The following is a 72,089-nucleotide window of genomic DNA, read 5'->3' as shown; positions in this document are numbered from 1 at the left end:
TGGTTTTTTTGTTAATTTTTGTTTTTTTCCTTTACAAAAACAAAAAGATTACATGTTTCTTATAGCAGTGTAAAATAAAATGTTCTCATATATTCCTGCACAGATGACGGCTCATCAAAACGAATTATTTTTGCGTGATTTCATTGAAAAATATCGCACATTAACCTGTCTTTGGAAAATTAAATCGCCTGAATATAGTAACAAACGCATCAAACAAGCAGCTTATGCGGATCTGATTAGTATCTATAAAAAACAATTTCCTAATGAGCCTGTGGATGTAAATCTTATCAAGAAAAAAATACAAGGAATACGCACTGTATATAAAAAGGAACTCAATAAAGTCGAGGAGTCACGACGATCAGGGGCTGCCACTGCCGATCTTTATGTCCCACGGCTGTGGTATTTTGATTTACTTGACTTCACAAGAGATCAAGAGATTCCAAGGTCAACAACAAGTATGCTTTCCATTCAGGAGTCACAAAATGGGGCGATTGGCAGCGAACAAACAAATGTAAGAAAAATTAGGACTAATGCACTAAAAAACACTGTGCATGACGCCAAGGCTGAATGTTGACACATCATGACTACAGATCCGTATTTTATAACAGTAATAACCAATCAAAACGCATCTGCTACAACCAATCCGATTAGATTAGGCGTGATTATTTAAAACCACAAATACGCCCTGAAGGTTTAATGACGTCACAAACAACTACGAGGATGGCCGATTACACGGTGTCACACTTTGCAATGTGTCGTTCATGAAGACTAAAATGAACGATTTTATGGAATTAAACGATGAGTACACGATGGCCGAATTTCAAACGATTAGGCATCGGTTGGACTCGCAAGGAGCTGTCACATGAGAAGATGTCGATACGAATGACGGAAGTGCGTCACAAAATCCGTGACCCCAACGATGCATCGCACAATAGATCAACTCGTGTAAAGCAGCCTTAAGCCACTAAGGCTACATGCGCACGCTGCTTTTTTTTCCTGCTTTTTTGCTGCTTTTTTGGCTGCAGTTTATTTGTCAGAACTTTCTGACATTTGACTTCCCAGCAAAGTCTATGAGAAGTCAGATTTGTCATGCGCACATTGCAGTTTATTTGTCAGCGTTTTATTTGTCAAAGGTTTGTGACAAATAAAATGCAGCATGTTCATTCTTCCTGCGTTTTTGTCAACATTTGTCACAAAAATGCAGCAAAAACGCACCAAAAACGCACCTAAAATTACATGCGTTTTTTGTGACATTTCCAGGCTCTCTCTGACAAGGTGCAGTTTTGGCTGCAGTTTGTGAACACGAAAAAGAAGCCGCGTGCGCATGTAGCCTTACAGATGGAGGCAACAGGGGCAAAACACGGATGGAGCAACCACCCACACACCACCAGTCCATGGAGGAGGTGACTGCTTAGTATTAAAATTCCACACAAATGGCTTGTATAGGGCACCGTTCACACATGTAGGTGCACAGTGTCTGGCTTACAGCCTATTGATGACGCCCATACTATTAGATTAGGTGGGCTGCCCAGCACTATATAAGTGCACCACACAGGAATGGAGACCCTAGTTTACAAGGCCTACATTAATGGGCCTGGCTGCATCCTGTGTAAAGATATGATAAGTGCAAAAAATATATTATCTATCTATATATGAGGTATTAGTTGATATTGTGGCCAGAATACAGAAGCCCACAACCCAACGTCAGGGGTCCTCATGTATTGTGGGTCCCTAACTAAATGTAAAAGCTAAACCACAGAGAGGAATTTGTGCATTTGTTCCTATGGCCTGGGCAGGTGAACAGCCCAGATACTGAGGCCTCTCTGCACACCGGCTCCCCAGCAATGGCGTGCCTATAGTGGAGTATGGTGGCTCATAGGCAATGCATCTTGTCATATTTGCGAGGCTTGTTAGAGAAGCAGATATTTACTTTTACAGTAGCTGCACACGCAGTGTTAGGGCTCCGTCACATGAGTGTAGCGTATAACAAGGTTGCGTGCTAGCTGATGGTTTATTGGACAGGCCTCTGTCCACTCTTATACTATGCCGCCGGCTGATCAGACATTTTATTTTTCTTGTGCCTATTTGTAATGAGAAAATAGGCACAAGAAAGCGCAGTTTGATCAGAGTGTAATTTCCATAATCAATCCGATTGTCTCTCATGAGAGCATCTACGCTTGTGGACAACGGCCATAGGACTTCTCACACAAGTGTGAAACATCGGACTGCACACCGATGTCATCCAAGTGCAGGCCAATTTACGTGGCCTCAGATAATGGAGAAATTATACTCTCCATCTTGTCCTCACTTGTGCTCTGATCCTGATACACAAAAGAATCGGATCACAGTAAATGCCACTCACATTACACTCTGATCAGAATCTGAGCCCAGTGTCATTAATATAATCGGGCCGATTCTCTCGTGAGAATACATATGCTTGTGCAACCACAGCTGGAGGCCACGTGCACTAGTGTGATGACTATTTTAAAAATTTTGCAAAACGAAAATGAAACCCCTTACATTCGAGGAACAATTGCATTCAAATGACATTAGTATCATCAAATTTGTAAAATATTCAAAAAAGTTCCTCTTTTTCACTTCAAAATTTTCAAAAAAAACAATTTTTCGTGTTTTAATTTTTTGAAGATTCTGGAATGATTTAGAATATTCAGGAATAATTTAGAACATCTAGAATAAGAATAATCTAGTGAAAAAATTACATTTTTAATTGTTACCCATTAAAAATTTATATTTAACGTTTTCTTTAAAAGTTAGATCTAGTCTTACAAACGTGCTATAAGAAGAGCTGAAAGAATTCAAAATTGAAAAATAAAGTGCTTGCAACCATTGCTGAACAAGGTCATGATGTACCGGTTCCAAGTCAGTCGGTGTCTGGAGACGAATAATCTCAGGACAGAAAATGAAAACCAAAATTTTTGAAAAACTTCAAAGCAAAGATCCCTATTGTCTCCACTTCGATGGTAAAAGAATCCAAGGGGAAGAGTATCAAGTAGTTCTGCTGAAAATTACCACAACCGAAATCAAACTCGGTATTCTGAAATGTGAGAATGGTTCTGCCACGGCTATTCACAAGGAACTACATCAGCTAATTGATGAATACGACGCTTGGGAAAATATTCGCATGATAATCTGCGACACGGCAGCAGTAAATACTGGTCGTTTGAACGGGATTGTAACGCTGATACAGGATGATGCCTTGAGAAAGGGCTTTCAGAAGTCACAATACATTGGCTGTCAACACCATGTACTCGACCTCCTACTGAAGCACGTCATGAATTTCCTTATTCCAGAGTCAACGAAGAAACCAGAACTCAATTATTTCTTCATTGACAAATTAACAGAAAACTATGCCTCACTTCAGATTAATTACCACCAAGTTGCAACAGATGATGTCAACACAGGCGAGAATCCTGGATGGCGAGATGTGTGGCGCCCTGGACAAGCCAGGACGTCACAAGCACTACACCAACACACCCCACACTCCCGGTCAGGCACACCAAAGTCAGACAAAAACCCTTGTTGCCTTCCTCCAGGGGCTGATGTTCACACCAGGGGGTGGGCCAGGCGGTTGGTCCCGCCCACCGAGGAGTTCACAGCCCTGGAGGCGGGAAAAAGCAGGCAGAGGAGTTGAGGAGTGGAGAGATGAGTTTTGAAGTGAAAGTGAGAGGAGTGAAGTGGTAGAGGAGCAGACAGTGGTCCGGGTGTGTGGCCCGGACGGAACAGCAAGGTTGGCAGACGGTGGTGACCGTCTGCAGGAGAGGCCTATTGGAGCTAGCCGTAAGGACCGTGAATGGGCGGTGGCCCGGCGGTACCGGACCGGTACGCAAAGAGAAGCCAGCACCATCCGGCAGGGGCTTACGGACCCCGACAAGGCTAGGAGTCGCCGTAAATTTGTCAAATCCATTAGCGAAGGGAACCTCCTGGGTTTCCCAGCAGCCAAGTCCCAACAGAAGGAAACAGTCCAACCGAGAGAGGGAAACACAGTCACCGCCAAGGCTAAATTTCTCAGGGCCAGAGCCCGCGGGCAAAAGGGGCTCCTTTGGCACATATCCAAGCTGGGGAGCGGGTTACCGGTGGGAACCCATTGGAACCGTACACACTACACAGGTGCAGGGAAAGGCAGTCACCATCAACCTGCCGGGAGGAGAAACACCGCAGCCGTCTGTGGGACCCGTCCATCCAGCCGTTTGTTTTACCGGAGACTCTGTGTACATCATTGGCTGAGTGAGTACCACCGTGCCGTGCGGCACAGCACTGCCCCCGCGACCCTGCACCGCGCCAGGCCCCGTAACCCGCCTGCAATCCACCCCTACCCCCTCACCGGGCCCCGGGACAACCAACCCCCTACCCACGGAGGGGAGAACTAACATCCAGGCTGCTCCCTGTCATCGCTCCCGGGATCCCCGTCCAGAGCAGCGGTGGTGTCACCAATCTCACCACAACCGTGGGTGGCGTCACGGACAATATCAAATCCCCACAATCAAATCCCCCTTTTCACTCACGGGCGAGGAACGCCGCTCGAGTCCCCGGGATACGGCCCACCGCTCGAGCCACCACCGAGCAGCAGCTGGACCCGAGCAGTGGGAGAGCGCAGCGTCCCCTCCTCCGCCCGCGACAGATGATTTCAAGTTCTTATATGAACTATGTCAGGCATATCGTTATTACAAAACATCACGTTGGCCTCGAATCAGTTGGAAGAAACTCCCAAACCTGCACATGGCAAGATGGAACTCGCGAGCTGTATATGCTGTTACAGCATTTTTTCTGATACCAGGGTGGCGCCGCGTCCTCGGTATAGCATGCGACTTCATCTGCTATGAATGGGAAAATGCCTGGTTCCAGTGGCAACACTACAACGAAGCGTCCTTCAATGAACTGTTAACCTCACTCACCAAGACAAAGTGCAAGAAGGCAATTAAGTGTTTGAAGGCGCAATGGTTGGTCGAGGAGTCATTAATTGACATTCCCAGATCTAACCAAAATGCCAAACATGCTGTAAAACTGATGGGGGAACTACATGCGTAATCGAAAAAAACTGAATTTTTGAATCTAAAATTCATAGGAAAAATAATTTTTAAACACTTCTTTTGTACATATTGTACTTAGAATTAACTGTTTTATACCGTATTTGTTAAAAAATGAATAATAAAAGTTGCTTAGTTATTACTATTATCGTTTCAATAATGTAAAATTGCATGTCCTTTTTTGGGGGGAAAAAATAATTTTTGCCTTATTTCATTTGAATGAAAGGGGGAACTTTTTTAAAAAACAAAAAAAAGCAATACTTATTCTTAAATTACCCATAAAAGTTCCTCCATTGCACATGGTTTCATAAAAATTTTTTTTTTTTCATTACACTAACGTGCATACGTTCAGTATTTACCTCAGTATGTGTAAGCCAAAACCAGGAGTGGAACAATCAGAGGAAAAGTATAATAGAAGCACGTCACCACTGCTGCATTTATTACCCACTCCTGGCATTGGCTTACAAATACTGAGGTAAAAAACCCTGACCCAATACTCCGTGTGTGCACGTGGTCTTAGAGAAATCTCTCTAAGGGTATGTGCACATGGCATTAAAGGGAACCTGTCACAAGGGTTTTGCTCCCCCATCTGAGAGTAGCATAATGTAAAGACAGAGGCCCTGATTCCAGCGATGTGTCACTTACTGAGCTGTTTGCTGTCATTTTGATAAAACCAATGTTTTCTGTGCTGCAATCTAGCAGTTATACAGAGCTCATGAATATGCTGGACTACCTGCAGCACACCAAGTAGTCCTCTAATGATAATCTCCTGCTGATTAAACAGTGATTTAATCAAAACTACACTAAACAGCCCAGTTAGTTACACGTCGCTGGAATCTGGATCTCTGCTCCATTATACTGCACTCAGATTAGGTGGGAAAAGCCTGGTGACAGATTCCCTTTAATTAGACACCGGCACATAAAGTTTTCTCAGGCGAAGCCGCTTCAGGAAAAGATCAGCGGTTTTGTTGTGGCTACGCCGGGGGCAGAGTTCACTCTATACTGTTAGATATATGGAGTGGGCACCATCTGATGCAGGTCATGTCTTAACCAGGGCTGTGGAGTCGGTAAGCCAAAACTTCGACTCCGACTCTACAATTTCCCTTGCACCGACTCCGACTCCAACATATACAGTATTGCTTATAGTTAAGTGAAAAATTTATTGACGTACATGAACATGTGTATGTGAACATCAGACATTTAATAATTTTTATGATACAATAATCAAGGTATTTGGATAGAACATAAAGTATATTTATTGGATACAACTTTAGAACATAAAAAACTGTAATAAATTGTAAATATGTAATACACTATGTAATATACAATATATTACATATATATCTTGTGTGTATGTGTATATATATATATATATAGATATATATATAAAAAAAACTTCTCACCCCCTGTGGGTGGTTATTTGTCCTTCCTCATTCTCGGGTCCTCTACCAGAGGCTTGGGAGTTTGAGGGTTCTGCGCAGGATCTTAGTTGTTCCCAGCACTGCGCTTTTCTGGACAGAGAGCTCAGATGTTGCTCCTGGAATCTGTTGCAGCCATTTTTCCAACTTAGGGGTCACCTTCACTTTCCACATCTTCTCCAGTTGTTCTTTAAGGCCCTAGTATTTCTCCAGCTTCTCATATTCCTTCTTTCTGATGTTACTGTCAGGCCCTGGTATTTCTCCAGCTTCTCATATTCCTTCTTTCTGATGTTACTGTCAGGCCCTGGTATTTCTCCAGCTTCTCATATTCCTTCTTTCTGATGTTACTGTCAGGCCCTGGTATTTCTCCAGCTTCTCATATTCCTTCTTTCTGATGTTACTGTCATTAGGCACGGCCACATCTATTATCATTGCTGTCTTCTGACCCTTGTCTACTATCACGATATCTGGTTGGTTAGCTACCACTTGCTTATCTGTCTGGATCTTGAAGTCCCACAGGATTTTAGCCCTTTCATTCTCCACCACTTTTTCTGGGGTCTCCCACCTTGACGTAGGGGGACTTAGCCCATACACTGTACAGATATTCCTGTATACAATTCCTGCTACTTGGTTGTGGCGTTCGGTGTACGCTGTTCCTGCTTGCATTTTGCATCCTGCCACTATATGTTGGATTGTTTCCGTGGTTTCTTTACATAGTCTACACCTTGGGTCTTGTCTTGTGTGGTAGATCCCTGCTTCTATGGATCTGGTACTTAGCGCCTGCTCTTGTGCTGCTATGATTAGTGCCTCTGTGCTGTCCTGGAGTCCAGCTTTCTCCAGCCATTGGTAGGATTTCTTCATGTCAGCCACCTCCATTATCTGTCTATGGTACATCCCATCCCTGTCTATGGTACATATATATATATATATATATATATATATATATATATATATATATATATATTACATATTGTATTATATATTTACAATGTATTAGTTTTTTGTGTTCTAAAGGTGCATTCCAATAAATATATTTTATGTTCTATCTAAATATCTTGATTATTGTATCATAAAAATTATTCAATGTCTGATGTTCACATAGTACTACAATACATTTTTCACTTAAATATAAGCAATATACTAAATGTTATTATTTAGTATGTTTTTGTTGAAAACTTTTTTTTGCCACTTACATAGTTTATTATATAGTGTTATATATAACACTATGTAATAGACTATGTAAGTGGCAAAAAACATTTTTCAACAACAACATACTAAATAACATTTGTGCAGTCTATGAATTTGTTGTAAGAAATAGAATTGCCTCCATCAGATCCTCCTTCGCGGATGACCTCAAATCTGACCTAATAATTTTAAGGCTGGAGAACAACCTCTCTACAGTAACTTGGGTTGGAGGCAAAGCCGTAACCACATGGGCAACATCTCTAACAATTTCCGGGTGTAAAGGAATTGCCTCATGCACAGTCAGTTTTGATCAACGGTTGAATTTTTCTATTTCTTTGAGAGCAAGGGAAAAATTTTACTGAAATCTGGTCAATCTGCTGCTATAGGAGACTGAGTGAAATCTCTTTCCTTGCGGCAACGCTTTGCTTGCTCCATGTCATTCAAATACTTGTCAAAGTTAAACTCCTCATCTGATGAGGATGAAGATATGGCAGCAGTAGCACTGTCAGGCCTCAAGTCCTTTTTTGCCCGGCAGTCCTGTAACCGCTCATCCTAACTGTTACCTCACTCAAAGCTTCTTTTCCTTTAGTAAGCTGTTGATCATCAAGCAGTATACGATGACTTGGGTCCACATAAACAGCTGCCAGAAGAATTTTATTTTCCAATAGCTGTGTCTCTCTCTGTTTCATTGAAGCAGAAATGCCATCTGTGATTAAACCTCCTCTTTGGGACAGGCAAAATAGCAAGTTCTTCCACTCCCTTATAAAAATGCCAGGAGTTAAATCCTCAGCTTGTAATTTTTTAGTCACGGTAAATGGGGGATTAAGCAATTCCTTCAATTCAGCCACCTGTGTCCATTGACCTTCATTTGTTACTTGAGGGTTCACCATATCTATAAGAAATGATTTTAGTTCAAGCAATCGCTCAGTCATTAAATAAGTGCTGCCTCACCGAGTGGCTTGATCAACAATTGCCCCTTGCGAAAAGCCGGATGTGTGAAATCGGGATCCCTCTTGCAGACGGTCTCTTATTACCAGCTGTAGCGTGTGCACAACACAGCGCATGTGATGAATATGAAAGTGTTTTGAAGCAGCTTCAACAAGATCATCTAATCCTAAAGTAACATTTTGCTGTTCTTCTGTTGTAATATCTGTTTGTTCCTCAGTTACATGAGCAGCGCTGTGGCTCAATCTCTAACATACTAAATCCATAATTTTCTTCTAGCTGTTGTTCATTACTCTCATTCATCAGTTTAATAGTACTTATCATGTTTGAAGCATTGTCTGTTACAATGGCAAGAACCTGTTCTTTTTTGAGTTTGTAGTCTTGCAGAACCTTTTCCACTAAGGCCTGAAGAAACTGGCTGATGTGATGAGCTTTAGTATCTTTTACTGCCAGTGTCTTGCTAACAATTTCTTTCTTGTTACAAACATATCGAACATTGATGGCATAATATTTCAGTGAAATGCAGTGACTCTGGCATACAGCAAAGGCAATGGGTGACAAGATAGGACATTCAGACACATCGTTTTGTGAGGATCCTCACAAAGAATGAGCATGTCAGTTTGTGTGGTGTTTTTCTAATCTGCTGTTGCTATTGAAAGTATTATTTATGAGCTCAAAAACCTTTCAGGTGATGCGGGTTTTTAAAAAGCTGATCTGCTTTTGCAGCTGACAAATGTCTCCTCAAAAAAACCAGCAAAAACGCTGTGTAAGAATGCAGCCTTAGATCAGGAATAGAACAGCCATTTATAGGACATTTCATAACTTTCCCAAATTCCTATGAAAAAATATTCAGAACATTCTGCATTGCACTACTGTCCCCAATTTATTATAGATTTTAGGAGTCGGAGTCGGTGCATTTGATACTGACTCCGACTCCACCAAAATGAGTTCCGACTCTGACTTCACGACTCCGACTCCACAGCCCTGGTCTTAACTACTTCTCAGTTTCTAAACCCTGAAGCAGAGAAAAGTGACATAAAGAACATGTGCGCAGCAATGTTATTTTGACATCACCATGCATTGTTAATGTTATGTTGCGTTTCTTCCAGGCAGTTTCCACCTGAAAAATATATGTGCGCTTGCCCCTCACCTGTATATAAAACCTGTGAGGTTAATGTCAGTTATGCTCTCAAACAGGTCACCAAAGTTGTCCTCTGCCTAAGCCTCACATGAAGAACATATCTGGGGATATTACATCTCTGCATGAGAACCCGATACTTCACTACAAGAAAAATTCAACTGTGTAGAGATGGGAACCATTAACGCAAAAATAATTTTTGTAAAAAGTTTCCTCTCTTGCTGTTTATCTCACAATCTTATACTTGCCTTTACCTATTGAAGACAATTACACACATTGTGCCTTACTGAAGCTGGGAAAATGATAGTTACAGGAGGATCATTTGTTGAAGGGCTCAATCAGGTCAACCCATTGTAACCAGGGATAAAAAAAAAATAAAATCACTCATACATGAATGGAGGCATAGTTTAAAATTTGTACAAAATTTTTAAATGATGTAATCTAAATTATAAAGCTGAGTGTATGTATGCACATATGTATGTACGTGTGTACGTCTGCTGTAGGAATCCGCAACATCGCATTTACATTCACAAAAATTTGCACCTAATCTGACTCAGGGAACGTTATAGACTATGTTTTGAGGGGAAAATTTAACCCTGTGCTTTACAGTTATTCGCCAAAAAACCTGCTTACATTAAAGTCAATGGAGCTGGGAGCTACAGGACATTAATAGCAGCTATGATTGGTTGCTATAGAAACAAAGGACATTCTTATAAATAGTATAAAAAGCTTATGTGTGAGGTAATATGATATTGATAGAGACAGACAGTGGCATGCACAGAGACAGCCAGCCAGGGGCGTGCACAGAGACAGCTTGCCAGGGAGCCAGTCAGGAACATGCAGAGACAGCCAGCCAGGGAACCAGCCAAGGCACGCACAGAGACAGCCAGCCAGTGAGGCAGGCAGGGAACACACACAGAGATAGCCAGCCAGGGAGCCAGCCAGGGCACCAGCAAGCCAGAGAGGGAGCCAGCCAGCCAGAGAGACACTTAGTTACTATACCGGGTGTGCCACCCTGGCCTATCAGGTCGTCACCGGGTATTGTGCAATCTGCCCTCCTGTACAATATCCACCTCCTCCTTGGTTACGGGTCCCTGACCTTTGGTGTTGCCAAGAACAAGCTAATCAAAATCCTAGGAACAGTCTGCACCACACCCACCAGACACACCAGTGGGGTATTATTGGGATCTTGTAGAGCCATGTTTCGATCAAACTGACTGGAGCATGTCAGAGTATCTTTTGTGGAGGTGGATACATGCCACAATATTTGGATCAAAACTGACTGCTCTTAGGTTAGTGGATACATACTGGAGCATGTCAGAGTAGTTAGTGGATACATACTGGATGTCAGAGTATCTTTTGTGGAGGTGGATACATGCCACAATAATACCGGGCAATTTTCCGCGTGGGCAATTTTATGTGTGGGTAATTTTCCGTGTGGGCAATTTTCCGCGTGGGCAATTTTTTTCCGTGTGGATAATTTTCCGTGTGGACAATTTTCCGTGTGGGTAATTTTCCATGTGGGCAATTTTCTGTGTGGGCAATTTTCCATGTGGGCAATTTTCCGTGTGGGTAATTTTCCGTGTGGGTAATTTTCTGTGTGGGTAATTTTCCTGTGGGCATTTTTCTGGTCACTGGGATATGTGTACATTTCCCTATTATCTACATATATTCCATGTTCATTCACCACCTATATAATACAGGGTATATAATACACAACTGTTTATATGGTTTACATGATCGTATCCCTATTATCTACATATATTCCTCTTTCATTTCCCACCTAAGGCTATGTGCGCACTTACCGGATTTTTCGCGGATTTTGCCGCGGATTTGCTGCATGTTTCGCTGCAGAAAATGTTCATAACATCTCTGCAGTGAATCACCAGCAAATCCTATGGAGAAAAAAAATCCTGTGCGCACTGGGTGGAATTTGACAGCTGCATGTTTTGCTGCGGGAATCCCGCAGCAAAAACAAGTGCATGTCACTTCTTTTCCGCACATCGCTGCGGGATTTCACTCCATTGACTCAATGTTAATCATGAAATCCCGCAGGGAATAACGCAGGCAGCAAATTCTGTGCGGTTCACTGCGTTTTCCTGCGTTATTCCCTGCGGTATTTCGCGGTTTACCTCCGGTAATGTGCATCGCTTGCTTGCGGTTTTGCAGGGAAGTGATGTCATTACAGGAACAGGAAGTCGTGCAGAGTAAACACACACACATCAGACACAGAACACATCACAGACATAGAACACACAGACACAGACACATAGAACACACATAGAAAGAAAACGGAAATATAGAAAACAAAGAACGTGGGCTCCGCTGCATATTTACCTTCCAGCCGAGGTAAGCACACAGTGGCGGCCCGGTATTCTCAGGCTGGGGAGGGAGAGGGGCAGGGGTAATGTCCCCCGCCTCACTCCCCCTCCGGCAGCCGAGAATATCAGCCGCAGCTGCCCCGGTACTGTCGCATGCAATATGCGGCACTACCGGAGTGTCCTCGGCTCTTCTTGCCACCGTGTAGCAGTGGTGACAAGGTAATACAAGGGGTTAATGGTGATGGGGGATCACCGCCATTAACCCCAGGCTTGATCATGGCAGCGTCTATGTGACAGCTGACATGATCAACCCGTAAGTAAAGTGAAAAAAACACAGACACCGAAAAATCCTTTATTTTAAATAAAACCAACAAGCCTCGTTCACCATTTTATTAACCCCTCCCAAACAAAGCTCCGGCGTAATCCACCGCTCCGACATCCACAGCTCCGGCTCCTGCGTCCTGCACTGCTGACATCCAGCCGCGACTGTCACAGACACAGGCTGAATGCAGCAGACAGCAGAGGTAATTACCGGTCATTTCCCACAGCCGGTAATGTGAACTCACTGCCGACCGTGGGAAATGCAGCGATCTGTCATCTATCTATCTATCCCTCTATCTATCTATCTATCTATCTATCTATCCATCTATCTATCTATCTATCTATCCATGTATCTATCTATCTATCCATGTATCTATCTATCCATCTATCTATCTATCTATGTATCTATCTATCTATCCATGTATCTATCTATCTATCCATGTATCTATCTATCCATCTATCTATCTATCCATGTATCTAGCAATCCATGTATCTATCTATCTATCTATCCATGTATCTATCTATCTATCTATCTATCCCTCTATCTATTCTTCTGTCTATCTACTATCAGAATTAAATGTATTTTTTTTTTTTTTCTTCAATGTGCTTTATTGCATTGAATGCAATAAAGCACATCCCAACCCGCACGCGGCAAAACCGCGGCAATACCGCGACAATACCGCGGTAAAGCCGCGGCAAACCGCGGCAAACCGCATGCGGTTTTCGGGTGCGGTGTCCCGCGTTTTTTAACCGCGGGTGCGGTAATCTTTGAGAGGATGCGGAATTTTCTCAAGAAAATTCCATTTCCCAGTGCGCACATAGCCTAAGAAGCTCAGAATTTAATATTCACCTGTTTAAATGGGATTTGTGTTCATTCTCCTGTAATCTACTTTTATTCATGTTCTTTCCCCACCTATCTAACACAGGGAATAATATACACCTGTTTATATGGGATATATGTAGATTCCAATATAATAATAATAATAATAATAATGTATTCATTTATATAGCGCTATTAATTCCACAGCGCTTTACATACATTGGCATATTATCTATATATATTCCATATCTCTGATGTGTAAGAAATGTATTATTCATCTCTATAATTTTGAACCAAGATTTTCATTCTTTTTATTTATTCCTTTTCTTCATTCTTTTCAGTATGTCCCAAAAATGTTTGTCAGGCGGGAAGGTAGAGGCAGAATACGTGCAGCCACTGGCTACAAGCCTCGGGACTGATGAATAGTTCTAAGAGCTCATTCTCCTTTCCTGCATAGATTAGTGAAAAAGGCGACTGTAATCCTCTCCCTCCATGACACAACATGCACTGATAGCGTGTCTGTGACTGACTATGGGCTCATTAATGCCATGAATACAGAATCCCTCAATACCGGCCATGACTGATCACATGACCGTGACATCACCAAAGGTCCTATACCCACTGCGATGAAACCATGCATGTGACTGATCACATGACCGTGACATCGCCAAAGGTCCTTCAGAGTCAGACATAGCAGATCCAGCCGGTCTAGATGTCCATTGTCAGAGAATGAGTGAGTTCTATTTATTGTCTATTGTGTTTGTATATTGTGTTTGTATAAGGTAGTGGAACGTGAATGTAGTGTGGGCCACTCTATATACACACAAACATATATATCTTTATGACTTCTGATTTGTTACTTCTATATCACAGAGAAAATAAAAAGATAAAGCTTTTTTTCTCTCACTTCTCATATAGCAGTAACACAAATCACATTCCCCATCTGTCTCGTTCCCCGTCTGTCTCTGTCTCTTTCACTGTCTCTTTCCTTGTCTCTGTCTCTTTCCCTGTCTGTCTCTGTCTCTTTCCCTGTCCCTGTCTCTGTCTCTTTCCCTGTCTCTGTCTCTTTCCCTGTCTCTTTCCCTATCTCTATCTCTCTGTCTGTCTCTTTACCTGTCTGTCTGTGCCTGTCACTTTCCCTGTCTGCCTCTGTCTGTCTCTTTACTGTCTGTGTCTGTCTGCCACTGTATCTTTGACTGTCTGTCTCTCTCTATCTCTTTCTCTGTCTGTCTGTCTCTTTCCCTGACTGCCTCTTACTCTGTTTGTGCCTATGTCTGTCTGTCTCTTTTTGTCTCTCTCTGTCCGTCTCCCTACCGACATCATATTACCTCACACATAAGCTTTTTATACTAACAATTCCCTTTGTTGCCTATAGCAACCAATCACAGTTCCTATTAATTTCCTGTAGCTCGCAGCTCCATTGACTTTAATGGAGGCTGTTTTTTTGGAGAGTAACTGTTAAGCGTGGGGTTAAATTTTCCTGTCAAAACATAGTATATGATGTTCCCTGAGTCACATAGGGTGCCTGTGCAAAATTTCGTGATTGTAAATGCGACGGTGCGGATTCCTTTAGCGGACATACATACATACATACACACATACATACATTCAGCTTTATATATGATTATATATATATATATATATGATAAAAGATACGTATATACACGCGAGACAGATGAAAGATTATATACTGTGTGTGTATGTATATATTATATATATATATATATATATATATATATATATACATATACACAGTATATATATATATACGAGAGAGGATATATACATATATATATCACGAGAAAGTGGTAAGATTATTTATACTATATATATATATATATATATATATATATATACATATATATATAAAATACACGAGAGAGAACAAAGATTACATATATATCTATACACACACACACGAGAGAAGAAATATATATATAAAGTGAGAGTGAAGGAGATCCATATATATGGTATGTATGTATATATATATATATATATATAACACACATACAGCAGGTGAAATACATATTGATCACGTCACCAATTTTCTAAATATTTGTATTTCTAAAAGTGCTATTGACATAAATTTGAAGAAAACTAGATGTGGGGAAAAGAGCGCACAATAGGGTGATACCCTATGAAAGTAGAGTAGTTGGTGTTTGGTTAACACTCACCTGGAGAGTTGTGACAGATACAACTCCTATGTAGAGCTCCGGCACACTACCTCAATGTAGTCAGACACAAAAGGTTTCTTTGTATATTTAATTTTATTTTTGAAAAAAGGAATTCATGCATATGATGTCCAAAATTTAACGTTTCAACCATATTATAGTCTTCATCAAAAGGACCATCTGTGGTAATTAGGCAAGGTGAGCTGTTACTAGGAGATGCGCTGCGGCGAGTACCAAGGAAAGGTTACTCAAGAGTATAATTAACCATACAATCTGAGAGCTATGGATCATAAATTATATGTAAGACCGCTACATTGGTTCAATCAGTCATATTCTATACTCAGGTATAGCCACCGTTTTATATATACTTGCTCTGTTACTGGGTCTAGTTAAGAGATAGAGGGGGGCAATATTTTGCTCCAGTATCCTATAAAGTATAGCAGAGTAGTGTCCGTGTCCAGGTTAAGCTCGTGCCTGTATATTATAGTGTTGTATTTAGTTGTCCTCTAAGTGATATTCACTGTCTCATATAGGGATACATGCTGCTGTGTATACACATAGGTAAAGGGTTTCTGTTCAGGTTCCTAAGTAGTTAATGGATATCACCTAAAGGGTACCGGACTGTCTGAACCTGTATGGAATGGCAATAGGACCTGCTCCCTCTGTGTGGCGCCACACAGAGGGAGCAGGTCCTATTGCGATACTATTGCGAGGGAGTATTGCGATACTGGAGCAAAATATTGCCCCCCCTCTATCTCTTAACTAGACCCAGTAACAGAGCAAGTATATATAAAACGGTGGCTATACCTGAGTATAGAATATGACTGAGCTGAACCAATGTAGCGGTCTTACATATAATTTATGATCCATAGCTCTAAGATTGTATGGTTAATTATACTCTTGAGTAACCTTTCCTTGGTACTCGCCGCAGCGCATCTCCTAGTAACAGCTCACCTTGCCTAATTACCACAGATGGTCCTTTTGATGAAGACCATAATATGGTTGAAACGTTAAATTTTGGACATCATATGCATGAATTCCTTTTTTCAAAAATAAAATTAAATATAAAAAGAAACCTTTTGTGTCTGACTACATTGAGGTAGTGTGCCGGAGCTCTCCTTTTATTATTCTACGTATTTTTTCCTGAGCACCTATATGGTGAAGCAGGGTCCTCCCCCCCTTTTTTTGTACAACTCCTATGTAGGCATGGAAAAAAATACCTGCTTCCTGTGGCTGGTGGGGTAGTCCTCCAGGCAATATTGGATACAGCAGGATGAAAACACACTAGGTGGGCCGCACTGCTGTAGTGAATGCATTCTTCATTTAAAGACTCCATTTACTACAGCAGAGCAGTCCTCTTAGAGTGTTTTCATCCAGCTGGATCTATTTGACATGAATTTCTCACCAGATGTTGGTAACAACCACTCAATGCACACAAGCAAACAAATAAAACCATTGTTGTCCATAAATTTAGGAATGTGTAATAATGAGAAATGACACAGGGAAAAAGTATTAAACACATGCAGAAAGAGAGGTGCTAAAAGACATGGAAAGTTGTGACACCAGCTGAACTCTACCAGTTATTAGAAGGCAATATTGCTACTTATTGAAAAATATCAGCTGGTTCAACTGATGGCCTATAAAAAGGTGTCTCACTACCAAGGTACTACACAAGAAACATTTCATGATGGGTAAAACCAGTGAGCCGTCTTAAGATCTTCGTAATCTTATTGATGCAAAATCTACTGATGGCATTGGTTACAGAATAATTTCTAAAGTACTGAAGGTTCCAGTGAGCACTGTTGTGGCCATAATTCAGAAGTGTAAAGAACATAATTTCACCATAAAGTGGCCATGACCAGGTGCTCCCCACAAGATTTCAGACAGAGGAGTGAAAAAAATTATCAGAAAAGTTGGCCTAGAGCCAAGGACCACCTGTGGAAAGCTAGAAAAAGACCAATCAACAGGTACAATTGTTTCAATTAAAACAGTAATACACTCAACCTCCATGGCCTGTATGCATGATCACCACACACAAGACTCAATTACTGAACAAAAAGCATGTTCAACCGCATTTAAAGTTTGCGCAACAACTTTTAGACAAGCCTGTGAAATAATTAGAGAATATAGTCTGGTCAGATGAGAACATAATTGATCTCTTTATATGCCATAATACACACCATGTTTGGAGGCCAAAAAGCACAGTATATCACCACAAAAACACCATACCAACAGTGAAGTGTGAAGGTGGGAACATAATGGTGTGGGGATGTTTTGTTGAAGGAAGGATGAATGGCAAACGTATGACATTCTTGATAAAAATCTGCTGGCATCTTCGAAGGGATGGCTATAAGAAATCCTATAATTGACCACATAATCAGAAAAATACCAATGAATTTAAAAAATAAATAGCAGGAATGTAATACAGTTATATTATAATTATCTTTATGGAAACAAGTTAAAATGATGAAATAAAAATAGACAAATTAGTCAGATTTCCCACAAAAAGGACTTTGCCCTTAAATTAGAAAATAAACGGTATTTTTCGTTTTATAAGACGCACCCCAAATTTAGATATAAAAAAAGGTAAAAAAAAAATAAAAATGGGGTCTGTCTTATACTACGGTGTTGTCTTACTGGAGGGGGGCAGCAGTGGTGGTGAAGCGGGATCACAGGAGGCAGAGGTTGTGCTGGCAGCCGCGATGAGTCAGTGGTGTCAGCCGTGGCAGGTCCGTGGTGGCAGCGGCGGTCAGTAGTGGCAGGCATGGCTGCGTCCATGGTGGCAGGCATGGCGGGTCCGTGGCAGCAGCAGCGGCGGGTGAGTGGTGGAGCAGGCCTGTGTAGTGAGTGTCCTAGTGTGTCCGCGGTCCCTGTTCAAATGATGGTGCCTGGAGCGGCGCATGAGCAAATGGAGCTCTCATCCAATGGCTCCATCTGCGCACGCGCTGACTCTCAGCACCATCATTTGAAACTGGGACCACGGACACACTGGGACACCTGCCGCACAGCCACCCGCCGAAACACGCACGCACAGAGTGGCAGCCAGCAGGCCACGTGGCAGCCAGCAGGTACAGAGAGGCATCCGGCACCGACAGGCACCCAGCTGCCCGCATGCAGCCACAGGCACCCGGCCGCCCGAACGCACCCGGTCGCCGCACAGACAGCCCCCTGGTAAGCTATATTTGGATTTTAAAACACACCCCTCATTTTCCTCCCAAATTTTTAGGAGGAAAAGTGCGTCTTATAATCCGAAAAATACGTTATATAGGCGTTCACAATATAACAATTAATCATCCAAATGATGGCAAGAAGTAATAATGTAGTATGCTTGAAAAAAATCACAAGGTGTGGCCTAAAGGACAAAAGGCTGGAAACAAGATAGCTACAAGAAAATTTCTTTGCTATGTCCCATAAATATAATGCTATACCTGAATCGATCCGCATTTCATGTAGGGCTTCTTCTGGGGGGAACTATAGTTGTTTTGAATTTTGGATTGTACCATAAGATAGGTGGTGGATTATTTATATAATACATTTATTTAAAACATCACTCCAGAATTTTTTTTTTTTTGTTTCACCGCTGAAAAGATACTTTTAGTCTAAATCCCCTGCCAATAGTCTTCTACTCACCCTCCAGCGTCTTCATCTGTTTTCAGTGCCCCTGCAGTCAGTCTTCAGAGCCTTCTTCTGGCTCTCATAGATGTGTATTGTTTTGTTTTCAGTGTTTAACAAATGGTTTAAATAATTTTACACTTTGATACATGGTACTTGTTAGACATGACAATACCAAATGTTTATTTTTTAATTTATTTTGAATTGGAAAAGGGGGATTGATTTACACTTTTTATATATTTTCTTTTTCGCTCCTAATTGGGAGACCCAGACAGTGGGTGTATAGCTACTGCCCTCTGGAGGCCGCACAAAGAACTACACTTAAAAGTGTAAGGCCCCTCCCCTTCTGGCTATACACCCTCCCGTAGGAGTACAGATTCCTCAGTTTTAGCTTTGTGCGCAAGGAGGTCAGACACGCACGCATAGCTCCATTGTTTTTAGTCAGCAGCAGCTGCTGACTATGTCGGATGGAAGAAAAGAGGGCCCATACAGGGCTCCCAGCATGCTCCCTTCTCACCCCACTGTATGTCGGAGGTGTTTGTAAGGTTGAGGTACCCATTGCGGGTACGGCGGCAGGAGCCCACATGCTGATTCCTTCCCCATCCCTTTTTACAGGGCTCTGGGTGAAGTGGGATTTACTGGTCTCCAGGCACTGAGACCGTGCTCCATCTACAGCCCCTGGAGAAGATGCTGGATGGAGCGGAGTACATCAGGGACATGGTTCTCAGTCGCCAGGGCATGGACACAGGAGAATGGTCCCTTCACCCGGACGTGTTTCAGCAGATCTGTTGCCGCTGGGGGACGCCGGACGTCGATCTGATGGCGTCACGGCACAACAACAAGGTCCCAGTTTTCATGGCACGGTCTCACGATCACCGAGCACTGGCGGCAGACGCCTTGGTTCAGGATTGGTCGCAATTCCGACTCCCCTATGTGTTCCCACCTCTAGCATTGTTACCCAGAGTTCTCCGGAAAATCAGGTCCGACTGCCATCGAGCCATACTCGTCACTCCAGATTGGCCAAGAAGGTCGTGGTACCCGGATCTGTGGCATCTCACGGTAGGCCAACCGTGGACACTACCAGACCGTCCAGATTTGCTGTCTCAAGGGCCGTTTTTCCATCTGAATTCTGCGGCCCTGAACCTGACTGTGTGGCCATTGAGTCCTGGATCCTAGCGGCCTCAGGTTTATCTCATGAGGTTGTTGCCACAATGAGACAGGCTAGAAAACCATCCTCAGCTAAGATCTATCAGAACAAGGTTCTCATTGCTCTCCAGAAGCCGCCTTTCGAGCCTTTGAAAGAGGTTCCCCTTTCTCGGCTTTCACAAAAGGTAGTTTTTCTTGTGGCGGTCACGTCTCTTCGAAGAGTGTCCGAGCTAGCGGCGTTATCTTGCAAATCTCCCTTCCTGGTGTTTCACCAAGACAAGGTAGTACTGCGTCCAATTCCAGAGTTTTCTCCCAAGGTGGTTTCTTCCTTTCATCTCAATCAGGATATCACTTTGCCATCTTTGTGTCCGCATCCAGTTCACCAATTTGAAAAGGGTTTACATCTGTTGGACCTGGTGAGAGCACTCAGGATTTACATTTCTCGCACGGCGTCCCTACGCCGTTCTGATGCGCTCTTTGTCCTAGTCGCTGGTCAGCATAAGGGATCGCAAGCTTCCAAATCCACCCTGGCGCGGTGGATCAAGGAACCAATTCTTCACACATACCGTTCTGCTGGGCTTCCGATTCCATCTGGACTGAAGGCCCATTCTACCAGAGCCGTGGGTGCGTCCTGGGCATTGCGGCATCAGGCTACGGCTCAGCAAGTGTGCCAGGCGGCTACCTGGTCGAGTCTGCACACGTTTACCAAACACTATCAAGTGCATACCTACGCTTCGGCAGATGCCAGCCTAGGTAGACAGGTCCTTCAGGCGGCGGTGGCCCACCTGTAGGAAGAGGCTGTCTGACAGCCCGTTCATGTGGTATCTTTTTACCCACCCAGGGACTGCTTTTGGACGTCCCACTGTCTGGGTCTCCCAATTAGGAGCGAAAAAGAAGAAGGGAATTTTGTTTACTTACCGTAAATTCCTTTTCTTCTAGCTCCAATTGGGAGACCCAGCACCCGCCCTATTTGTTCTTAGGGTTTCGTTTTTTCGGGTGCACATGTTGTTCATGTTGTTTCTTAAGTTCTCCGATCGTGTTATCGGATTGAATTTGTTTTTGAAACTGTTATTGGCTTTCCTCCTTCTTGCTTTGGTACTAAAACTGAGGAATCTGTACTCCTACGAAAGGGTGTATAGCCAGAAGGGGAGGGGCCTTACACTTTTAAGTGTAGTTCTTTGTGCGGCCTCCAGAGGGCAGTAGCTATACACCCACTGTCTGGGTCTCCCAATTGGAGCTAGAAGAAAAGGAATTTACGGTAAGTAAACAAAATTCCCTTCTTTTAAAACATTTTTTAGGGTTTTTTTTTGTATTTTGGGAGACTTGAACCTGTGATCATTTGATTGATAATACTATATTCTACAATAGCACAGTATTGCAGTATATAGTGAAAATGCGGTTCTCCTATGAAGCTCAGCCTGTAGCTGATCATCAAAGGAGGACAAGAATGGCAGTTAGTGAGGCCTTTAGCAGACTCCCAGCTGCCATGGTAACCCATTGGATCCCCTCAATTGCATTGTATCTGAATACCTCCATCAGTGATTAATATATGGTCAAACTGCAGTGACTGGAGCAGGCTTGTAGGCAGATACTTGTAGGCAGATGATGATTATGTAACAGTCTCAGTTGCTGAGCCACCTTGATACAGTTTTCAGCGACCTATGATGAAAATTTACATCACAGGTTAATGTGCTAGTATAGTATCAGCTGACATTACTGAGAATGGTTGCTAGGTTATCTGCAAAACATCCATGCTATATTTTTAAACAAATAAACTTTTAAATTAAAACTTCTACTAAAATAATCCCCCTTGCTCTAATATGTTTCACCTGCAACAGGCATCTCCAGGGGTTTTCTTGTTACATAAAAATCACACATTTTATTGCAGACAGATAGGGACAAAATACAATTAAAATATAAAAAAATACAGTGAAAAAATAAAGCATTGAAAAATTGACTTGAATGGTGAAAATATGAGCATAGAGCTAAAATATATCACACACCTGCTCATGTATTGGTTTTACTTGTTCCTATTGGAATGTGCACATTGTAGATTCAGACTGAACGCAGCAATTGAGATAGTTTTAGATGAGTAGGACCATAGAGTGAAGGCAAAGCAGCCAACAAAGGCTCAGCACTTCTGGGAACTCCATCAATACTGTGCCGCACAGAAGCAGAGAGGCAAACACCTGTAAATGCGTTTAGTGCATTCTACTCCAGAGCACCCTTGCAAATCGTCAGTCAAAATGTCCAAAATGTCAGTCTTAATGGATCGGGGTCTATGGGTCAGTGTACTGCCTATGTAAAAACAGACCACAGATGATTGAGACTAGTTTGTATGTGCCAATAAGAATCTCATCTCTATCCCATTCCAGGTTCCTGCACTTCTTGGTAGTTGATGTATTCTTTCCAAGACTTTTGGCTGCCTGACCAGTCAACATTGGATAAGGACAGATGCAACATGGAGAACAGTATATTAAATCTTGCCCTGGAGATCATATACCTGCTAACTGGAGAGGTGAGGCCTGCTGTAAAGTGAGTCAACTGACGTAAAAGGTAGAACTCACTGGATAGCACATCAAATCCAAAATATATCACAGAAAAAAGCAACTATATTTACCAACACCAGATCACAACATTCATGGACTGAGGATGCAGCAGGCCTCCATGATAAAATACGACGGCAGTGTAGGAGGTGATCATTTCGCTCCCACTCCTACTAAGCAGTGTTTCCCTTATTGTACAGTGTTGTGGTGTAGAATGTTTATTAGTGCGGCTGCTGACGATATAGCTGAGCCGGAGCAGCACAGCAGTCGGTGCCATCTAGTGGCCAATAGGTTAGTGTTTTATTGAATATCAAGTTTATTGCTAGTGTGTGCTTTAGAGTAATGTATGAGATAATATGTATATGTGTTGGTCCAACGAGCTGTGTCAGATGGGAGGCACAGTTTGGGGAGTCATGTAAGCATATATAGGAGTAACTGGTATTAATAACACTGAATGTTTAGGTTAAGATTTAGTGTAACGTAGGGGCCAAGAGTGTAGGAGGGGGTGTAAGTGGTAGATAGATTGTTAGTGCAGCAGAGACAGGAGCTGGCAGGCTAGAGCCTGATACAGTTGGTAATCTAGGAGATGGAGAGACTGAGGGAGAAGTACAGGATTGGTTAGGCAGACAGGTAGGAAGTGAGTGTTCTGCTTAGTGGTTCCAGGAAAAAAAAGAGAAAAATTGTATGAAAAATACCCTGAATAATAATGAATAAAATGCAAGTGCTTAATAACAGGGTACTTAGTATATACATTTTTGCAAAAAGGTAAGAAACCGTCTCACCTCGTCACGGTGTACCCATCTGGGACGGTCCCTAACCAACTAAAGTTAAAACCATTATACACTGCCTACAAGTAGTATTCAACCCCCTGCAGATTTAGCAGGTTTACACATTCGGAATTAACTTGGCATTGTGACATTTGGACTGTAGATCAGCCTGGAAGTGTGAAATGCACTGCAGCAAAAAAGAATGTTATTTTTTTTTTTTTTTTTTTAAATTGTGAAAAGTTTATTCAGAGGGTCATTTATTATTCAACCCCTCAAACCACCAGAATTCTGTTTCGTTCCCCTAAAGTATTAAGAAGTATTTCAGGCACAAAGAACAATGAGCTTCACATGTTTGGATTAATTATCTCTTTTTCCAGCCTTTTCTGACTAATTAAGACCCTCCCCAAACTTGTGAACAGCACTCATACTTACTCAACATGGGAAAGACAAAGGAGCATTCCAAGGCCATCAGAGACAAGATCGTGGAGGGTCACAAGGCTGGTAAGGGGTACAAAACCTTTTCCAAGGAGTTGGGCCTACCTGTCTCCACTGTTGGGAGCATCATCCGGAAGTGGAAGGCTTATGGAACTACTGTTAGCCTTCCACGGCCTGGACAGCCTTTGAAAGTTTCCACCCGTGCCGAGGCCAGGCTTGTCCGAAGAGTCAAGGCTAACCCAAGGACAACAAGGAAGGAGCTCCGGGAAGATCTCATGGCAGTGGGGACATTGGTTTCAGTCAATACCATAAGTAACGTACTCCACCGCAATGGTCTCCGTTCCAGACGAGCCCGTAAGGTACCTTTACTTTCAAAGCGTCATGTCAAGGCTCGTCTACAGTTTGCTCATGATCACTTGGAGGACTCTGAGACAGACTGGTTCAAGGTTCTCTGGTCTGATGAGACCAAGATCGAGATCTTTGGTGCCAACCACACACGTGACGTTTGGAGACTGGATGGCACTGCATACGACCCCAAGAATACCATTCCTACAGTCAAGCATGGTGGTGGCAGCATCATGCTGTGGGGCTGTTTCTCAGCCAAGGGGCCTGGCCATCTGGTCCGCATCCATGGGAAGATGGATAGCACAGCCTACCTGGAGATTTTGGCCAAGAACCTCTGCTCCTCCATCAAGGATCATAAGATGGGTCGTCATTTCATCTTCCAACAAGACAACGACCCAAAGCACACAGCCAAGAAAACCAAGGCCTGGTTCAAGAGGGAAAAAATCAAGGTGTTGCAGTGGCCTAGTCAGTCTCCTGACCTTAACCCAATTGAAAACTTGTGGAAGGAGCTCAAGATTAAAGTCCACATGAGACACCCAAAGAACCTAGATAACTTGGAGTAGATCTGCATGGAGGAGTGGGCCAAGATAACTCCAGAGACCTGTGCCGGCCTGATCAGGTCTTATAAAAGACGATTATTAGCTGTAATTGCAAACAAGCGTTATTCCACAAAATATTAAACCTAGGGGTTGAATAATAATTGACCCACACTTTTATGTTGAAAATTTATTAAAATTTAACTGAGCAACATAACTTGTTGGTTTGTAAGATTTATGCATCTGTTAATAAATCCTGCTCTTGTTTGAAGTTTGCAGGCTCTAACTTATTTGCATCTTATCAAACCTGCTAAATCTGCAGGGGGTTGAATACTACTTGTAGGCACTGTATATACCTGACTTGTGTCTATCAAACCTCCAATGTGGATGGTAACAAGTGGTCAGCTGGGTCCCAGATTAAATACACAACAAAGTGGGAAGCAATTAGTTGTTTAGCCTCAGTATAAGGAGGGCTGCACCCCCAACTTGCAGTAAAGCAAGATAGCAGACAAAAAACACCAAAAAACTGAGCTGTAACAAAAAAAAACAAAAAACAGTAAACATGCACGTTCCAAGCATGTAAATGGCAGCCTTTAGACAAGAAAAAAACCAAAGAGAAAAATTGTATGAAAAATACCCTGAATAATAATGAATAAAATGGAAGTGCTTAATATCAGGGTACTTAGTGTATACATTTTTGCAAAAAGGTAAGAAGTTGTCCCACCTCGTCACGGTGTACCCATCTGTGACGGTCCCTAACCAACTAAAGTTAAAACCATTATATATACCTGACTTGTGTCTATCAAACCTCCAATGTGGAGCACTTGCATTTTATTCATTATTATTCAGGGTATTTTTCATACAATTTTTCTCTTTGGTTTTTTTCTTGTCTAAAGGCTGCCATTTACATGCTTGGAACGTGCATGTTTACTGTTTTTTGTTTTTTTTTGTTACAGCTCAGTTTTTTGGTGTTAGTGGTTCCAGGAGTACGGACGGGGCATTGTTGCTTGGGCCTGTCTGGGAATCGGTGTAACACTTATGTGGATACACTGGAATCTAATAGAATGGAATATAACGAAACTGAGAAGGGTTGGGTGAATACTCTGTATTTAACAAACAATAAACAGTGTAAAAAGGCAAAGACTAACAGAAGGTAATTACAAATTAAATGTAAGTGCAACTGCACTATTATGTGACTGTTAAGACAGCAAATACAATAATGCGCACAGCAACTGAAACGCTGAAGTCCAGAATTAGATATAGGAGTGCGTACAACAAATATTGTAACCACCGCAACCAGAGGTGAAATATCCAGAGAAATAAATGCAGCAAACAGGTGGTGAAAGTCCAAGGTAATATTTGTAGCAAAACAGGTGGTAAATGTCCGGGGTATGGTTCGCAGCAAACAGGTGGTGAATGTCCAGTTTTATGAGCACAGCAACAAGTGGTGAAATGTCCAGGATATAATCAGCACAGCAGCAGGTAACAAATGTCCAGAATAAAGTGCACAGAAAACAACCCTTTCAGAATACTACCTTGGACAGAACAAAGCCCCGCAAAAGTCCAGCACTCAGCCCGTGATGAATTATTTATTATTATTTATTATTATTATAGTGCCATTAATTCCATGACGCTTTATAAGTGAGAAAGAGTATACATAAAAACTAGTACAACAATCATTAACAGTACAAAACAGACTGGTATAGGAGGAGAGAGGACCCTACCCGCGAGGGCTCACAGTCTACAGGGAATGGGTGATGGTACAATAGGTGAGGACAGAGCTGGTTGTGCAGTGGTGTACTGGACTGAGGGTTATTGTAGGTTGTAGGCTTGTTGGAAGAGGTGGGTCTTCAGGTTATTCTTGAAGCTTTTCACGATAGGACAGAGTCTGATATGCTGGGGTAGAGCATTCCAGAGTATGGGGGAGGCACGGGAGAAATCTTGTATGCGATTGTGGGAAGAGGAGATAAGAGAGGAGTAGAGAGGGAGATCTTGTGAGGATCTGAGGTTGCGTGTAGGTAGGTACCGGGAGACTAGGTCACAGATGTATGGAGGAGACAGGTTGTGGATGGCTTTGTATGTCATGGTTAATGTTTTGAACTGGAGTCTTTGGGCAATGGGAAGCCAGTGAAGGGATTGGCAGAGTGGCGAGGCTGGGGAATAACGAGGGGAGAGGTGGATTAAGCGGGCCGCAGAGTTCCAGATAGATTGAAGGGCTGCAAGAGTGTTGGAAGGGAGGCCAGAGAGCAGGAGGTTACAGTAGTCGAGGCGGTAGATGATGAGGGCATGTACTAATGTTTTTGCAGATTCTTGGTTAAGGAAAGCACATATCCGGGAGATATTTTTGAGTTGTAGTCTGCATGAGGTGAAGAGGGCTTGTATGTGCGGCTTCAAGGATAGAGCAGAGTCGAGGGTTACTCCAAGGCAACGAGCTTTTGAGACTGGGGAGAGTGAGCAGCCCTCAACTTTGATGGATAGGCTTGGTGCAGGAGTTGAATGAGGAGGAGGATAGGCAATGAATTCTGTTTTGTCCATGTTAAGCTTTAGGAATCGCGCAGAGAAGAAGGATGAAATAGCAGACAGACATTGTGGGATTTTGGTTAGTAGAGAGGTAATGTCAGGTCCAGAGAGGTAGATCTGTGTGTCATCGGCATAGACATGATACTGAAAGCCGTGGGACTCTATGAGCTGTCCCAGGCCGAAGGTGTAGATGGAGAACAGGAGGGGTCCAAGAACTGAACCTTGGGGGACACCAACGGATAAAGGGTGGGATGAGGAGGTGGTGTGAGAGTGGGAGACGCTGAAAGTTCAGTCGGTTAGGTATGAGGAGATCCAAGATAGGGCCAAGACCTGGAATGAGACCTGGATAAGAACAGTACTGAGGCTGAACCCAGGAAGGCCAGAGCAAGCCAGCATGACTTAGGAGCCAGTAGCACAAAATACTCAGGCAGGGAATGGACCCCAGACAGGGACCTATAAGCAGGGCGGACAGGAAGTTCAGGGGCCGGATGAGACAACAGACTCCATCTTGGACGAGGCCAAACAGACAACAAATTTCAAGGGGAACCTGGAACCTTACAATCGGGAGGAAACCTCCCTTGTGTCCAGAGCCTAAGTCTCGCCTCGAGGATTGGGCTAGAGAGTGTCCCAGTATCGGTAGGACGTTGGGGAAGAGCGCTGCCGGAGGATCCTTGTGGTCAGGAGCTAGAGAGTCGTTCGGGGACGTGTTTGGGACACGGTTGCTGCAAAGATAAGTAACAGGGAAGAATTACAGAGTAGTCTGAGCTGCTGGAGTGCTAATACCCAGAACAAGGGCTAGAAACGAGAGTGCCCCCAGGAAACAGTGGCAGCAGAACATTAAAGGCCATGTCTGTCCTGATGAACTTGTACCAAGAATAAAGCTATTCCTGTTGATTGTTTCATAAGAAAGACTCTGTGTAACATGTGTGACAATGCTAGGTCTCCGACGGACACTGGCAGCGGGGTGATGGAGGTGACTCTGAAGACTGCAGTAAGTGCTACACACCCCAGCTGGGGCAGACCACAGACACATAGCATTAATGGAGCAGGGGTGTGGAGGACTCTTGGCATGGAAGTCGCCCCCCTCTTCAGCAGCACAGGTGCAAAATGCTCCAAAACAACCACTCACGCATGCACCATTAAAGGATGAGGTGGTTGCCTATTATTATTATTGCACACAGATGAGGCTGTATAGTGCAGTCACACAGATAAGTGTAGTGCATGGTGTCTGGCTTACAGCCTATTATTGGTACCCATTCTATTAAATCACGAGGGCTGCCCAACACTGTATAATTGCACTCCACAAGGACAGGCACACCACCTGCCCCCACTAATGCTGAATGTTTTGTAGGGTGAGACATTGTGAGAAGGTATATAATGACATTTATAAAGGTCTCTCTTTCATACACAGGAGTACACAACACTGAAGACGTCTAGTGAGTGTGTGACCCCCAGCAATCACGGTCATGAGTCAGGAGAAAGGGGAAAATGTCAGAGTCCAAAAATAAAACCTCCGCCTAATTCTCTGATATATGACAGTAACACCGCACAGAAGATCCTAGAACTCACCAACAAGATCAGAGAAGTGCTGACGGCAGAGGTGAGTAGTGCGGGGACATTCCCAGTAATAAGGGAGGGATGTAAAGTATGACAGTAGGATTGTGTGTGGCAGGTTCCCATAAAGTGTCAGGATGTCGCTATCTATTTATCCATGGAGGAGTGGGAATATTTAGACGGACACAAGGATCTGTACAAAGATGTCATGATGGAGGATCACCAGCCCCTCATGTCACCAGGTAGGAAGAGTCTTTCATTGTTTGGTTTTCAGCTTATCCTATTAGAAAATACTGTTTGAGTTAATAGAGGAGGATATCTTATCTATCTTCAGTACTGTCTTGACCAAGGTGGAGAGTGAGTGTCCTGTCCATTATCACATAGACAGTCCATTAATTTCAATATTGAAAATTAACACATACAGCCAGTCTTCCCTCCAGATTTCAGTCGCAAATTCGGGCACTACATGTACTAAAGCAATGTGTATATTTCCTATAGATGCTTCCGGTAAGCCAAAAAGACCAAAGCGATGTCCCAGTCCTATTTATTTTCAGGAATGTTCAGAGGAAAAGCAAATCAATCAGGTAAATAGAATAAATATTTTACCATGTACCAAAAATAACCTCTAGAGGAGACATCTAATTCTGCATTTCATCTGGTTTTATGTATATTAACTTTTAAAGGGGTTGTTAAATGTCTCCCTTGGCTGCAGTATAAAAATAAACCATGCTGTACTCACCTCCCCCAGGTAGTGTCTGCCACTGTTCCTCGTGTCTGGTATTGATTACAGAGCAGACGTCATATTGAAAGCACAGCAGCTCAGTGGCTCTGCCAGTGTACACGAACACTCCCTTTCAGAGTCGCTGAGCTCATTGATTTGCTGCAGCGCTGTCAATGTCAGCAGCGTAGCTAATGCCAGACATCGGGAGCAGCGGCAGACTCACCGGAGCACCCAGGGGAAAGGTGAATACAGTGTGGTTTATTTGTTTTGTTTTGTTTTTTTATAGCAAAGTACAGCTGGGAGGGAATATTAACTAAAAGGGAACAACCCCTTTAGTCAGGAAGACGCATACAATGGCTCAAAACCAGCAACAGACAAAATAGATATTTAATTTGGAGGTTAATGAAACCTACTTATCGTGCTGCATTCAACACTTGTTTTCCACTAAAGCGTACAATTATTTTTTTAACTCTTGAAAAAGGGTAGAGAGCCAACTGATATTAAAGATGAAGTTGTAGAAGAGGAGACATCGTATGTTTCTGGTGATCAGCAATGTAAGGAAGAGCAAAGTCCTACAGACATTAGACTAGGTGAGTAATACCCTGAAAGATTCAACGTGAAACTAATATATATTATCCTTCATGAGGAACCAGAAATAAAGCATGCCTTACTCCAGACCCTTACCTGTCAGTACATACATATTTGTATGCTAGTCACTATATGGATAAGTCTTGAGGCAGTCAAACGTTCTGGGTTCAGGTACCAGGAGATCACGTCAAGATTAAGGGGAAATGCAGAGCTGTAGTCAGGTCGTGGTCCGGAGTCAGAATACCTGGAAGGTAGCGGATCAGAGCAGAGAGACAAGGTAAAAGGATGGTCAAACAAAGTCAATGGTCAGGCAACAAGAGATCAATTCCAAGGGCACAGATACAAAAGGCCAGCTAGCACAACTGAGCAGAAGACTAAAGGCCACTTTACACGCAACGACATCGCTAACGAGATGTCGTTGGGGTTACGGAATTTGTGACGCACATCCGGCCTCGTTAGTGATATCATTGCATGTGAAACGCAGGAACGACCGTTAACGATCAAAAATACTCACCATATTGTTGATCGTTGAACCGTCGTTCCAATCTCAAGTATCGTTGCTGCTTTTGGACGCAGGTTGTTCGTCATTCCTGGGGCAGCACACATCGCTATGTGTGACACCGCAGGAACGAGGAACAACATCGTAACTGCGGCCGCCGGCAATGAGGAAGGAAGGAGGTGGGCGGGATGTTACGGCCGCTCATCTCCGCCCCTCCGCTTCTATTGGGCGGTCGCTTAGTGACGCCGCACAAATCGCCCCCTTAGAAAGGAGGCGGTTCACCGGCCACAGCGACGTTGCTAGGAAGGTAAGTATGTGTGACGGGTGTTAGCGATGTTGTGCGCCACGGGCAGCGATTTGCCCATGACGCACAACCGACGGGTCGGGTGCTTTCACCAGCGACGTCGCTAGCGATGCCGCTGTGTGTAAAGTGGCCTTAAGACTGGCAGTGTTCTGGGACTGACTGTTCAGCTAAATAGCTGGACAATCAAACTGGACACACCAGGAAAACTCAGAACCTCCCAGTTTCAGGTTATATGGCTCAGCTGTCACTGAACACATTAACAGCTCTGAATGCCCCTGCACTAGATTGAACAACTGAGCTGTCAATCAGCATATCGACAGCTCAGCACACCGAAAGTCTATAGTGCCGAAAACAGTCACCAATTGCGCCCAGGACTCACAGAAGGAATAGTGACTAGTGATGAGCAGACTCGCAGATAACCGGGACCGGCAGGTCCATGTTATCTTTTTTTCAAAACCCAATTCCGGTCCACATATAAGTCTATGGGGACCAGAGTCCAGAGATGAAAAATGTTGACAGAAGGGATAGAGTGATAGGAGCACACGCTGCACTTATCGAGGATCTCTCATGGCGCTATGCTGCTTCCAGGTCGCGCATTCACTTCCGGAGTCGATAATTAACCTTCATTGAATATGTACTGCTTTCCCTGCCCACCGGTGCCTTTGATTGGTTGAAATCAGATGCGCCCCCACACTGAGTGTCAGCTGACTGCTTCCAATCACAGGTGCTATGCGTGTCTATATCGTACAGTAAAAATAAATAAAATTAAAAACTTGGTGTAGGGTCCCCCCATATTATTATACCCAGCACAGATAAAGCGTACAGGCTGCAGCCCCCTGCCCTGCACTTATCTTGGCTGCGTATCAAAAAAAGAGGAACCGCATGCGGCCTTTTTTTAAAATTATTTAAATAAATAATTTAAAAAACCAGCGTGCGGTCCCCCTAATTTTGATATCCAGCCAAGATAAAGTCCAACAGCTGGGGGCTGGTATTCTCCGACTGAGGAGGACCATGGCTATTGGCCGCCCCTCCAGCCTAAAAATAGCAACCTGCAGCTGCCCAGGATTGGCGCATCCATTAAATGTGACAAGCCTGGCACTTTACACGGCTTTTCCCAATTGCCCTGGTGTGGTGGCAATCGGGGTAATAAGGAGCTAATGGCAGCCCACAGCAGCCACTAAGTCCTAGATTAGAATGGCAGGTGTCTATGAGATACCCCCCATGACTAATCTGTAGTGAAAGTGAATAAACACAAACACCAAAAAAATTCTCTTTCACCACTTTATTAACCCCAAAACACTCCTGCAGGTCCAACGTAATCCACAAGAGGTCCCACGAGGATTCAGTGTTGCCACATCTAAGTCACAGCGAGCAGCCATAGAGCATGACTGCCCGCTGTGACTGCAGACAGAGACTGAGCCTCGATGAGCGATGACGTCACTCAGGTGATTTGCGGTCACAGGTGGGAACCTCTAGCTATGTGCAAATCACCTGAGTGACATCATCGCTCATCACGGCTCAGTCTCTGTCTACAGTCACACTGGGCAGTCATGCTCTATGGCTGCTCTCTGTGACTGAGATGTAGCAGAGCCAGGATCGTCGTGGGACCTCGTGTGGATTACATTGCACCTGCAGGGGTGTTTTGGTGCTAATATAGTGGTGACAGAGGGTGTTTTTTGTATTTTATTCCAAATAAAGGATTTTTCTTGCTGTTTATGTTTATTTTTTTTTGCTTATAGGATTAGTGATGGGGGTTCTCATAGACCCCTACCCATCACTAATTTTGGGCTTGATGACAGTTGTGCACTGTTATTAATCTCTCATTACCAAGGTAATCGGGAAGAGCCAGGTAAAGCATGTCGCATCTGAAGAATGCAACACAAGGCAAGAAAAGAACGCACAGCTCCTGATAATAATATCACTAGTTTCAGGGGGTGAATACTACTAAAGGATGGCCACAATACCACAAGGATGAGCACAGTACTGCAGGACACAATACTGCAGGGCACAAGGATGAACACAATACTACAATGATGGGCACCTTACTACTGGGCACAATACTACAAGGATGAGCACAATAGTACTGGGCACAATACTACAAGGATGAGCACAATAGTACTGGGCACAATACTACAAGGATGAGCACAATAGTACTGGGCACAATACTACAAGGATGAGCACAATAGTACTGGGCACAATACTACAAGGATGAGCACAATAGTACTGGGCAAAATACCACAAGGATGGGCACAATACTACTGGGCACAGTACTACAAGGATGGGCACAATACTGCAGGGCACAATACTACAAAGATAAGCCAAATACTACAGGACACAATACTGCAGGGCACAATACTACAAGGATGAGCACAATACTACTGGGCACAATACTACAAGGATGGGTACAATACCACAAGGATGAGCACAATACTACAATGATGGGTACAATACTACTGGGCACACTACTACAAGGATGAGCACAATACTACTGGGCACAATATTACAAGGATGAGCACAATACTACAAGGATGGGTACAATACTACTGGGCACACTACTACAAGGATGAGCACAATACTACTGGGCACAATATTACAAGGATGAGCACAATACTACAAGGATGGGTACAATACTACTGGGCACACTACTACAAGGATGAGCACAATACTACTGGGCACATTACTACAAGGATGGGCACAATACTGCAAGGATGAGCAAAATACTGGGCACAATACTACAAGGATGAGAACAATACTACTGGGCACACTGCTACAAGGATGAGCACAATACTACTGGGCACAATATTACAAGGATGAGCACAATACTACAAGGATGGGTACAATACTACTGGGCACACTACTACAAGGATGAGCACAATACTACTGGGCACAATACTACAAGGATGGGCACAATACTGCAAGGATGAGCACAATACTGGGCACAATATTACAAGGATGGGCACAATACTACTGGGCATAATATTACAAGGATGGGCACAATATTACAAGGATGGGCACAATACTACTGGGCACAATACTACAAGGATAGGCATAATACTACTGGGCATAATATTACAAGGATGGGCACAATACTACTGGGCACAATATTACAAGGATGGGCACAATACCACAAGGATGAGCACAATACTACTGGACACAAAATTACAAGAATGAGTACAATACTACTGGGCACAATATTACAAGGATGGGCACAATACTACTGGGCACAGTACTACAAGGATGGGCACAATACTGCAGGGCACAATACTACAAAGATAAGCAAAATACTACAGGACACAATACTGCAGGGCACAATACTACAAGGATGAGCACAATACTACTGGGCACAATACTACAAGGATGGGTACAATACCACAAGGATGAGCAAAATACTACAATGATGGGTACAATACTACTGGGCACACTACTACAAGGATGAGCACAATACTACTGGGCACAATATTACAAGGATGAGCACAATACTACAAGGATGGGTACAATACTACTGGGCACACTACTACAAGGATGAGCACAATACTACTGGGCACAATACTACAAGGATGGGCACAATACTGCAAGGATGAGCACAATACTGGGCACAATACTACAAGGATGAGAACAATACTACTGGGCACACTACTACAAGGATGAGCACAATACTACTGGGCACAATATTACAAGGATGAGCACAATACTACAAGGATGGGTACAATACTACTGGGCACACTACTACAAGGATGAGCACAATACTACAAGGATGGGTACAATACTACTGGGCACACTACTACAAGGATGAGCACAATACTACTGGGCACAATACTACAAGGATGGGCACAATACTGCAAGGATCAGCACAATACTGGGCACAATACTACAAGGATGAGAACAATACTACTGGGCACAATATTACAAGCATGGGCACAATACTACTGGGCACAATATTACAAGGATGGGCACAATACCACAAGGATGAGCACAATACTACTGGACACAAAATTACAAGAATGAGTACAATACTACTGGGCACAATATTACAAGGATGGGCACAATACTACTGGGCATAATATTACAAGGATGAGCACAATACTACTAGGATGGGTACAATACTACTGGGCACACTACTACAAGGATGAGCACAATACTACTGGGCACAATATTACAAGGATGAGCACAATACTACAAGGATGGGTACAATACTACTGGGCACACTACTACAAGGATGAGCACAATACTACTGGGCACAATACTACAAGGATGGGCACAATACTGCAAGGATGAGCACAATACTGGGCACAATACTACAAGGATGAGAACAATACTACTGGGCACACTACTACAAGGATGAGCACAATACTACTGGGCACAATATTACAAGGATGAGCACAATACTACAAGGATGGGTACAATACTACTGGGCACACTACTACAAGGATGAGCACAATACTACAAGGATGGGTACAATACTACTGGGCACACTACTACAAGGATGAGCACAATACTACTGGGCACAATACTACAAGGATGGGCACAATACTGCAAGGATGAGCACAATACTGGGCACAATACTACAAGGATGAGAACAATACTACTGGGCACAATATTACAAGCATGGGCACAATACTACTGGGCACAATATTACAAGGATGGGCACAATACCACAAGGATGAGCACAATACTACTGGACACAAAATTACAAGAATGAGTACAATACTACTGGGCACAATATTACAAGGATGGGCACAATACTACTGGGCATAATATTACAAGGATGAGCACAATACTACTAGGATGGGTACAATACTACTGGGCACACTACTACAAGGATGAGCACAATACTACTGGGCACAATATTACAAGGATGAGCACAATACTACAAGGATGGGTACAATACTACTGGGCACACTACTACAAGGATGAGCACAATACTACTGGGCACAATACTACAAGGATGGGCACAATACTGCAAGGATGAGCACAATACTGGGCACAATACTACAAGGATGGGCACAATACTGCAAGGATAAGCAAAATACTGGGCACAATACTACAAGGATGAGAACAATACTACTGGGCACACTGCTACAAGGATGAGCACAATACTACTGGGCACAATATTACAAGGATGAGCACAATACTACAAGGATGGGTACAATACTACTGGGCACACTACTACAAGGATGAGCACAATACTACTGGGCACAATACTACAAGGATGGGCACAATACTGCAAGGATGAGCACAATACTGGGCACAATACTACAAGGATGAGAACAATACTACTGGGCACAATATTACAAGCATGGGCACAATATTACAAGGATGGGCACAATACCACAAGGATGAGCACAATACTACTGGACACAAAATTACAAGGATGGGCACAATACTACTGGGCATAATATTACAAGGATGAGCACAATACTACAAGGATGGGTACAATACTACTGGGCACACTACTACAAGGATGAGCACAATACTACTGGGCACAATACTACAAGGATGGGCACAATACTGCAAGGATGAGCACAATACTGGGCACAATACTACAAGGATGAGAACAATACTACTGGGCACAATATTACAAGCATGGGCACAATACTACTGGGCACAATATTACAAGGATGGGCACAATACCACAAGGATGAGCACAATACTACTGGACACAAAATTACAAGAATGAGTACAATACTACTGGGCACAATATTACAAGGATGGGCACAATACTACTGGGCATAATATTACAAGGATGAGCACAATACTACTAGGATGGGTACAATACTACTGGGCACACTACTACAAGGATGAGCACAATACTACTGGGCACAATATTACAAGGATGAGCACAATACTACAAGGATGGGTACAATACTACTGGGCACACTACTACAAGGATGAGCACAATACTACTGGGCACAATACTACAAGGATGGGCACAATACTGCAAGGATGAGCACAATACTGGGCACAATACTACAAGGATGGGCACAATACTGCAAGGATAAGCAAAATACTGGGCACAATACTACAAGGATGAGAACAATACTACTGGGCACACTGCTACAAGGATGAGCACAATACTACTGGGCACAATATTACAAGGATGAGCACAATACTACAAGGATGGGTACAATACTACTGGGCACACTACTACAAGGATGAGCACAATACTACTGGGCACAATACTACAAGGATGGGCACAATACTGCAAGGATGAGCACAATACTGGGCACAATACTACAAGGATGAGAACAATACTACTGGGCACAATATTACAAGCATGGGCACAATATTACAAGGATGGGCACAATACCACAAGGATGAGCACAATACTACTGGACACAAAATTACAAGAATGAGTACAATACTACTGGGCACAATATTACAAGGATGAGCACAATACTACTGGGCATAATATTACAAGGATGAGCACAATACTACAAGGATGGGTACAATACTACTGGGCACACTACTACAAGGATGAGCACAATACTACTGGGCACAATATTACAAGGATGAGCACAATACTACAAGGATGGGTACAATACTACTGGGCACACTACTACAAGGATGAGCACAATACTACTGGGCACAATACTACAAGGATGGGCACAATACTGCAAGGATGAGCACAATACTGGGCACAATACTACAAGGATGGGCACAATACTGCAAGGATGAGCACAATACTGGGCACAATATTACAAGGATGGGCACAATACTACTGGGCATAATATTACAAGGATGGGCACAATATTACAAGGATGGGCACAATACTACTGGGCACAATACTACAAGGATAGGCATAATACTACTGGGCATAATATTACAAGGATGGGCACAATACTTTTGGGCACAATATTACAAGGATGGGCACAATACCACAAGGATGAGCACAATACTACTGGACACAAAATTACAAGAATGAGTACAATACTACTGGGCACAATATTACAAGGATGGGCACAATACTACTGGGCACAGTACTACAAGGATGGGCACAATACTGCAGGGCACAATACTACAAAGATAAGCAAAATACTACAGGACACAATACTGCAGGGCACAATACTACAAGGATGAGCACAATACTACTGAGCACAATACTACAATGATGGGTACAATACTACTGGGCACACTACTACAAGGATGAGCACAATACTACTGGGCACAATATTACAAGGATGAGCACAATACTACAAGGATGGGTACAAAACTACTGGGCACACTACTACAAGGATGAGCACAATACTACTGGGCACAATACTACAAGGATGGGCACAATACTGCAAGGATGAGCACAATACTGGGCACAATACTACAAGGATGAGAACAATACTACTGGGCACAATATTACAAGCATGGGCACAATACTACTGGGCACAATATTACAAGGATGGGCACAATACCACAAGGATGAGCACAATACTACTGGACACAAAATTACAAGAATGAGTACAATACTACTGGGCACAATATTACAAGGATGGGCACAATACTACTGGGCATAATATTACAAGGATGGGCACAATATTACAAGGATGGGCACAATACTACAAGGATAGGCATAATACTACTGGGCATAATATTACAAGGATGGGCACAATACTACTGGGCACAATATTACAAGGATGGGCACAATACTACTGAGCACAATACTACAAGGATGGGCACAATACTGCAAGGATGAGCACAATACTGGGCACAATACTACAAGGATGAGCACAATACTACTGGGCACAATACTACAAGGATGGGCACAATACTACTGGGCACAATATTACAAGGATGGGCACAAAATTACAAGGATGAGTACAATACTACTGGGCACAATACTACAAGGATGGGCACAATACTACTGGGCACAATATTACAAGGATGGGCACAAAATTACAAGGATGAGTACAATACTACTGGGCACAATATTACAAGGATGGGCACAATACCACAAGGATGAGCACAATACTACTGGGCACAAAATTACAAGGATAAGTACAATACTACTGGGCACAATATTACAAGGATGGGCACAATACCACAAGGATGAGCACAATACTACTGGGCACAAAATGACAAGGATGAGTACAATACTACTGGGCACAATATTACAAGGATGGGCACAATACTACTGGCCACAATACTACAAGGATAGGCACAATACTACTGGGCATAATATTACAAGGATGGGCACAATACCACAAGGATGAGCATAATACTACTGGGCACAATACTATAGGGCACAAGGATGGGCACAATACTACTGGGCACAATACCACAAGGATGGGCACAATACTACTGGGCACAATACCACAAGGATGGGCACAATACTACTGGGCACAATACCACAAGGATGGGGGACATTACTACAGGGCGCACAGATGAGGACATTACTACAATATGTTAGCTAAGATTACTATATGATGTTGCTAATTTTAAAACAATATTACAAGAAGGTGATAAATTTGAAAATAAAGCATGATTTATTTTTTGTTTGCACCATTAAAAATGCTTTTTTATATATATAAACTTAACTAAACAAAAAAGTGAGTGCAGGTTTGTTCTAATAAACAAGCAAAAAATGTACAAAAAAGTGATCCAAAGATTCATAGAAAAAAAAACATGGATTCATTAAAAATGTCACTTTGTCCTGCAATGAATGCGGCCCCTCTGAATTTTTTTTTCTATATGCGACCCATACACCCAGCTGAGTTTGAGACCCCTGCTCTAGACTAAAGGAAAAGAACCTGCTAGCTCCTGGTAACTGTTTTTCATGGTACAGAAGCAGATAAAGGGAATTACTTCCATACTTTTCTCAAGACAGTGCTCTACTATATTGCAGTGATGTTCCTGGGCTGATGGAAAAATTTAATATTAAGTACACTGTTAGCAAATGAGAATCTTTATTGATTCATCAAAAAAAAAAAAGCTGTGCTACTGCACAATGGCAGAAAGTATGCTTCAGGTCGTTTGTACACTTGAAGGAAACCTATGAGAATTTAGACTTTATTTAGACTTTATTCTCAAGAAACTTAACTACGAGGGTCAAGGATGGTCAATAAGTGGTGATCTGAATGTTCTCCCTTAGCTCCTTGGGCAGCAAGTAGGATACACAAAGTACCCATGAGTTTTGTGTGAGTGGAGAAGCCACGATAAGACTTATCACTGGAGGTAAAAAAGTTGGCCAATGAGAACATCTTTGCAACCTGGACTCAAGAACATAGTTGCGGAAAGTTTAGCTAATCCCATTAAAGTTCTCCTGCCACCATTACACATTAAGGCACTTTTGAAGAAACTTCAAGGTAAGAACAAAGATCCACAATGCAAGTCCATCTTGAAGAATATGCTGAAATGTTTCAAAGCCTTAGATTATCTGATAAATTTGAAGTTATATTTTTTATGTTCCCATTTAAACTACTTTCTTGAAAACCTTGGTACTGTTAGTAAAGAACAGGGAGATAGATATCATAAGGATATCCAGGAGATGCAACAAAGATACCATGGTACGTGAACATGATGGGATACTACTGCTGAATGCTTCACAGAGAAGATCCACAAGCCTTCTATAAGAGAAAAAATATCAAGAGAATCTTTAAAGAGAAAAGGAAAAGGCTCAAAAATTCATTTTCAATAAAGTTGCAGAATGAACTGTGCCACGGGACCGGGCTCACCCTTAATGGCGTGATTAAGCGACTACTTTGTCTTCACTAGAGCATCTGATGGTGAGAATATGCTTGTGCTGCTAAGTAGCTGCTAGATACTACTCCAGGGGAACTCTTGCAACTGTAGCAGCTGACCCCAGGGGTCAAGTAGGCATGTATGGACTCAGGTGCAAACTAGATGGTTGGGGTAACTGAAACAGACGTGGCGCCTAAAACAAACTGGTAAGCCAGTACTGTCGGGCAGGCTGCACTGGCAGGCAATCTGGTACACCAGACAGGTACTGGAACACAGGTGCACGTTAGCAGGCATAGGATACGGGCACAGGATATGAAACTTGACAACTAGCAACCATGCATCAAGTGAATGAACACATTGCTCAGGCACCTCCCAAAGGGGGAGGATGCCCTAAATACCCACTGCCTCCCAGCCATAGGATGAGAGGTATTTCCGTGTTAGGACACAAAGCCCTTTACGAAACGTAAGGAACAAGCGCACTAAGCGTGTTCCCGGGAAACCTGCTTGGTGCATGTAGGCCCCTGGAGCAGGAGGCAGTGACGGGGACAGGAACCACCGCTGAGCACCCGGGAGGGTGGGTGTTTTGGCATCCCTACCAGGAGGACAAACTGGATAGTGCCAGGACGTTAGCGTTACAGTATCCTCTTACGCGCCTTGTTTTACAAACCTGAAATGATTCTTATCAGGAAAAGAGGGGCATTGATATTCTCCTTAGCCGCCCACAACCTCTCCTCAGAACCAAAATACTTCCAATCTACTTAAAAAACTGTTTTACCTCTTACCTTCTTCATGGCACAGAAATTTTTTACCTCAAAGACGTCCTCCTAATAGACTAAAATTAGGAGAGAGAAGGCGCAATAGGGTATTACCCGATTTACTGGGTAAAAGGTATGAGGAAATGGTGCACTCACCTGGTCAGGTTGTGCCAGTCACAACCCCTTTAAAGGCATAGGCGAGTGCTAAGGTGGTCCAGCAGCAGCCCTGTTGTACAAGCAAGACATCAAATTCGGGACTGGAGAAAACAGGTTTAACACCGCGCTTGAAGACCACGGACATCAGTGTTGAACACACAATTCTTTTATTTTACTTCATTCCTACGCGTTTCGGAGACCACAGCTGCCTCCTTCTTCAGGGAAAAGAATTTTACAGAGACCAAGGAGGAGCCCTTAAAAAGGATATACAGAAAAAAAGAGGAAGAAAAAAAAAGGGAGAAAGGAAGAGGGATCCCTGGCTATGACGTCAGTTCACCGTGTGCTGCAGAGCAATGACTCATTGCCACGTGGAGTAAAGCCGCATTACATGGCCCTTACAAGAATTAAATAAAATATACATTGATACATTTAGCTCAAACAGAAAAATCATAATCAACAATCAAAGCAATGAAAAAAACAGACAAAATAAATTTAAAGTGAAAACGTGAAAAAAAGGGGGGGGGGAAATATATATACAGTTATTAATGATCTTTGACACGAACCCGGGGTAGAGAGGCCGTGAAATTGACCGGCCATCCCACTGACATTGTGCTAACAGAGAGGTTGAGTGATGCCTCATGATTAGCTACAAAAACCATTGACCATTAAACCTGCACTAGGCAAAAAATTGGCAAATAGAACAGGGCATCTATTATATTTGCAAGTAGGACCGATAGTGACATCGTTTTTGTTATTATTAGAACTCAACCTTTTTAATTAATAAGTGAGGTGCACTTGAATAGGATCGACTAATGAAAGGGATCTGTTATGATAAACCAGGAGGAACAACAGAGGAACGGTGTAGTGCGCATGTATAAGAATGGAAGCAGATTCTCTTAATGAGAAGAGGTGAAAGGAGTTCAGATCGTGGGAAAAAAATTGCAAAGCGCAGGCGCGCCTCACATAGAAAGTAGCAAGTTCCTCACATCTCAAGGTTAAGAAAGTTCAGAAGCGTGGGAACTAACTATAGTGCGCGTGCGTGCAGCCAGTGACAGTTCAGGATTTTAACTCAAAAAAACATGTAGACAAGCCGTGGAGAAGGAAAGACAAATCACGAATGAAATGCTCAGAGAAGTGTGAAACGGGATCAAGCCCGACAGTGCTAGGAAGAATAAAAGATAGTTCATCTTAATCTGACAAACCATCCAAAACTCACTCATAATTGGTTTACCGAAAAAACTAATCTTTGACACTGAAAAGCAAGGGAAGGGAAAGGGTAGCTTAAAAACAATAATGCATTATTTGAAACACGTAGTAATTTGAGCAAGAAATGAATTAATAAAAAAAGGGAAGAATCAGGATATATGTGCGATGCGCACGGGGATTAATGACAAAAACATATGTTGACAATGTATCATTAGTAACATAGGGTGGGGGTGGAGGGGGGGAGGGAGGGGGGGGGATTTAAAAATATCTGAACTGGTGATTAAAACAACATTTAAGACATGAATATATTAAATATTTGAATGAATGTAAAAACAGTCCATCAGAGAAAAATGATATAAAAAAATAATAATATGTAAATATGTGTATAAAAATGTAAATATATATATAAAGAAAATATGTATAAAAATATATATATATATATTAAAATATATAAAGAATATATGGTGAATAAAACATGAAAGGCAATCATTATGATTAAAATATCATAAAAAATCACAAGAACATATTCCCATAAATTAATAAAATAAATCAGTAATCTCATTGAGGCCAAAGGGTTTGAGAGTATTCAATAAAATAAATCAGTAATCTCATTACTACAAACCTACTGGATACACAGATTGAATACTCTCAAACCCTTTGGCCTCAATGAGATTACTGATTTATTTTATTAATTTATGGGAATATGTTCTTGTGATTTTTTATGATATTTTAATCATAATGATTGCCTTTCATGTTTTATTCGCCATATATTCTTTATATATTTTTATATATATATATTTTTATACATATTTTTTTTATATATATATATTTACATTTTTATATACATATTTACATATTTTTTTTTTTTATATCATTTTTCTCTGATGGACTGTTTTTACATTCATTCAAATATTTAATATATTCATGTCTTAAATGTTGTTTTAATCACGAGTTCAGATATTTTTAAATCCCCCCCCCTCCACCCCCACCCTATGTTACTAATGATACATTGTCAACATATGTTTTTGTCATTAATCCCCGTGCGCATCGCACATATATCCTGATTCTTCCCTTTTTTTATTAATTCATTTCTTGCTCAAATTACTACGTGTTTCAAATAATGCATTATTGTTTTTAAGCTACCCTTTCCCTTCCCTTGCTTTTCAGTGTCAAAGATTAGTTTTTTCGGTAAACCAATTATGAGTGAGTTTTGGATGGTTTGTCAGATTAAGATGAACTATCTTTTATTCTTCCTAGCACTGTCGGGCTTGATCCCGTTTCACACTTCTCTGAGCATTTCATTCGTGATTTGTCTTTCCTCCTCCACGGCTTGACTACATGTTTTTTTGAGTTAAAATCCTGAACTGTCACTGGCTGCACGCACGCGCACTATAGTTAGTTCCCACGCTTCTGAACTTTCTTAACCTTGAGATGTGAGGAACTTGCTACTTTCTATGTGAGGCGCGCCTGCGCTTTGCAATTTTTTTCCCACGATCTGAACTCCTTTCACCTCTTCTCATTAAGAGAATCTGCTTCCATTCTTATACATGCGCACTACACCGTTCCTCTGTTGTTCCTCCTGGTTTATCATAACAGATCCCTTTCATTAGTCGATCCTATTCAAGTGCACCTCACTTATTAATTAAAAAGGTTGAGTTCTAATAATAACAAAAATGATGTCACTATCGGTCCTACTTGCAAATATAATAGATGCCCTGTTCTATTTGCCGATTTTTTGCCTAGTGCAGGTTTAATGGTCAATGGTTTTTGTAGCTAATCATGAGGCATCACTCAATCTCTCTGTTAAAACAATGTCAGTGGGATGGCCAGTCAATTTCACGGCCTCTCTACCCCGGGTTCGTGTCAAAGATCATTAATAACTGTACATATATTCCCCCCCCCCCTTTTTTTCACGTTTTCACTTTAAATTTATTTTGTCTGTTTTTTTCATTGCTTTGATTGTTGATTATGATTTTTCTGTTTGAGCTAAATGTATCAATGTATATTTTATTTAATTCTTGTAAGGGCCATGTAATGCGGCTTTACTCCACGTGGCAATGAGTCATTGCTCTGCAGCACACGGTGAACTGACGTCATAGCCAGGGATCCCTCTTCCTTTCTCCCTTTTTTTTTCTTCCTCTTTTTTTCTGTATATCCTTTTTAAGGGCTCCTCCTTGGTCTCTGTAAAATTCTTTTCCCTGAAGAAGGAGGCAGCTGTGGTCTCCGAAACGCGTAGGAATGAAGTAAAATAAAAGAATTGTGTGTTCAACACTGATGTCCGTGGTCTTCAAGCGCGGTGTTAAACCTGTTTTCTCCAGTCCCGAATTTGATGCCTCCTAATAGACTAGTGAGGGCAAGGTGCCAGTATCCTTAAAGAAGCGGCTCAGCACAACAGGCTTGAAAAGAGAAATGTGGAAACAATTGGGGAGGATACCAGAAGCTTACACTTGTAAAATACTGCATTAATCTACTGGAGGACCTCAAGGGGACCAATAAAGTGGGGATCCAACTTGTAGGAGGGCATCTTGAGATGGACATACTGTATCTGAAAGAGAGCCCTAACTTGTCTCCATCCAGGCTATAACGAGAGAGGATCCAAGCATCTCTTATCCGCATGCTTTTTCAGGACAGTAGTGGATAGCTTCAGAGTGGCCTTGGTATCCGCCCAGATTTTGGAGAAACTCTTAATGAGATGATCTGCCACAGAGATGCTGGAGCTAGTAGCCACAGGGAAAGGAATATTGTGCTTCTGTCCATATACGATGTAGAATTATCATAATGAGTGCTTGAGCAGGCTAACACTCAATCTCTACATGATCCCTACGCCGCTGACACCCTTATTTGAACAGGTAATTAAAGAGAATCCTTTAGCAGATGTAAAGCCAATCTCAGCTTGGATGAACTAAGACCACAAGCTTGACCAGAAACTGGCAAAGTACATTCTAACCATTTGTTCCCGTACAGAAATTATGAATTGAGGTTTTATGAACTGCATCTATATAATAGATAAGAAATTAATATTTTCAGAATGGTGATAAAGTGGCGAACCCAAAGCATCATTCCGCGTTGCTGGATGATGACCGGGGTCCCGTCTAATGGATATCGGTCAGATAGATGACAAATTATATGCCATGTCTCCTATGTATGAACAGATAAAATCAAGCTAGGATATCAGCCGCCTGAGACCTTCAGGGGTCGAAGATATTGTAAAAGTTGGGAATCTCATAATTTTCTAAAACTAAGACATATCCTATAGCTACCTGAAGACTAGCCCTGTTAGGAGTTATAAAGAGGGGAGGAATGTGGCTGTACCTCACATTAATAAAAGGCAAATAGCAAATTATGATCCTTGTCAGACCTTGGAAGTTACAGCTTGCTGTGGGTTTTATCCATTTTTTTTTCCTAAAGAGTACCTTCCTCCTTTAACTCTGAGCCATTTCCGTGACATCAGGTTTAGTGATTTTCTTTTGTTTATCCCTTTTATCTTATGTAATGATATATGCTGTACTGTTTCATTCCCTTTTGTACCATCTTTTGTATATTTTTATAAACATTGCCTACTTTTCAGATTAAATATATAAAATGTAATAGATTTGTTCCTCTTGCTCTATAAACAGCATCACCAAAGCCATACGCTACCTATAATGGGTGTCTAATCGGCCTGTATAAACGATTGATGGTGGCAGCTAGCAGTAGTTCCTTTTATTATTGTGGAGTTGGCAGTGACTGTATCGAGGTATAGATATATTCCATGATCTGGAATCGGTCACTGGAGATAAAAATTAGACAACAATATATGATCACTTGCTTTTTTTCAGAAATAATGTAATCTACATTGATTAATATTTGAAGTTTTTTTGTAAGGGGTACACCATACCACTAGAACACTGTTTTACAAAAGATCCAAAGTTTATCACCATAAATCCTTTATTTTACACAAAACATGATGATCATAATTAGACAACAGCACAGAGAAAGATAACTACATTTTCTGAAGTTAACAACTGTCACCAATCAGTTGGAAGTGTACAGGCGTTTGCTTTGAAGCAATCTGCGGCCACAGAACATTACTAGTCTCTCACACTGCTCTGGTGTGAGTTTGGTCCACTCTTCTTTCACAAAAAGACTGACGGCATTCACCAAACTGCAATATGAACATGTGCATAACTGAACATGACACAAAATTACAGAGAGAGGCTTCAATATAGAGTAGGTACCCAGTTATGAGATATGCTGTGTTATGGCGACTGGGCAGACATAAAAATGTATTTTTATTGTATGTTAAATATCTCATTATTCTTAGATTTTCCTTAGCAGTAATGCATATCTATATTCATACATTCATGGTTTTCATGCATTAGCATTTCAGAGTGCAAACTGTCTCTTTTTTGTAATTGTATGTCATGTTCAGTTATGCACCTGTTCACATTGCAGTTTGGTGAGTGCCGTCAGTCTTTTTGTTTGCACACTGAGTGATATGGACTAGATAGCTTAGTGCGTATAAGCTGTTATAGTTCTTGACAGTGTGAGTCCTATTTACACAGGATGTTGCACTGCCAAAAACGATAATCTTTTTGCACTGCACAACATATTTCACCTGAAGAGTGAGAATTTTGCTTGTGTGCTAATTGGGAAATGCGCATTTTTAACAACGTTCAGTCATGATTATGTTGCAGTGTAAATTTCCCTTTAGCTACAGGTAATCCGGGGCAATCTGAAACACATCTATCTAATCAATGGTTCAGGCTGTAGATCAGCGTCCTCAGATTGACTGTTGTCAAGTCTATCACAAGCTCACCAGGAAGTTATTGATGAGAGCACAATTTCGTATTACAGCAAGGACAGAATGATAAAATACAGATTACTAAGCCAATAGTGAGTACAAGATGATTTATTTTCAGGGAATTTCTGCCAATGTAACTCAAAATTCGTCATTTTAATACATTTCTCCATCTTTTTACAGGATTGAGTATAAAAATGTTATAAAACATAGTTAATGTGTTTTGGAAAAGAAGGAACACAAAATATTTTTCTTTTCCAGTAGATGACTGCAAGGAAGAGTCAAAAGGACATTTTCTTACATCTCCAGATGAAAAAGCAATGTTTGATGATATTCAAGATAATTCCAGAGAACACACAATTAGATCAAAATTGCCCTCACTCTGTCACAGTGGAGATCTGTCATCTGATTCTGAGCAACCTTCTGTTGCCCATTCACAGACTACTAAGCAGATTTCAAGTCACAGAGGGGATCATACATTTGGAAGATGCGAAGGAAATATTGACAGCAAGGAGACAAGAGACAGCAATACAGAAGAGACGCTGTTTTCATGTTCAGAATGTCGTAAATGTTTTAAGCAGAAATCTCGTTTAGTTCAACATCAGAAAATTCACACAGGAGAGAAGCCATATTCATGTCTGGAATGTAGTAAATGTTTTAAACAGAAATCTTATTTAGCTCAACATCAAAGAATTCATACAGGAGAGAATCTGTTTTCATGTCTGGAATGTGGGAAACGGTTTACCCAGAGATTAGGTCTGGTTGAACATCAGAGAATTCACACAGGGGAGAAGCCATTTTCATGTTTGGAATGTGGGAAAACTTTTACAACTAAATCAAATTTTCTTAAGCACCAAAGAAACCATCAAAGAGAGAAGCCTTTTTCATGTCATAAATGCGAAACATGTTTTACCTTCAAATCAGAGCTTGTTAAACATCAAAAAATTCATGGTGAGGAGAAGCCCTTTTCATGTTCAGAATGTGATAAATCTTTTACCCAGAAAGAACAACTTGTTAAGCACCAGAAACATCACAAAGGACACAAGCCATTAAAGTAATGCATGGGTACATATTCCCTAAATGTTCCAGATACAGCAGGCATTGTCAAGTTTGAATGTTGTTGTGTCAAAACTTTGATAATTTATGCTTTTGCAGATCGAGAAGTGGTGCAATATGTAAATATGAGTTTCCACTGAAACCTCCTTTCTGTATTCAACATGTTAAAAGGAATCGTTCAACAGGTTTTTACCAATCTTAGAGCAGCATAATGTACCGACAGGGACCCTGATTCCAGTGATGTATCACTTACTGGGCTACTTGCCATAGATTTGATAAAATCATTGTTTCATCAGCAGGCGATTACCATTGGAGAAGATGAAAACCTGTTGCAATGTAGTCTTCCATATTCATGAGCTATGTGTAATCCGATCTATGCAACTGATTGGCAACTTTCTGATTATTCAAAGTGTACACTGAAAGCTGTTAATCAGTAAAGTGGATAGGGTTATACAGAGCTTAGCATTCAAATCTGCAACAAGTAAAACAGGGATTTTGCCAAAACTGCAGCAAGCAGACTAGTACATGATACATCCTTTGAATCAGGAACCCTATCACTACATCATGCCATGCTGCTCTCAGATTACATAGCAAAACCCTGGTGACAGATTCCATTTGGCTAAATCTGCTGAAGGTTAGTTACAGGCAGGTACAGCCTGTAACTGGCTGACATTGGCTAATCTGAATAGCAAATTATCGTGTTTCCCCTAAAATAAGCCCTATAACAAAATTGAGCCCTAGCAGGAATTTTCTGCTTTTTCTGAGTAAGCCTTAAATATAAGTCCCCTACCCCCAGAATAAGCCCTAGTTGTGGCTCAATAATAGTGTCCATGCAGCTAAAAAAATGTTAGAGAATTCTGCAGGACACTTCATTAAAGACAGCAGACACCCCCAAAAGAGAGACAGACCCAAAAAAGAGATGACAGACCACGCAAATATACTCACCAGACCCTGAACAGCTACAGCTTGCAGGTGCTGACGGTCTACAAGCTCTCCTAAAGAGATCTGTGTAGCTGTCAGGTCCGCTCTCACACACACATCGGATCCAGGATCCCTCTGCTCCCATACACATCCGATCGTAGTATCATCACACACGCATCCAATCGCAGTCACACACACAGACACACACATCCTGTGATACCATACTGCTCCATGGACCTAGGGACAAAGTAGAACGCAAGGACCTGCGGTGGAACACATCAAGAACCCTGCGCAGGTCCCCTATGCATTCCACCGCAGAGCCTTGATGCATTCCACCGCAGGTCCTTGGGTTCCACAGCAGCTGGAAACCTTACGGTATCACCGGATGTGTGGGTGTGCTGTTACTGCAATTGTATGTGTGTGTTATTACTGCGATCAGATGTGTGTGTGTGTTTGTGTGTGTGTGTGTGTGTGTGTGTGTGAGAAAGCCAATGAATGCATTCCACAGCGTCTCAGGTTCCCTCTGCCGGCCGGACACGGGGATGACCACTGTGGAACACACGTGGACCTGCTGGGAGTGACTTCTATGGATCGCAAGAGGACCTAAGAGCAATGCAGATGTCTAAGGTCTGGTAAGTACGATTCTCCTTTGGGGGTGTCTGCCTTTTTTGGGGGTTAAACTTTCCCCCAACCCGTATTTCCCCCAAAATAAGCCCTACCCCTAAAATAAGCCCTAACACATTTTTAGGGGCAAGTAATGATATGACAGTGTCTTATTTTCAGGAAAACACAGTAGCAATACCTTTAAACAAGTCTCTACATACAGTTGTGCTCAAGAGTTTACATAGCCCAGGAGATTTTTTTGCTTCCTTGGCCTTTTTTCAGAGAATATGAATGATAACACAAAATCTTTTTTTCCACTTGGTTGGTGATTGGGTGAAGCCATTTATTGTCAAACTACTGTGTTTTTTTTTTTTTTTAAATCATAATGACTACCACAAAAGTTCAAATGATCTTAATCAAAAGTTAGATACCCTGGTGATTTTGGCCTGGTAACATGCACATAAATTGGCACAAATGGGTTTGAATGGCTAATAAAGGTAACATCCTCACCTGTAACCTATATGCTTGTAATCAGTGTGGGAAAGTGTGTGTGCATAAAAGCTGAGTGAGTTTCTGGAATCCAAACAGACTCTTGCATCTTTCATCCAGCTACTAATCCAGCTACTAAGGTTTCTGGATTGTGAGTCACGGGGAAATCAAAAAAATTGTCAATGGATCTATGGGAAAAGATAGTTGAACTGTAGGAAAGGGATACAAAAAGATATCCAATGAATTGATAATGCCAGTCAGCAGAATTCAAACTGTGATTAACAAATGGAAAATCAGTGGTTCCGTAAAAACCAAACCACGATCAGGTAGACCAACAAAAATTTCGGCCACAACTGCCAGGAAAATTGTTCACGATGCAAAGAAAAACCCACAAATTACATCAGCTGACATACAGGACTCACTGAAAACTAGCTGTGTAGCTGTTTCAAGATGCACAATAAGGAGGCACTTGAAGAAAAATGGGCTGCATAGTCGTGTCGCCAGAAGAAAGCCATTACTTCGCAAATGCCACAAAGTATCTCACCTACAATACGCCAAACGGCACAAAGACAAGCTTCCAAACTTCTGGAACAAGGTAATTTGGAGTGATGAGACTAAAATTGAACTTTTTGGCCCCAACCATAAACGTTACATTTGGAGAGGTGTCTTCAAGGCCTATGATAAAAGGAACACCATTCCTACTGTAAAGCATGGAGGTGAATGGCTGATGATATGGGAATGTGTGAGCTACAAAGGCACAGGAAACTTGGTCAAAGTTGAAGGAAAGATGACTGCAGTACTTTATCAGCAAATACTGGAGGCAAATTTGCATTCATCAGCTCAGAAGCTGCGCATGGGACATGCTTGGATGTTCCAACATGTCAATGATCCAAAACACAAGGCCAAGTCGACTGGCTACAGAAGAACAAAGTGAAGGTTCTGGAGTGGCCATCTCAGTCACCTGACCTCAATATCATTGAGCCACTCTAGGGAGAACTCAAGCATGCAGTTCATGTAAGAAAGCCCAGGAATTTACAGGAACTGGAGGCTTGTTGCCAAGAAGAATGGGCAGCTTTACATCTGAGAAAATAAAGAGCCTCATTCACAACTACCAAAAAAGACTTCAAGCTGTCATTGATGTTAGAAGTGACAATAACACGGTATTAAGAACTGGGGTATGTGAACTTTTGATCAGGGTCATTTGGATGTTTTTGATTGTCATTATGATTTAAAAAGAGAAAACACAGTAGTTTGACAATAATTGGCTTCAACTAACCATGAGGGGGAAAAAAGATTTTGTGTTATCATTCATATTCTCTGAAAAAAGGCCAAGAAATCAAAAAAGCTGCCGGGGTATGTAAACGTTTGAGCACAACCGTATATGCAGGGACTCTTCAGTGAGAGCCAGAGCCAACTCTTCCCCCTCACACCCTAGGTAGGACAATAGAAAAAAAAATCAGCAGAACTGTTGTAACTCTGAAAGAATTTTAGAGCCCAATTAATAAGAATACTACAGTGTGGTAAACTCTCTAGACTGATTCATCTAGACACAAATCTCATTGTTTCTTACAGTAGCTTTATATTGTCTATTGTGTATTTATTGTGAATGAACAGTTGCTGACAGTAGGTCAAGAAGCCTGTTTGCAAGGGGCAGCTTGAAATGTGAACAGAGCAAAAGATATAAAAAAATTCAACTATGGATTAAAACAAAAACCAAAGTAACTATCGTAATAATTAACCCCTTTTTTCAAAAGGGATATGTTGGAAGGCATTATTTCAGTTTATTTCGAAGTTGGACGGATCTAATAAAGTTTTATTTTTTACATGTGTATCTGTTCCTTGATTTATCTCTCCTCTGTCAGCACATACTGGTATTGTAAGGATTGAAAAGTACAAGCTGTGTAATGTAAGACCCTAACATTACAGTATATTTCAGCCTAATAAAGTTCTTGTAATTGTAACTTGAAATAGCACATGTCATTTTTGTTATTTTAAATCGCACTAGTCTTTCAGAAGTGCTTTATCTCAGCAGCGGTCTGGGTCCTTAGACCCCCAATGATTGCTCAAAACACTTTCTATTGAGTTATGTATTAGACAAGAATGAAAAGCTGCACAGAAGATTTGTATAGTGCACACCAAATAATTAAATATATGAAAATATATAAAGTTTATTGAAGAGAAAAAAAACACTGACAATTAAAAACAATTAAAAAAAAGGTACAATAAATATACAAACAGAAAATGGGAATATGGATAAAATAATTACAAAAATGAACCCCACACCAAGCAAACATAGGCAATGATATATAGACATACAAATTGACAAATGTGCAACTGAATGTACCAAAATTAAAATTTTATTCAGAATTAGTAAAATATATAAAATAAAAACGTAATGCTGATGACAATATGGTACAGTCATGGCTGACAGTAATTGAAGCTGCAATCATTAAATTCCTTGATGTTTACATAGTCATGGCTGAAAATGCTGGCACACTTGAAATTGTTTCAGAAAATGAAGTATTTCTCTCAGAAAATTATTGCAATTACACATATTTTGTTATACATATGTTTATTTCTTTTGTGTATATTTTGAAAAACACAAAAAAAAAATAGAAAACGAAGCAAATTGGTTATAGTTTCACACAAAACTCCAGAAATGGGCCAGACAAAACTGTTGGCATCCTAATATTTGGTTGCACACCCTTTGGAATTGCAATCAATCGCTTCTTATAGCCATAAACAACCTTCTTTTTTTTTAAACTCGTTTTATTGAAAGTTAAGTAAATCATTACATTAGAGAATAAGTCAGCAAATTGTACAGTAAAAGAAGGTACATGTAAACTGGTTGATAATCAGGGAAATAAAGCAACAACAATCAAGTCAACGTCTATTACTTTCAGCATGGTCATAGTACATCAAACATAGCAAAGGTGTCAGCTCGCAAGACATATCCATCTTGAGGCAAAAAGCCCATATTGTCAAGGAGAGTGCAGCCCAGGTTTCGGGGATCTCGTAATATCCCTGATATAGTGTATCATGAATCACATGTGTCTCCTTTCCGCCTACCGGGGCACTATTGGCTATTATTGCGATAATACCGATTGTAGGTTATCAGCCAGAGAACCGGGTGATCCTCCAGTCAAGGGCGATCCCATCCATCTACCCCATATTTTGTCGAATTTATTTAAAGAGCCTCTTGTCTTATAAACAAATTGTTCTGACGGAATTATAGCATTTACCAGTGCAATCCAAGAGGCTCTAGTTGGGGGATGATTGCTCATCCAATTTAGTATAATGCCCTTCCGGGCCAGAAAAAGGACCTTTTTTATTAATAGATTCTCATCTTGGGACCAGGAGTGTACATCTACCACCCCAAATAGACACAGGATTGGGCACATAGCAACCGCTTTTTGAAGTATGGCGGTAAGAGTCGTTACAATCTCACTCCAATAGGAGAGAATGACCCGGCAATCCCATATCATGTGCCAGAAATCAGCACCGTCTCTCCCGCATCTCGGACAGCCCATCCCCACCGATTTATTCGTCTTTTTCATCTTGTTCAGTCTCTGGGGAGTGATATAACTTTGGTGTATTATATATAACTGAATCAGTCTATTATTAACTGCAGGAGAGACCAGCGTGTGGGATTCGACAATGTCGTCCCACACTACATCAACAATTTCAGGGATCCTGGCACTCCACCTCTCACGGACAGAAAGAGGACTGTTCATGGCCTTGGCCCGAATGAGGGAGGAGTATAGTTTAGAAATAAGACCACCAGGGCCCTGTGATCTAATAATTCCAATGACTGGGAAGGAAGAGAATCTAACCCCACAGCCAGAGAACTGAGCTTGAAAGGCGTGCCTAATCTGGAGATACTGAAACCCATGAGATTCCGGCAAATCGAATTCTGTCCGCAGTTGTGCAAAGGGGCGGAGTTCACCATCCCGGACCAGTGATCCCAGGGAGACTATTCCGCGATTCCTCCATTCACCAAACCCTGGCAACCCACAAAAGTGTGGAAGGTCCAGGTTATCCCATATGGGTGTCTCAGTTGGTACATCATGAAATCCGAATACGGCTATAGCCTCTTTCCAGATCCTGGCCCCCAATTTGTGCATCGGGAGGACACGACCCTCAGGGGCCCTCCTGTGATCCGTCAGCAACGGCCACAGGAGATCCACACCTGTGAACTCTGCCAGGAGTCCCTCCGGAGAACCCCTAACCCCGGGGAGTGTCCATTGACCCAGATATTTCAACTGTCCGGCCAGGTAGTATATATAAAGATCAGGAAGGGCCATACCCCCCATGTCCTTGGGTCTCTGTAATTTGGCCAATTGGACCCTTGATCTGGACGTGCCCCAGACAAAGGTGATCATTAAAGATTCCAGGGACCGAAAGAAAGAGCGGGGAATCTGTACAAATACATGCTGGGTAATATAGAGACACTTTGGTTGCACTATCATTTTAAGGAGGTTAATCCTTCCCGCCACTGATAGCGGGAGTTGGCTCCATCTATTAAATTTCTCCCCGAAGTATGATAATAAGGGGGCAATATTTCTTGCTATCATCTCCGAAGGGCTTCCCGCCAGTATAATTCCAAGGTATTTAACATGATCCACCACCGGAACCCTACATATGCGGTCATGCACCAGTTCCTCTCTGTTCCGAGACAGAAAGAGGAGGTACGACTTTGACCAGTTTATTGACAGACCTGAGAACTCCCCAAATCGATCAATCAATTGCACGGCTCTAGGAATGGAGGAATCCGGATCAGATGCAAACAGTAACAAGTCGTCTGCATACAAAGACAAACGTTCATCTCCCTTACGGTGTCTCACTCCCCGGTAAATTGGGTCCGCTCGAATGCGCACCGCCAGTGGTTCCATGGCAAGGGCGAACAGGAGAGGGGATAGGGGACATCCCTGTCTGGTTCCCCTCCCCAAAGGGAAAGTTTCCGCCACCCCGCCACCCACCTGAATGTTAGCAGATGGAGCTTTATATATAATCTCAATCCAGCTGATAAATTCGTTGCCGAAACCAAATGCCCGCAGCACCTCCAGCAGGTATGGCCATTCTATAGAGTCGAAGGCTTTGGCCGCATCCAGGGAGACCAGAGCCCAATCCTCCGCTAACTTGGTCCCCATCTGTAAGACCACCTGCGCCCTCCTCAGATTATCCGAGGTACTCCTACCCGGGATGAATCCCGACTGATCCTCATGTACTATAGAGGAGACCACTTTATTGAGTCTAGTTGCTAGAATTTTGGTAAGAATTTTGTAATCAGAGTTCAACAAAGAGATCGGTCTGTACGAGCCACAATCCAATGGATCCTTATCTGGTTTCAATAGTAGGACGATGGTTGCCTCATAAAAGGAATCAGGCGACCGTCCCCTGCGGAACGAAGCCTCAACCGTCTCCAGGAGGGCTGGAGCCAGCTCCCCCCGATATTTGTCAAAAATTTCAATCGGGAGTCCGTCTGGCCCAGACGCCTTACCCTTATTGAGGTTCCCCATCGCCTCCACCATCTCCTCCATACTAATGGGCTCAACCAGGGCCGATCTCTGGGCCAAAGTCAATCTGGGAAACTCCATATCTCGTAAGTAATCGGCGATCTCCTCCCTTGACACGGTCAGCCTGGACTCATACAGGTTCCTATAGAAGTCCAGAAATACCTCCAGAATACCATTGACGGAAGTGATTGATTCGCCACTAGGGTCTCTGATCTTAAGGACCGCAGGTGAGCTATTGGATTGACGCACCAGGAACGCTAGTAAGCTACTGGATTGGTTCCCTTGCTCAAAATATCTCTGGCTCGTGAAGAATACATGTCTCTAAGCCTTATCTTGCAAGTACAACAGATATTTCCTCCCAGCCTGTAGCCATTGAGATCTGTTTTCCTCAGAGGGGTCCGAGGTGAATCTATGTTCAAGCACTCTATTTTGGGTGGCCAGTTCCTCCTCCTCTCTGGCCGCCTGTTTCTTGATATAAGAGATAGAGGAGTGACAGCATCCCCTCAAATACACCTTGAGCGCGTCCCAATAGGCCGAGTGATTCTCTTCCACGGAGTTCATTTCCGTGTATGCCCTGAGCTGATCAGGAATCCTGTCATTGGTACCAAAGAGTGAAAGCCACCAAGGGTTAATCTTCCGTGACACTTTACGAGATTTACATCCCTCCCATTTAATGCCTACAAATACCGGGGAGTGATCTGATACTGATCTGGGCAGGTGACATACCGATTGTATATGGGCACAGACTCTTTCATTTCCACAAATGTAATCAATTCGAGATAATGAGTTTTTCCCTGGAGTATAACATGTATATTCTCTCAGTACTGGGTTAAAAAACCGCCACATGTCACACCAACCCACCTCCTGTAAGAATGCACTCAATCTAGTTTGTATCGTGGGGGAGATCGGGACCTGTCGGGTGTTGAATCTATCCAGTCCTGTGTTATTAATCAAATTAAAGTCCCCCATGCAGAGCACCAGGGCTTGTGGGAATTGTGAGGCAAACTTAGCCGCCTCATACAGAATCGAGATTCCCATCGCAGGGGGGATGTATATGGCTAAGATCACTATCATAACCCCATCGATGTGAGCCTGGATAAACACATACCTCCCATCATTATCCTTTATAATCTTACCCGGGTCCCACCGCAGTGCTTTGTGAATTAGTACCGATACTCCCCTAGAATATGAGGAATGAACAGAGTGAGCTGACCATTGAACCCAAGGCTTCTGAAGCACTCTAGTGTTTTCCAACAATAAATGGGTCTCTTGTAAACATACAATCTGAGCTTTGGATCTTTTGATATGGGCGAATACTGCCGCCCGTTTCCTGGATGTGCCCAGTCCCCTAACATTCCATGTCATCAAGCTTAAAGCCATTGAAAGATGCCACTTGCTGAATTGCTAGAAAAATGTCAAAAACTTAACCTACAGTAGAACTTGGGTAAACGTACCCTTAAATACAAACTATCGGTTGCGCACACACAGCCGATAAGAACTGGTCCAGTAGTGCGACCAGGAGAGATTTTCCCTAGCAACGACTAGGGTGAACCAACGTGGTGTCACGCTTCCCGGCTCCCCTGCTAGGCTCCCCGGCTCTCCTGCCATGCTCCCCGGTCCCTCTGCCTTGCTTACCCGCTCCCGTGCCAGGCTTCCCGGTCCCCCGCTCCATAGCCTTCCTGTCCCGTCGCCTGCGGTCCCCAGGCAGCCCGGTCCCCGCTCCCGGCGCCCGTCGGCATCTCTGCCTCAGCCCGGCTCTCCTGCTTCCTCCTCACCGCTCCCTCCTCTGGCTTCTGGCACCCGGGCCTCGCACATGCGCATTAGGGCACGCGCGGTCATTGACCCTCTCTTAAAGGGCCAGCACCGAGAAACAGGAAATTACATAGACAGGTACAGGGTATATTAAGAATCACTTTCCTGGTGGGCGGGGCCTGTTCTACGTGTTTAGTAAGCTAGTGTTCAGGTCCCCTATTGCTTTGTCTTGTACCTTGCCTGCATTAACCCTGTCCTGTCTCGTAGAGCCTGTCCTGCCACGCCAGCCGCTCCGAACCACGCTCATTCCCGTACCCTGACGGTGACTTCGGCGGATGTGCCACCACCTCTGCAGCTCCGCCAGTCTCCAGTCCCTGGCTCCGCTTGGTGACCCGTTCCATCGCTCAGCAAGTCTCGGATCCCGCCTGACCTTACCACCTGGCCTCGGACTCTGAGCCTCGTCACCCGGACCACCGTCCAGAACTCCATCTACCTTTCCTGCTCCCCTACGGACTGTCTGACTACCACCAGTGCTTCGGCTACCGTGCACCCAGACCCTCTGGCGGGGTGACCTGCCTGGCTGCCTCCTCAAGGGAAACCGGTGTACGGCCCAGAGATTCCACCACCCGGACGTGACACGTGGCTAGATGGTGTACTTGGTACGGGGGTGTCCTCAAACAAGGACTTAAGCTTCTCCTGCAGTCCAATAAATGAATTACCCTGGAGCATAGCCTTTAATCGCGCATAAGTGAAAGGACCAAGAATAGGTGGGGATAGAAGTAAGAGAGAGAGAAGAAAAGGATAGAAAAAGAGGGGAAGGAGAGATGAGGAGGGAAGAGGGGAGGAGAGAAAGAAGAGAAAGAAAAAAAAAAAAAAAAGGGGGGGGGAGGAGGAAGAAAGAGAAATAGGGTAGGGGAGAGAAAGAGAAAGGGGAGAAATTAAAATAGGAGATAGAAGAGGGGGCGAGAGAGAGAGAATATAGAGATATGAGGAGTAGAAAAAGTATGAAGACTGAAGGAAGAAGGAGAATAAAAGAACAATAAGAAAGTAGGGGGGTGAGGTGAAGGGGGATGAGGAATTAAGCTGATAAGGGGGGGAGAGGGGAGGAAGAGGTGGGAGTGTGAAGGAAATAAGAGAAGAGTTTGCAGGTAACCTTAGACTATAAGTTATTATGACGTATGGTAACCTTAGAAACTTGATATAGCTCTAAAAAAGCAGAATTCAACTTTATGAACTTAAGTGCGTTGCCAAATACTGCGAGCCCAGAGTAAAGTTCCGATTTGGATCCCAAAAATACAGGATAAAACAAGATCGCATGAAAGAGTTCAGGGCAACGCCACAGCGGCCTGACCCATGTCCCGTCTGGTGTCAACTCAATCCGGTCCCATCAGCGACGAGTGATCCGGAGCTCAAACTGGGTTAAACAATGATCCCGGAGAACGCAGGACCCGTCACATTCAAAGGTGCGACCCCAAGCTACCCGCTCACGATGAGAGCCAAACCCGGAGACCGGTTCAATGGAAGACCAATAATAGACACATCCGGAAACTCACATGCCTCCGGGGGGGTCACAAGCGCACAAGCGCCTCCCGATGAGATCATCAGCTTCCCAACGAACTGGAACCAGAAGATCAGGACGTGAGCGCAATTGCGATCCCGCGCCCCGCTCCACTCACATGCCAGGAGGGATGAAACAAACAAAAAAATATTTCATAAACAACCTTCTTACACCTCTCAACCAGAATTTTGAACTACTCTTTTGCAAACTGCTCCGGTCTCTCATATTTGAAGGGCGTTTTCTCCCAACAGCAATTTTAAGATCTCTCCACAGATGTTCAATGGTATTTAGAGCCAAACTCATGGCTGGCCATTTCAGAACTCTCCAGCACTTTCTTTCCATCCACTTCTGGGTTCTTCATAAAATATGTTTGGGTTCATTGTCCTGATAGAAGACTCATGACCTAGGACACGAACCCAGTTGTGAAACACTGGGCACTACATTGCGACCCAAAATCCTTAGGTAATCTTCAAATTGCATGATGCCTTGCAAAGTTAAGAAACCCAGTGCTGGAGGTAGAAAAGAAACCCCCAAACATCTTTGAAAATCCACCATATTTGACTGTGTTCTTTTCTCTGTAGGCCTCATTCTGTTTTCAGTAAACTGTTGAATTATGTGCTTCACCAAAAATCTTAAACTTGGTCTCATATGTCCACAAGACGCTTTCCCAGAAGGATTTTGGCTTACTCACGTACATTTTGACAAACTTTTTATGCCTCAGTCAGCAGTGGGGCCCTCCTAGGTCTCCTGATGTAGTGTTTCATTTCATTCAAATGTCGACGGATAGTTTGCGCTGATACTTATGCACCCTAAGCCTGCAGGAAGATTGAATTTCTTAGGAACTTGATTGGGGCTGCTTATATACTCTGACGTTGCTCACAGTTCACACACTGTATAATGGGGGTTTTACTCACTCTGCTGCGATACGAGGTAGACTCAGGAACACTGTCTCTTTAAGAAGTCCCAGTATTTTATTTAAACACAGCACAAGCCGATGCTCCAACATAACATGAACCTCCTCTGGCTTTACAGGCAAAGTAAACAAGGTAACATAATCACGGCTTAAAGTCCGTTACCTTTACAATGCAGCTGCAGAGGTTTGGGATACGGTCCTCATGTATCCAAGTGGAGATATACTCAGCTCCACTCACTGACCCAGTCAGGGTCACTCCATGGAATCTAAATCTCTTCCACCCAGGAGATTTAGCAGTCTCCCCATACGCTGACTCCAGTCAGTGTTGCCCTGCTCTCAGAGGCTTCTTACACACAGCCTCACACACATTGCTCCATCTGGAAACAGCAGATCTAATTATACTTGATATGTGACCTGTCAACCACATGTCAAACACACCCATGGGTGGGTATGCAGGTGACCAGACCCACCTATCTCTTTTATTCACCTGAAAACCTCACCCTTTGAACACTGAAAGAAAATAAACTGTGGCACTACAGGTTACCGCATTCCTGATCGCATCGCAGGACTACACACACTTGCACAGGTTAATACTGCTGGCTGTGCAGATACCCCTGGGTCTGGTGCTGGAAGGGTTAAATAATTTTTTTTGGTCTCCTAATTAAGGATGAAAAGCCGGGCCTCAGCTGTTGTGAGTTCCTCATTTATCTGTGCTATAAATACACCCTTCTTAGCTGAAGGAGTTGCCAGTGATAGCTCTGTTTAGCCAGCCTCAAGATTGAACTTGTGAGCTTGTATGATTGCTAGAGTGGGACTAGCATTTCCGCTGCCCTGCACACTAGACAGGGTTGTGTTTAGGGAAAGACTAGGATAGGAATGTGATGGCCGCACTGGGTGAAAGAACCAGTCTAGGGACGTCAGGGAGCTCGGGGCTGCTGAGGGTAAGTGTCAGGGGTTACCCCTCCTCATTCTTCCCTAGTGGAAGTGTATCCCTTCCCCCATCTCGCCTTGTGCCAATTGTGGTGGAGTGAGAGAATCGGAACTTCCCTAGATTGGTATCTGGTGCATATCATCAGAAAAGTCTATCCTCACCATCAGGCTCTGGTGAAGTTTCGGTAGGCACTTAGTCATGCCCCTCTCAGAGTAAGCCTGTCTCTCTCTTCCCTCCCTCACTGTACGATGGCAGTAACCTTGAGATTGTTGATATTTTTCAACAATTTTTTTTCTTAATTCAAACAAAGCTGTTTCCACACAATTTTGGAAATTTTGTCCTGCACAATTTTGTAGTTTTATGTGAAATTATGTCCAATTTGCCTTTTTTTCCCTATTTTATTTTGTGTTGTTCCAATACACACAAAGGAAATAAATATGTGTATGACAAAATGTGTAATTGCAAAAATGATCTGGGAGAAATACTTTATTTTCTGGAACAATTTCAAGGATGCCAACATTTTCGCCCGTGACTGTATTCCTATAAAAAGCATAAGAACTGATGAGACACATAATAAAGACTTAAGAAAACCCTATAAGAAAAAAAACCTTAAAAAATTATTTATTTAATTTCCTTAAAACCAGATATTCCAAAAACACAAAAAATACAAAAATAAATAAAGTGCTCAAGTGTTAAGGGGGCTTTACATGCAACGATATCTCTAACAATATGTCGTCGGGGTCACGGAATTCGTGACGCACATCCGGCGTTGTTAGCGATGTCGTTGCGTGTGACACCTATGAGCTAGTGTTAACAATCAAAAATACTCACCTAATCGTTGATCGTTGACACGTTGTTCATTTTCAAAAAATCGCTGGTGCTGGACGCAGGTTGTTCGTCGTTCCTGAGGCAGCACACATCGCTACATGTGACACCCCGGGAACGACGAACAGCAGCGTTCCTGCGTCCTCTGGCAACGAGGTGGGCGTCACGTTAATGCGGCTGGTCTCCACCCCTCCGCTTCTATTGGCGGGCCGCTGTGTGACATCGCTGTGACGGCGCATGAACCTGCCCCTTAAAAAAGAGGTTGTTCGCTGCCCACAGCGACGTCGCTAGGAAGGTAAGTATGTGTTACGCGTCCTAGCAATATTGTGCGCCACGGGCAGCAATTTGCCCGTGATGCACAAACGACAGGGGCGGGTGCTTTCACGAGCGACATCGCTACGTGTAAAGCAGTCTTTAGAGGCAGGGATTGGCCAATTTGCCCTCTTTCTTTCCCTACCTTGACACGGAGGTTGGCACCGTAGTATTGCGAATGGCGCCCCCACTCAATGACGACTCACCCTCTTTTCCCTATTCTGGTCTGAGGTGCAGATAATCTGGGAGTACAGGGGTAATAGGGATGCCTCAAACTGAGATATATATATATATACTAGAGCTGACCACAATAATGAATCAATATAATAATGGTGAATCTCTTATTCCTCAGTCCCTGTCAATAATGTAATCAATCTCAAATTGGGCAATACCTGCCTCTAAAGGCCCTGTTACACGCAACGACATCGCTAACGAGATATGGGGTCACGGAATTTGTGACGCACATCCGGCGTCGTTAGCAATGTTGTTGCGTGTGACACCTACAAGCGACCGCTAACGATCCGAAAATAGGCAAAAATCGTTGATTGTTGACACGTCGTTCCTTTCCCAAATATCGTTGCTCGTTTTGGACGTAGGTTGTTCGTCGCTCCTGAGGCAGCACACATCGCTACGTGTGACACCCCGGGAATGACGAACAACAGTGTTCCTGCGTCCTCTGGCAACGAGGTGGGAGTGACGTTAATGCAGCTGCTCTCCGCCCCTCCGCTTCTATTGGTGGCCCGCTGTGTAACGTCACTGTGACGCCGCACGACCCGCCCCCTTAAAAAAGAGTTTGCCGGCCACAGCGACGTTGTTAGGAAGGTATGTGCGTGTGACGCGTACTAACAATATTGTGCGATCGCTAGCAATGTTGCTGCGTGTAAAGCGGCCTTAACACTTGAGCACATTATTTTTGTATTTTTTGTGTGTTTTTGGAATATCTGGTTTTAAGGAAATTGAATAATAAAATGAGTTTTAAGGGTTTTTTTCCTATAGGTTTTTTTCAGTTTATGGGTACCCCTTGGTTGTATCAGTTTTTGGTTTTACACAATAAAGACTTACCAATTTGTTAACAGGTATGAGGCTCCAACAGCACAGACAGTGAGGAGACAGTGTTAGCTGAATGAACAGCGGCTTATTCATTAACATAAAGAAAAGATGCCTTCATCACAAGATCAAGGAATAGTGAAAATAATGGCAATGAAACAGATTATATTGCAAGTATAGTACAGCAATTCAGATGAATAGGATATTAAGAAATTGCTATTTACACACTATAATTCTATGTGAATTATAAAGAAACAGTTACCATCGCTAATGTTTAAGTCCTAACACCCCAAACCAGTAAACAACAGTGTCGTTACTGTACTTATTACCATTGTCACTCTTTAGGCTACACAAAGTGTCACAACGGGATTAACAATTCTACACAGTAGTGCAGAAGTCTTAATAGGTGAGTGTCACAAGGAGGTTTTTGCAAGCATCGCCAACTGTCATGTCGGTGTCAGGATCTGTGGAAACAACCGATTTTTGCATTCTGTCTGCTAACTTCTCTCTGATGTCTGTGATCAGCGCAGAGAGACTCAGGGGTACTTTACACGTTGCGACATCGCTACCGATGTATCGTCGGGGTCACATCGTTAGTGACGCACATCCGGCACCGGTAGCGACATCGCAGCGTGTAACACTAATGAGCGATGATCAACGATTGCAAAATCATTCCAAAACGGTGATCGTTGACACGTCGTTCATTTCATTAATATCGCTGCTGCCACCGGTACGATGTTGTTTGTCGTTCCTGCGGCAGCACACATCGCTATGTGTGACACTGCAGGAGCGACGAACATCTTCTTACCTGCGTCCACCGGCAATTCGGAAGGAAGGAGGTGGGCGGCATGTTACGTCCTGCTCATCTCCGCCCCTCCGCTTCTATTGGCCGGCCACTTAGTGACGCGGCAGTGACATCGCTATGACGCTGAACGCACCTCCCCCTTGAAGGAGGGATTATTCGGCGATCATAGTGACGTCACTGTCAAGGTATGTGCGTGTGACGCTGCCGTAGCGATAATATTCGCTACGGCAGCGATCACACAATATCGCACACACGATGGGGGCGGGTGCTATCGCGCGCAACATCGCTAGCAATTGCTAGCGATGTCGTAGCATGTAAAGCACCCCTCAGGCGTCGACTCACAGACTTGTAGTTCATACGCAAGCTACCAAGAGTTAATCTCTGCTGGGCTGCTTGTTAATCTCCTTTGGTCACATGCTATGGGAGAGCCAGTCACATTTGCTCCTCTCCTAGCTATGCTGGCTGGATGCTTCCATTAGTGCTAACTATAGTTTATCTATACTGGCCTGGAGAGGAGGTTTGATCCAGACTTACAGGAGGTTGTTCTGCATTATTGCTGTGAGTGGTTGTAGTGTTAACCCTTGTTGTTCTTTTGTTGCTTTCTTCTCTTAATTTTCTCCTTAGTTTCTTACTAATTAATTCCTGTGAGTTTGTAGTGTGTCCGAGTTTCTGTTTTTCACTGTCTACATCTGTGTTTCAATCACATTCCTGCCCCTTTCGTCCTTGGGGGGGACAGATTAACTCTGGTCAGGGGAATAGCCAAGCACAACACTCGTGCCTCTCCACCATTAGAAATAACCCTGGGGTTAGGGATAGCCTAGGGACCACTAGCATGAGAGAAAGTATACTAGCCCCCATATCTTGTTATCCTGCAGTCACATTGTGACAGTGAGTTACTCTGCACCCTTAGCAAACTGACAGCTTTTGTTCTCTGAAGCACTGCCTCAGTCCCTACTTCATACCTGACTAGTGGCACCTATTGCATTAGAGACACATCAGGATGTCTCATCTTTTGGAATCTCTGACCAACCAGCCACCTCAACATTTGCATCCAATGCTGATGTTCCCACACTCAAGTAGACTATTCTTCTAGGTCAAGTTCCAGCTCAGTGAATTCACGGCCGTTACAGCTAAACAGCAACAAGTAAGGTGTGTACTGGGTCGTGTTGTGTGCTCAGTTGTTGTATACCCACACCAACTTCAGAACAAATTCAGGCCACTTCATCTTCTGATCATCTAATGTTGTTAGCATTTCGAGCAATGTTCTATTTAACAGGCCCCATTTGCCTGGGGGTTTTAGGGCATTGTTTGGGTCCTCTCAATACCGTAGAGTCCAATGCAATACCCATGACTCTCCCGTGGAAGCAAGCCCCTTGATCGGAGTTGATCCTCTTCAGGCAGCCATATACCCAGATGAAGTCTCGAGACATGGCTCAGCCAATTGATCCTGGGGCTTGGTCACGACTGCGAACTTTGTGAAATTGACTGTCATCACCAGGCAGTATTCATACCCATTATATAATGAGCCAATCATAAGGTAATCCATCATTAATACCTCTAGCGACTCAGATGTCCTTATCATCCAGGTGGGTGCCCTCTGCTCTGGAGGCTCGGTCAATTCATAATGCTGGGACTTCTGACAGATCTCTTCCACCACCCGTCATAGTTGGGGCCAATACACGAGCCACTGCAGCCATTGAAAACATTCTGTTATAAAGTTTGCGCCCTTCTCATGTTCCTCCTTTGCTGCACTCAGAGCCATCCCCTCTGGTATAATATCTTGCCAAGTAGTCCTGAACTCTGGGTAACTGTATCCACTCTTCATATAGAGCCGTTCCCATTGTCCTAATGTCTATAAGGCACCGATGGACAAGACTGTTCTCTCGTCTCTGCTGGGCTTCTGGCCTAGGATGACCCACCTTCTTAATTTCAACAGCTCAGGTTCTGTTTGCTGTAGTTGGACCCATTCGACTCTTGGGCTGCCAACACTCAATTTGATCAGTGTTCTGCTCCAGATTCTTGATAGGCCACAAGGGATGTCACAAAGCTCCTGAACTCTGGAGTATCATCCCTCTCCAACTCTTCATACACATACTGCACTAGGTCTTCATCAGTCACTCTGGATAATTGTCCGGGTGGGTATATTCAGCCTTTGGACAATAGAGTATCTTTCATTGATACTTGGATTTCCTTGTAACCCACCATTGTTCAAGTGCTTCAAGTTTCATATGTTCTAGATGTGCAATTGGGTTGTTATCAGTCCACACCTGAACTTCAGACCCTGACAGATAATTGACAAATTTCTCAGTTATGGACCACACCAAAGTTAGCAATTCCAGTTTAAATGAGCTGTAGTTTTCGTAATTCCCCTCCGTGTCCCATAGGGTTCAACTGGCATAGGTAATCATCCGTTTTTCCTTCCTGAATCTGAGCCAGCAGCACTTTTCTATCATAGAGATCATATAATACAAATGGTTGAGAGAAATCTGTGTAGGCCAGAATAGGAGCAGTTGTCAGTGCTACCTTAATGATTGGAAGGCTTCTTTCTGCCTTGGCCTACACTTTATTGACTGACTCATGGGATTTTTGGCCATCCTCCTTAACAGTTTATGCAATAAATGAGAATCTATGTCACAATGTAAAAAAAGGGAAGGGGAATGATAGGACAGGATACCACTTCTTAATAAACATAAGACAAAAAATCTGGCACTCCAATAGTGAAAACAATGTTAGTGTGATTTATTAGTGGTTGCAATTGAAATTAAATCAAGTATAACGTTTTGGACTATAACAGATCTTCATCAGACTTAAAATACAATAGAAAAAGAATGGAAAAAGTCATAATGATTTACTTACAAAAAAGCATCATAAAGATTTATATATGAAAAGAACATTTGAAAGGGGAAATGCTAAAACCTGGAATTTCAAGAAAGCTGATTTCAACAAGTTAAGGGAAAAGCTTAAAGGGAAACTGTCAGATAATTTATGTGTTCTAACCTACAAACAGTGTGATGTGTGTCCTAGTAACCCCTTCCTACCCATCCCTGTGTTTTATTAATGTGTAATGTGAATGTATAAAAATGTGTTTTATTAATTATGTGTACCCTATGTAAATGAGCAGGGGCTCTAGCCCCATTGGTGTCACATCGCCCTGTGGGTGTTTGCATGTTTTCCGTGGTATCACGCCCCTGTGGGCATGATACCATGGATTTACATCAGCGACGTGACCGTCGCTACTTGAGATCCCGTGCATGCGCACTTACCATTCCCGCAGCCTTGTTATTAGGGTACTTGTTTCTCGTCTTCAGATGCACTCTGCACATGCTCAGAAGACTCCTGCAGTTCCGGTCATGTGCAAAGCGTGTCTGAAGACGAGAAGCAAGCACTCGGATAACAAGGCTGCGGGAATGGTAAGTGCGCATGTGCGGGATCTCAAGTAGCGACAGTCTCGTCGCTGATGTAAATCCATGGTATCACGCCCCAAGGGGCGTGAGTCCACGGAAAACATGCAAATGCCCATAGGGCGATGTGACGCCCATGGGGCTAGAGCCCCTGATCATTTACATAGGGTACTCATTAAGTAATAAAACACATTTTAAGTTACTTGTCTATGTTGAATTCTTCAGTTGATGGGAGCGAGCTCTCAGAGTCTATACACGTTCATACCAAGCCTTTGGAACTCAGGATTGGTGCTTTTCATACAGAGATTACCTTCTATGTACTTCCAGATTTGGCTCTTCCATGATTGGAGATCCATGCACCTAGCACCTGCCTTTGAGACTGCTCTCTCCTCAGCCATCCACATCCATCTCCGTCCCTGAACCGATGCAGGTTAACTATGTAAAGATGGCTGAACAATGCCAAGAGTGTCGTCTAGCTTTTACTGAGTTTTGCTTTCACAGCTGGAGCACCTCTCACTGTATCCGGCGCTTTGCATACCAAGAATATTGCCTGGTATGTGCTTCCAGATCTGGCTCATCCACTTCTCCTAGGTCTGAGGTGGCTACAGATTCATGAGCCAGTTTTCAATCTGCACTCTGGAGAAGTCATCCTTTAGGGTCAGTCCTGCCACGAGAAGTGTCAACATCAGGGGCAGCATGGTGGCTCAGTGGTTAGCACTGCAGCCTTGCAATGCTGGGGTCCTGGGTTCTAGTCCCACTAAGGACAACATCTGCAAGGAGTTTGTATATTCTCCCCGTGTTTGCGTGGGTGTTCTCCGCTTTCCTACCACACTCCAAAAACATACTGATAGGGAATTTAGATTGTGAGCCTCAATGGGGACCGTGTTGCCAATGTATGTAAAGCGCTGTGGAATTAATAGCGCTATATAAATGAATAAATATTATTAATATTATTATTATTATTATCAGCTCGACCAGTCCAGCAACCACGGTATCTGTCTAGTCTTCCAGGTCTACCCTCTGCCTATTGGTACTTTGCAGATGTCTTCGACAAGAAGGAGGCTGAGGTCTTACCCCTGCACAGACCATACAACTATTCTATATATCTTCTGCCTGGAGCCACTCTGCTTAGGGGCGATATCTACCCTTTGTCACTGGCTGAGACACAGACAATGTCTGAGTATGTCAAAGAGAACCTTGCTAGGGCCTTCATATGGAAATCCTCCTCTTTTCAGCCGTGGCTGGGTTCTTCTTCATAAAGAAGGATGGTTCTCTCCAACCCTGTATTGACTACAGGATTCTAAGCCAGGTCACGATTTAAAAACAAATATCCTCTCCCTCTCACCCCTGAGCTGTTTGACCCTCTCAGAGGAGCTTGAATCAAGCTGGCCTTGGAGAAGTGGCAATATTTTCTAGAGGGGGATGTGACGGGGTGTACAGCAGAGCAAGGAGAGACAACAGGCCGAGGATGATCCAACAGGTTTACTAACAGGAATACAGGAACAGCACACGACAAGTCCAAATAAAACAGATTCGGGGGCACCTCCCGATAATCCAAAGTGCCAGATCACGACGTAATAGTCCTTTTCAGAGTCCCAGAAATCCCACACAATCCACTGGACGGCGAGATCTGTCCGCAGAATCAGATCTCGCTCCCTTCCTCTTCAACACTCAGCTCCCAACTAACTGCTCTAACATGTTCTTCTCTCCTGGGATCAGCCCCTTAGGTGGGCACACCTCCCCCTGGCCATTTGATGCATGAATGGACTTTAGACTGCTGGCTCTGTTCTGTTTACCAAGTTGTAGATTGGAGAAGTCCCATGCTGAGAAGAACAATATATATATGCAACCCCCACCAAATCAATGACAATAGCTACTGCTGAAGCCTGATTGCAATATGATACAGGCTGGGGGGAAGATATGGTCACTTACATCCCAAGACATAGTATTACAGCAAATACAGTGAGAAGGCAAAACACATCATGACAATTCCTTCCCCTCCCAACTTGTGTACGTACTAGGGACCTCTACAGGTCGCTGGTTAAGTACACGCAGGCATGGCTGAGAGGACTCAAGGCTCCTCTTGCCTGGACAGTCCATCTGCATTTTGGTGTTGGCTGCCCCTTCTATATTGTATGGTAAAGTTATAGGGCTGCAGAGCCAGGCTCCATCGCAGTAATCGTCCATTGTCCCCAGAGACTCTGTTCAGCCAGGTGAGGGGATTGTGATCAGTAACCACAGTGAATTCTCGTCCATACAGATACGGCCATAGTTTCTTAAGGGCCCACACTACAGCCAGACATTCTTTTTCAACAGTTGCATAGGCCAATTCTCGGTCCAGCAGTTTCCTGCTGAGATAGGCAATGGGGTGTTCGTCCCCAGCTGCATTCACCTGGCTGAGGACAGCTCCCAGTCCATAAGCAGAGGCGTCCGTCTGCACAATGAATCTCCTCTTGTAGTCTGGAGCAGCCAGGACAGGATCGCAGACCAGAGCGTCCTTCAGCCGGTTAAAAGCCTCATCACAGGCTGGAGTCCAGATCACCAGCCGGGGCATTGTTTTCTTGGTCAGGTCGGTAAGAGGCTTGGCCACAGTACTGAAATGAGAAACAAATTTTCGGTAATAACTGGCAGTGCCCAGAAAAGCCATAACTTGTTTCTTAGTTTGGGGTACAGGCCAGTCTCTAATAGCCCGGATTTTGGCAGGCTCAGGACGGAGCTTCCCTCCTCCCACTCTATGCCCTAGATATTGGACTTCACCCATCCCCAATTGGCATTTATCGGGTCGAATAGTTAGGCCGGCTGCCAGAATCAGGTCCAAAATAATGGCTACTTGATTCAGATGTTCCTCCCATGTGTGGCTGAAGACGGCGATATCATCCAAGTAGGCACAAGCAAAGTCACCACATCCCCGGAGGATCTGGTCCACCATTCTCTGGAAGGTGGCCGGGGCATTTTTCATTCCAAAAGGCATGCTTAGAAATTCATACAGACCAAAGGGGGTTATAAAAGCGGACCGTTCTCTCCCTTCATCCGTTAGAGGGATCTGCCAGTATCCCTTACTGAGATCCAAGGTAGTGACATATCGGGACCCAGCCAGTCGGTCTAGAAGTTCGTCAATACGAGGCATTGGGTAAGGATCGCTGACGGTATGGTCGTTTAGTCGCCGATAGTCCACACAAAATCGAGTACTCCCATCCTTCTTGGGTACTAACACCACAGGGGAGGCCCAAGGGCTATGGGAGGCCTGGATTACCCCAAGCTGTAACATCTCCTCCAGTTTGTGCTGCATGGTGTTTCGAACTGATTTAGTTACCCGGTAAGGAGCCAGTTGTATGGGACGGATGCCCTGAGTGTCCACATGATGTTGGGTGACGGTGGTTCGACCTGGTTGGGATGAGAAAGCAGCCCGTCTCTGTTGAAGCACTTCCAGCATCTGGATTTTCTGTAAGGAGTCCAGGTGATCTCCCAGGGGAACCTGTTCCACAGTGGATGGGGCTCTCGCTGCTTCCACGAGATCAGGTAGAGAGTCCTCATCCTCTTGACCATCTTCTGAAGCCAACCGACAGCTTGCTATCATTGGAATGTTCCGGTCATGGTACTCCTTAATCATATTCACATGGACAGTCTTTTGCCTTAGCCCCTGATCATCTAAAGCAAGAAGGTAATTGGTATCATTCAGTTTTTTGAGAACCCGGAAGGGACCCTCCCATGTGGTCTGCAGTTTATTCTGCCAATGGGGAACAATCATTAAGACTTGTTGTCCTTCTACAAACTCCCGATAGCGTGCTTTACGGTCATACCATGTCTTCTGTCTGGTTTGAGCCATACACAAATGACTCTGGGCAAAACTAGCAAGTTGGGCCAGGGCTTCTCGCAGCTTTAGGACATAAGGGACAACAGGGGTTCCTGTATCTTCAACTTGCCCCTCCCAGTATTCCTTGAGCAGGGTTAAGGGTCTTCCATAGAGTAGTTCAAAGGGGGAGAACCCAGTGGACTCCTGGGGAACTTCCCGATAGGCAAACAAGAGATGGGGTAGGTACTTCTCCCAGTCTGAATCTCGGTTCGTGAAGGCCCTCAGCATATTCTTCAGAGTGCCGTTGAATCGTTCACAAAGTCCATTTGTTTGGGGATGATACGGGGTCGTTCGGATCGCTCGTACTCCACAGGTGCGCCACAGACACTGGACCAACTCTGACATAAACTGGGAGCCTTGGTCCGACAAGATCTCACTGGGGAATCCTACTCTGGTAAAAATAATAACCAAGGCCTCAGCCACCTTGGCTGCAGAGATACTTGACAAGGCCACGGCTTCTGGATATCGGGTGGCATAGTCCACAACAGTGAGAATGTACTGCTTTCCAGATTTACTTGGTTTAGCCAGAGGTCCAATGATATCAACAGCTACTCTTTGAAAGGGTTCTTCTATTATAGGGAGCGGTTGCAGGGGTGCCTTTGGG

At 43.2% G+C, this 72,089-nt stretch overlaps 1 protein-coding gene across 2 annotated transcripts; it reads left to right on the top strand.

The window, feature by feature from the left end:
• Positions 1-13,855: 13,855 nt before the first annotated feature.
• Positions 13,856-51,848, top strand: LOC142311127 (uncharacterized). 2 transcript variants are annotated; one of them, XM_075349265.1, is made up of 7 exons: positions 13,856-13,926; positions 22,498-22,640; positions 28,683-28,871; positions 28,944-29,067; positions 29,324-29,409; positions 30,028-30,136; positions 47,768-51,848. In XM_075349265.1, the coding sequence occupies exons 2-7, from the start codon at positions 22,521-22,523 to the stop codon at positions 48,559-48,561; spliced, it is 1,422 nt and encodes a 473-aa protein (XP_075205380.1). In that variant the 5' UTR covers positions 13,856-13,926; positions 22,498-22,520; the 3' UTR covers positions 48,562-51,848. The 2 variants fall into 2 exon arrangements, with proteins under 2 accessions (XP_075205380.1, XP_075205379.1); XM_075349264.1 differs by having other exon boundaries at positions 47,765-51,848.
• The last annotated feature ends 20,241 nt before the right edge of the window (positions 51,849-72,089 follow it).

This window comes from Anomaloglossus baeobatrachus, chromosome 5, assembly GCF_048569485.1.
Source record: "Anomaloglossus baeobatrachus isolate aAnoBae1 chromosome 5, aAnoBae1.hap1, whole genome shotgun sequence".
In the NCBI taxonomy this organism is placed as follows: domain Eukaryota; kingdom Metazoa; phylum Chordata; class Amphibia; order Anura; family Aromobatidae; genus Anomaloglossus; species Anomaloglossus baeobatrachus.
Note: the sequence above shows the minus strand (reverse complement) of the source record. Positions and strands in the feature narration are given on the sequence as shown.

Excerpts from the sequence above, each read along its gene's own strand:
- LOC142311127 (XM_075349264.1), top strand. The coding sequence starts at position 22,521 with ATGTATTCTTTCCAAGACTTTTGGCTGCCTGACCAGTCAACATTGGAT. Across the intron at positions 28,872-28,943 it reads GAGAAGTGCTGACGGCAGAG|GTTCCCATAAAGTGTCAGGA; the intron begins GTGAGTAGTGCG and ends TGTGTGTGGCAG. Across the intron at positions 29,410-30,027 it reads AGGAAAAGCAAATCAATCAG|GGTAGAGAGCCAACTGATAT; the intron begins GTAAATAGAATA and ends CTCTTGAAAAAG.